The following is a 72,089-nucleotide window of genomic DNA, read 5'->3' as shown; positions in this document are numbered from 1 at the left end:
ATCCATCTATCTAAATATCTATCTATCTAACTAACTATCTCACTATCTATCTATCTATCTGTCTATCTATCTATTTATCTGTCTATCTATCTATTTATCTGTCTATCTATCTATCTTTCTATTTGTCTATCTATCTGTCTATCTATCTATCTATCTATCTAAATATCTATCTATCTAACTATCTATCTAACTAACTATCTCACTATCTATCTATCTGTCTATCTATCTATCTATCTATCTATTTATCTATCTTTCTGTCTATCTGTCTGTCTATCTGTCTATCTATCTATCTATCAATCTATCTATCTATCTGTCTATCTATCTATCTATCTATCTATCTATCTATCTATCTATCTATCTATCTATCTATCTGTCTGTCTATCTATCTATCTATCTATCTGTCTATCTATCTATCTATCTATCTGTCTATCTATCTCTCTCTATATCTATCTATCTATCTATATATCCATCTATCTATCGATCTATCTATCCATCTATATATCCATCTATCTATCCATCTATATATCCATCTATCTATCCATCTATCTATCTATATATCCATCGATCTATCTATCCATCTATCTATCCATCTATCTATCCATCTATCTATCCATCTATCTATCCATCTATCCATCCATCTATCCATCCATCTATCCATCCATCCATCTATCCATCCATCTATCCATCCATCTATCCATCCATTTATCCATCCATCCATCCATGTTTCTATCCATCTATCCATCCATCCATCGATCTATCCATCCATCTATCCATCCATCCATCTATCTATCTATCTTTTTTTTTTCAATATTGATATTTCATTGATATAAAACGTGACTTTACAAAATTTCTTTGGCCATTCGGCCACCACCTTTGATATGAGTGTTATTCATCCAGTGGAGGAGGTATATAAGGTTGAAATTGACAAAACGTCCTCGTATGAATGTCGTCGGCGATGATGAACATAGTAATTTTTTTTCCTCTTGTGGATCTAGAGTCTTCACTTCATCATGTATGTTGGCATGTAGCATTCTATACCGTGATTTACTTTTGCTTTCATCCTCTGTATTCGGAGGCATTTTCAGAAGTATGCCATGTGTTTCCCTCGTATTTCAGTTTGCTTCAGATATGCATTTTCAAATCATGGTGATTAGTGCTCGTCTCTAGGATGAAGCTCCATCGTTTCTGCTGAATAACTGACCTGCACCTGAAAAAAAAAAACACACCATGGCACGCACAAATGCATCTCAAGTAAAAACTTGGATATGGGTTAGGATTTGTATTAGAGCTCCTGGTTCAAGTGAAATAAAAATCATTCAAATCAAATTGAGGTCATGCAAAATATTTTTATATTTTCTTTTCTTTTCACAATACTCTATGAGAACACCTTCAATTATGACACTTATATCCTCGTTAGGAATTGACATGTGACTTGGGGACATACGCAAGGCTAACCAAGAAGTAATAGAAGTTGACTCTCAAAAACAGCACCACAGAAACTGTAGCAGTTTACAGCAGGAATCTGTTCCTCAGTCCATTGACTTGGTATCTAAGGATGTGCATTTGATGAGGGTTAGCATTGACTTTTGGGGGGGGCTTATTTTCAGCTTTGACATGAGCGTAATCGCCATAATCAGTTGCTTTGCGAATTCCACTTTTCTGCATAAACTTCATTTTGAGCTTTGGTTTTTCCTTTTTCTCTTTTTTTTTTCTTTTTTTTTTCCTCGAAGTTTTGAGTTCTCCCATGATTGATATGTTGCCCTTCCGATATTGTGCTTGTTCTTGCTTATTCAAGAGACTTGTTTTCTGGGGCATTCACCATGTTGATTGCGTTTATCGCATTCATGTTGATGGGAATTTTCCATTTCAAAGGTCTTCACTATTTTGTATTAGCCTCTTTCCCCCTTCTAGTCGTGGTTCCCCCGATCATTTTCACTTATCTCAAATAGCAAGCCCCCAGACTAAGACGCACACTCTAGTTGTCCCTGCTACAGAGTCTGTATTACTGGATTGATGATCTTGTATCTATAGCTTCATGATTGACCTTGAATATTCCACTCCTATCCCACTTTCTCATCTTTTAGAGGAATATAAGCTGTCTCATCTTTAGGAGTTCCCATTCTATCATGTATGACAGTTGGAAAATATATTCGTATTTTTCAATGAATCTAAAATAAAGTATATCGTGTCTAATGACCACATAAAAACATGATGAACAGGGTATATTAGTAGTCGATTTCTTGCATTGAAATTTTAACTTGTTTAATAATTTAAAATTTTGGAAGCGAAAACATACCTTTTGGCTTGCGTCCAGCTTCCATATCGTTGGATTGCTTTTAATTTGTGCTCATTGATTTGAAGTACTTGGGATGTGGCATACCTAATTTGTCCATTCGGTATCTGCCTTTTGCTTTAATTGGTAAGTCTTCTACCTTGCAAAACAAATAATTCTCATTTTTGTCAATAGCATAGTTAGCTAATGCATCTGCAACACTATTCCCTTCTCGATAAATATGCTTGATTTCCTCTATTTGATTTATGTGTCTCATGATCTGTTCCCACCATTCTCTTAATTTCCACATAGAGCAGATACGGTTTTGTATTATTTGACAGAGTGCTGTAGAATCTGATTCTACGATTATTCTGTTGATCCCTTCACTTTCACACAGTCTTAATCCATCTAATAGTGCCCAGCCTTCTGCCTCCATATTAGTGCCTTCAGGGTATCCATTGGAGAAGGCAAAAATCATCACATGTTGCGCATTTCTTACTATTCCTCCTCCTGCTGCTTTCCCAGGATTTCCTTTTGATGCGCCATCTACATTAAGTTTATATATTGATCCCTGAGGTGGCCTCCAGGAAATGAGTACAATATTATGTTTGTATTCCAGTGGTCCCAGGTCTATGTTCCAGTTTAGCAGGCTTTGAACATATTTTTTTTTTGTGATCTTTGTGGGTGTACTGATGTGTTCAATATTTTTTATCCACGCTTGTATCTTATGCATGATAGACCAATATCCTTTATCTCCATTTTCCCATTTCCTTAGATTTCTTTTCTTCCATATTTCCCATAGGAGTAGAAGGCAAGAACATTTCCTTAAGATAGAGGCTTTACTCTCTTTGGATGCAGGCCTCAAAATGCTCATTAACCATTCCTTCGGTAACAAATGGAAGGTTTGCGTCACATTCCACTTCTGCATTAGCCACTTCCAAAGGTGTCTCGCCCAATCCCCTTGAAAAAATAGATGGTCTCGATCCTCAATGTGAGGATTTCTTGGGCAACAAGAACATTTCGATACAAGATGGACGCCAATTTTTTGTATTTTTGTGTCCACTGGCAATACATCATTGAAAAATCTCCACATAAAAAACTTGATCTAAGTAGGTATCCTAGTTTTCCATACTATTGTGTTTAGGATGTTTTGGGGTTTTTTTCTGCGAAAATGCTGCCATGCTGACTTTGTAGTGAATTCTCCATGTGTAGTAAGAGTCCAAATTGCTGAATCCGAAATATTTGATAATTTATATTCCTTATTTCTCATTCGTGTGATAATCTGTTCAGGAACCCCGTGATGTCGAAGATACGTTTCCCAATCTTGGGTGAGTAGATCTTTGACTGTTAGTGTTGATGCTTGCCTGCTGCAGCCTGGAATATGTTCAAGTATACCCATTCCGCTCCAGTTTTTAGTCCACATATCTATGTTTCCATGACCCAAATTCCATTTTAAGACATTCTCCATCTCTTGCCATATGACCTTGAGGTTTTGTATTCGTTGGGGCATTGGTCGGTTAGATTGTATGATGTCCCAACTTCCAAATTTTTCTCTAATAAGTCTGGCCCAAAGAGAGGTATTTTTATGAAATAACCATGCCCGTTTCATTCGAAGAATCTTCATTGTGTCCTCTAAGGACCGTATGCCAAGTCCATTCTCTTCGGTTGTAAAACACAGTTTTGGCCAAGCCACCCAATGTCTCTTCTTGGCTCCCTCATTGCTTGACCATAAGAATTGTGCCAGAATTTTGTTTATCCTTTCAGTAAACTTTTGGGGAACATCATAAACAGAGAGTGTATGAATAGGAATGCTGTTTAATACATGCTTTATCAAAGTAAGTCGGCCTCCTGGAGATAGCCATTTTCCTTTCCACCCTTCTAATCTTCGTCTGATATTTGTTAGTATGCCATCAAAATATATACTTTTAACTTGACCAGTAAATATTGGACAACCTAAATAGAAAAAAGGAAAACAACCAGCAGAAAAAGAAGTATGTTCTTTAATTTCATTTTTCCTATGTAAAGATGTTTTATCAGCCACATAGAATGCACTTTTAGTTCTATTAATCCTCTGTCCTGAAGTCCTCTCATATCTGTCTAATAGAAACATCATATTTCTCAATGAATTATTTTTTCCATTGAGGAATATAATGGTGTCATCTGCGAATAAGCAATGCGATATGAGTGGTGCTCCATGTTTTATATAATAATGACCAATCTGATTAGTAGCCATGCTCTTTTTAATATTTCGACTAAGAATTTCTTCTGCAAGTATGAACAAACTAGGTGAGATTGGATCACCTTGACGAAGCCCTCTTGATGCTTGAAAAAAAGGGGTTAAATTCCCATCCACAAGCACTGAGAAATGATTATGCTCTACACAAGATTTAATCATATTCATCCATTCCTCATTGAATCCAAATTTGTACAAAACTGAAAACAGGAAATTCCATTCAAGTCTGTCATATGCTTTTTCCATATCTAGTTTGATAATCACATTTTGCCCCCGTATTTTGTGATGTATTGATTGGGAAATTTCCTGTACGAGTCCAACACACTCATGAATTGATTTAGACTTAACAAATCCAAATTGTTCATCCGAGATGAGCTTTGGAAGTACGGTCCTCAATCTTTGATTTAGAATCTTTGTGATTATTCGATAGGCGACATTACATAACCTAATCGGTCTTAAATCAACAAATGAATTTGGAGTTTGGGTTTTAGGTATCAAGGCTATAAATGTTGCCTTCCATGCCCTTGGCAAAGGTATTCCACAGAAAAAAGAAGTAATTGCAGCAAAAACATCATTTTGAATAATATGCCAACAAAAGGTGAAAAAACGTGGAGTAAAGCCATCTAGACCTGGCGCACTATCTGGATTCATTGAGGCTAATGTCTCAAAAATTTCTGTCATATCAGGTGGTTTACATAACATGATATTGTCCTCATCTGATAATGTACTTGGTATGGCCTCCAATAAACTCTGATCTATTTGTCTAGGTTGTGAAGTGAGAAGATTTTGGTAGAAATTCATAGCTGCATTTTCTACTTGTTTTTTATCATGGTCATAATTTTCTCTTATGTTGGAGTAGTAGTCTCGTTTTTCTCTAGCATTCACAAGCATATGAAAATATTTGGTGTTGTGGTCTCCCTATGCTAACCATCTTTTGTTTGCTTTTTGTTTAAGGAACATTTCATATTGCTCCTCTCGTAGAGACAATTCTCGCCCTAATTCTTTCCATTTATCTTCTTTGTTTTTATCCCAATTGTTTTGGAGTTCAATTTCAAGGCTATCTATTTGGTTCTTTACTTTTTCTTTCTCAGTGTAAATGTTACCAAAGCAGTTTCTATTCCAATATTTTAGAGCTTGTTTAAGTGCTCTAAGTCTGGTACTCAGATTGGCCATAGGCTCTACTTCACTCACCTTGTTCCAATGTTTTTCCACAAACTCATAAAAGTTTCTATGTTTAGTCCACATAGCTTGAAATCTGAAGGGAGGTCTTCTATTCCTATGTTGCAAGTGTTGAAATGTTAATAGCATGGGTGCATGGTCCGAAAGTCTCTTTGGAAGGTATTGTATTTTGTACGGGGGAAGTGAACTAGCATATATATTCATAAGGATGCGGTCAAATCGTTCATAAATTCGATGACATGCTTGTCTCCTGTTACACTATGACATATGATTTCCGGCATGATGAGGTTCAACAAGCTCCAACTGCATGATGGCATAATTGAATTCCTCCATGTCTCTTTGATTCGGAGCATTTCCTCCTTTTTTTTCTGACACATTTCGTATCATATTGAAGTCTCCTCTTATGATCCATGGTAATGTTGTATCACTGAATTTACATATTAAATGCCTCCAAAATGTTGTTCGAATTTGACTATGATAAGATGCATAAATGAAAGTAATCATTACACTGTCCACCCCTTTTTGAGCTTGTATAGTAATACTTTGTGCGCAGTAGTCTATAATCTGAATACATGAATCCTTTTTCCAAAACAACCAGATTTTTCCTTCAGGATGCGTCCAACAATTATGCATTCCTATTCTAGTCGTATAACTATGTATTTTATTTTGGTTAGCTATTGGTTCGATAATACCTATAATTTCTAAGTGATTTTCCTTAATCAATCTCTTTATTCTAACACATGTTTCTGACTTTGCTATACCCCTACAATTCCAAAATAAAGTGTTAATCATTATCCTCCATCCAATATTGCCTATTATTCTCTAAGGGGCTGAATTCTGATTTTCTAACGGATATGCTAGATTCTTCATCTGATAGTGATGTTATTCTCATATTTTCAAATGGCTGTATACGCATATGAGAAAAATTGTCAAGAGATCTATTTCGCTTAAGTAGTTGTTTCCTTCCATCTCTACCGAGGGTTTTACCTTTTTTCAACCTCGTTTGCCTCACAATAGGTTGATATTCTAGATTTCTCTCATGTTCTTTTGTGGCATGTATTACCTCTTGGGATTTACTAGGTAGGTGAAACCTATTTTGAACTTCAGCATATACCTGTTGGATGGGTGTTGTAAGTTTTTGTGGTGGATTTAATGTAGTGGCGGTTTCTGTACTTGTCGTATCATTTTCTCTACTAATCTTTGGCCGCCATTTCATATTGATCTCCTTCTTGGGGGCAAAGCCATAGTTGGAAGGTAATTCTTTCCCTTGTACGTCATTGGTATCTCTAAATGGCTTAGGTTTGTATTGAGAGACCTGATTTTTTGTGTTGAAATTTTTGTGCTCTCTCTTTCTGCAACCAGCCTGGTTATGTCCAATCCTTTGACAATGTGTACAAAACATTGGGTAGTTCTCTAAAACTACCTTTTGCTTGATAATTTCTGTTGAGCCATTTTGGATCAAGATGAATTCCGGAATCGGTTTGGATATATCAATTTCGACACAAGCTCGGGCATAACCTGGCCTATTAAAGTTTTTGACTCCTTCGTCCATAATAATAAATTTTCCCAACGTAGATACTATGGATTGGAAAGGTGCTGGGTTGAAAAATTGTGATCGGAGGCCAGGAAAGCCAACCCATATTGGGACCAATGTGGATTCTTTCTCAGAGGTAAAGTGTGGGGTCCAACGAAAAGTTCTCATAGTAATGTTATCAAGGTGCCACAGATTTTGACTCCAAGCCCTTTGAAAATCTAATTTATTCTTGAACCTTAAAATCACATGTCTTTCATCTAGGGCTGCGATTGAAAATTTATCAACAAAAATATTCAATTTTTCTAATGCCTCAAATAAAATCTTTATATCAGGTCTCCCATAGGTAAATTTTCCAACAATGCTATCCTCAAAGGGCTTTGCCATTGACCTTATTTCCTCATCTGTGAAGCTAATCATTTTAAATCCATTGTGCATGGTATAGTCTCTACTTGGGATGTCATTCCGAAATTGGGGGATAATCAAAGTTTCTTTATCAGAACTAGGACTATGCATCCGCTCTATATTGTCTACTACTGTGTCATTTGTTGAATCGATGTCTTGTACTGCATTGCTATAGTTTTTCCTATTTTCAAGAGATTGTACAGATGATGGTATCATACTTGTTATCTCTGTACTTGCTAGAAGGGACTGAGCTTTGCATTTAAGGCTCCTATGAACATTTTTAATTTTTCCCTTCATCAACCATTGATGGGATAAAGTTTTGAACTTAAAAGGCAAAATTTTTATGCTCTTGGTTCTACCCTTAGAAATCTCCCTAGTTTTTTGTGTTTTAATGCATCTCTTTCCTGTTTTCTGTACACATTTTTTCTTTTTTTGACAACCTCGAGGTGCGGTTATCATAGTAGATATTTTTTGGCAGCTTGCATCCTTTATATGCACCATCGTAGGACCTTTGGCCTTCTGAATTATCACTAGATTTTGCTCTTTGCTTGGCCACTGATCCATATCTTTTCTAGTTTCCTCTAATGTAGGGTCAACTTCCTCAATTTTTTCCTTGGATAGAGTAAACTCCTTTTTTTTATAATGTTGAACAATCTGATCCCTTTTTTCCACTAACTCCTCCTCAACATACAAACCTTTAATACATCTGCTTGCCATGGATAGATTTAGGAAGACTTTTGGTTTTTGGAATTTTACCAGTTTTTGCCATAGGTGAGCGAACCTACATATGTTGGGACACTCTTTTGCAATAATCTCCTTTTCCATTAAAGACCAGATGATTGTACTCCACTCTATCCTATGCTCTCGTTTCTCGTCTAAAAATTTCTGTGCATTTGATATCTCAAAATTGGATTTTGGATCAGCAACACCAAACAAATTGCACCAATTTTGGAGAAGAAGACTAAACATGGTATTTTTTTCTTCCCAATCCCCATATAGCATATCTGCTTGAATCATGCGAGAGTTGTGATATTTTTCCTGTTTCCAATCAATCCCAAGCACACGCGCTAAATCGGGTCTACTCATTGAGATTCTAGCTCCATATATCCAAGTTCTCCTTGCTTGAGGTTCATAATTTGAAAATATTTGGATAATCAATTCTCTGCAAATCGGTTCCTCATAATCAATCTCTGTCAACTTCCATAGCCCAGCTTCTTTTAGTATTTTTTCATATTTCCTCAGGTCAGTCTCACCAAAAAATGGAATGCTTATAATATCAAGTTGATTTTCCATAATAGATGCCCGATTGTTACATATTTGCTCTTGTTCTTGGGACATGTTCCTGCGTCTAATGCATGGAGAAAAACACTTTTGTGTTTTGATTTCATTCATCCTTAAATCCTAAAAGTCAGATTATTCCTTCCTAGTAATTCACTCTCTCCCTTTGGTGTTACATATAGGTATTTAACTAGATAAATTCCTGTATAGATTTTGTATCTGGTTTTGTTTCTATAAAGAGTGCTATGTGTTGTTTGGTCTTGTCTAGTTTAGACTTAAAAAGAACAATTAGCAAACCCAAAAACACTCAAATAAATTCCAATAGAACTTCAAAACAAGACAGATATTCTATGTAATCTTAATCTAACAACCATTTAGATTCGGTGTAAATATGATAATTACTAATTATGTTTTCTTAAAAGAACCTCGATAACTTAATCTTCTTAAGTTTGATCATACCTGGGAGAGTACCTGAAATTGGAGACTAGAACTATGTCTGACTGTTGTCGTCCTTTCCGGATCTCTGTCCTCCTAGCCGAACTCCACCGATTCGTACTTCCCTCTGCTCGATCTTCACCTTTGTCCTCTCCCTCCCTTCCCTGCCTTCAACCTCCCTCCCCTCACAAAACAACTCTTCCTCGCCCTTTCTTATCACAACCCTCCCTTCATCCCGGCCTTTCCTCCCACTCAACCTCTCTTGCCCTTTCTCTTGCCTTCTCCCCCACCCTTACCCCGTGGCCTCCTCTCGCTAGGCCTCTCTTCCTCACCCCTAACCTTCTTCAAACCTGACCCTACCTTACCCTTCCCCTCACCTTCCCTTGCCCTTCCTTTGCCCTTCCCTATCCCAATTTCTTCCTGGACCTTCCTCAAACCTTGCCCTCGCCCTTTCCTCTCCCTTCTTTGCCCTGGACCTCCCTCAGACCTCGATCTCGCCCTCCCTTGCCCTACCCATAGGTTGACATTTCCAGCACCCTCTTCCGACCTCTCCCCAGTCCACTCGACCTCTCTCGCCCTCTTGCCCTTCGTTGACCTCCTCGCTCTCCCTCGCCCTCCCCAGCCCTCCCCGACGTCCTAAACCTCCCCCGCCCTCCCCAGCACCCTCTCCCGTCTCTCCTCAACCCCCACGACCTCCCTCGCCCTCCCCAGCCCTCCCAGACGTCCTAAACCTCCCACGCCCTCCCCAGCACCCTCTCTCGTCTCTTCTCAACCCCCACGACCTCCCTCGCCCTGCCATCTATCTATCTATCTATTTATCTATCCATCCATCTATCTATCTATCTATCTATCTATCTATCTATCTATCTATCTATCTATCTATCTATCTATCTATCAATCAATCTATCTCTCTATCTATCTATCTATCTATATATTTTTTTCCAAAAAGAATTTCATTGATATGTACATGATAGTACATTGTTTTTAAAATGTGCTCTAGGCAAAAAATCAGGGATAGGAGAATTTATGTGTTATGGAAATTTGATTTGTTAACTATGCACTCTATGCATTTTTTACTCCTAATAGTTGCCTTCTCCCTCTCCATTTGTTGTGTGACCCTTTCCTCTGGCGCTGGTTTCATTGCTATGATTTAGTCCGGATGTATGTTTGCTTCCAATCGTTTTGTGCTCTTGTGTTTTCTTTCTCTGTCTGAATAAGTTTTATGTTGCCTTCGCAGCCTTACCCATTTCTACTTCTTTAGCTGCATGTTGAAGAATGTACCGCCGTGGCTCTCGTTCTGTTAATTTTGTTGCATCCACCCTGTCTGTCATTGCTCAAAACCTAGCGCTTTATTGTGATTATGTATGTTTGCCTTGCATATGGGCTGGATTAGCTTTTCCATCCCTCTCTTGATCTTATTGTTTGCTTTGCTTGGGCCCATTGTGATGAGAGATGCTCCTTCCCCACATCATCTTCCATCTTTCTTCCCTACATCATTGTGATGCGAGATGTCTCTTATGTTGGATTTTCTTCTTCATCCACTCCTTAATTTCCAGGAAATAAACATGGTGCATGTTTCTTCCTTTCTCTTGTGTCACCTTCAAGTAGAGGAACATATCGGCAAAAGAAATGGCCACTTGTGAAATGAAAATAAGAAAATTATGCTGATGTAAAGAAAAATAATCACTATGAACTTTTGCATGATCAAAATATATTTATGAATTCGCATGTCATTGAATGATGCAAATTATGGAGTAAGAGTTTAAATGCATTCTGAACAAGAGGGATACATGGATCACCTATGTTCTTTCAGGTAGAGGCCTGTATTTGGTCAGCCAAATGATAGAGCATGCTTTGAGCCAAAGAAAAAACTTATGTTGTACTCCTGTTGCCCCAACATCAGTTCCATATACAACAATCATTGAAGAACATTAGCTTAGATCTTTGATGGAAACTGGGAACTTTTGTGATCATGAGAAGGTTAACCTCGGCATCTAATAGCTGGTTTTGTGGTAACCTGGGCATGAGAAGTTTTTTCCCCTAATTTTTTGGACCTTTCCACCTTGTTGAACAAAGCTTTAAGGCATGTTTTTTCCCCTTTTTTCTTTATATTTGTTTACCTTACTTTTGTGCGTCTCTTCACGAAAATATCTTTGGCCATTACTTCTCTGTTATTTCTCATGCTTGTCCCCTTTGATCGCCATATCTTGTTGAGGTTCTCCCATTTCAACCAGACTTACACCTCCCAGATTTCCATTTCAGATTTTGGTTCCCTCGTTCGTTGACTATTGCTCTGATCACCGCAGTCATTGGTACAAGTTTACACCATGAGTGATCTTTGGTACAGAGCATGCTCTACTTCTTTGATTGATGAGTACCTGCCATTTCCAAATTGAACACATGAGACCCTAGTCTCTCTCTCATTTTCTCCTCTAAAATTTATCGCAGAGTAGCTAAAATGATGATGTAATTTAAAATTTATGTAGACTCAAGAGATGGTATATGTTAGGCTTTAAAAACCATGATGTAAAATTGAATTATGCCATGTTGTATTTATAAATTAAAGTGTGTGAAATATGGAAGTGGCATGCGAATGGATCAAAAATGGGATATTGAGGACAAAGAACTTCTAAAATATTAGGTAAAAGGAGAGATTCCACCTGGCATGACTTGCATTGTTGATGCTTTCTACTTTTTAGTGCTTTGCTGATCTTTAATCTCCTTGATTGACTTTTCTTAATTTACCAGCCATATTGGCACCATATTCTAATTCATTTCGTATTGCCCTGAAGTTGGGTGTTATCTCTTCTTGACTTGCATTTGGCTTCAGTCTCCTCATCGTTTGGGTTGAGCTTCCGATTTACTCAAAACCATCCTGAATTGATCTCGTTTTTCTTTATTCATCTTAACGGTCTTCTTATTGTGATTCTTCCTCTGATATTAGAATAGCCTTACATAGCTTCAAGTGCGGCAGGCCCATTCTGTCAATATTGTAGATGCCTTGACATTGTTGTGGAAAGTCCTGCATTCTTGAGAACAAAAAAAGTATTTTCTGTGCTTATGCCATAGTTAGCCAAAGCATCTGCTAAATCATTTGCTTCTCTGTATACATGGAATATTTTATCTATTCAGCTTTCATATTGAATAAATTTTTCTAAGTATTTTTTAATGTTCCACATATTACATTTTTTTTAACCATTATCTCTAAGGGTTGTGAATCAGTTTCCACTATAATGTCAATTATTCCTGATTTATGACATAGCTTCAATCCATCAATCATAGCACACAACTCTGCCTCCATATTTGTCCCCTCTCTATAGAATTTGGAGACGCCGACAATCATGCATCCCCTTCCATCTCTTATTATTCCTCCTCCCTAGATTTCCTTTAGAAGCACCATCAATGTTTAATTTATACCGACCATCTGAAGGAATTTTCCAAACCACCTTAAGCATTTTATAGCTGTATGAGAGGGCTCCAGGTGTTAATCCCCAATTAAGTAGGGCACAGATGTGAAATGATAGGGTGATTCTAGTCAGTTTGGCGACATTGTCCAGCAGGTTTATGCCTTTCTTCATAGTTTGTATAAACTTCTCTGATCATGAGAAATTCCCTTCCAATTTCCTACTATTTCTCTCCTTCCATATTTCCCATAATAGACAAAGAAAAGAACCTCTACTTAGAATGCATGTTTTGCTTTCTTGATATCTTTTCTTGCAGAAAAATTGTATCCATCCCGAAAAGAATTGGTTGTGCGATGTGGGAGTTCACACTTTTTCAAGAACCATGTCAACCATTGCTGTGCTAATTCACTATGATAGAAAAGATGCAATGATGGCGCACGCCATCAAGGGTTGTCAACGACGTCGTCCAAGCCACCCGCCGTCGTCGTCGAGGACCAGGTGAAAGAAATGCTCAATTATCTTGTTTTGATTTTTGTCGTTTTCTACTTGTGTCTCATGTTTTCTTTCCAGTCGTTTGGTTTATGTTGCATTCACGCTGCATCATGTATGTTCATCTTTGTCATCTTGGGAAGGGGCCCCTAGTCCTTTCCCCTTCCCCTTTTCTTTTCATATCCTCAATCTCCCCTTTGGCTTTGTAATGGGGGCCCATTATATAAGGGCCCCCTTAATGGACCTTTTCCCCTTGTTGAACCAGCTAAGGGGGCCCTTTAACCTCTTCCCCCGTTTTAAGGGAAGAGGGGGGCGCCCTAGCCGCTTAGACCAAAAAGAAATTGAAGGGAAATCGTGTTCTTTGTCTGGTCTTACCCTTCCATTGGGAGAAAGGAAAAAGAGGAAAGGAGAAGGGAACAAGAGAAGGAAGAAAAGGGGGGGGGGGAGGAAGAGGGAAATCAAAGAATCAAGGAATTGGGATGGGAACCCGCTGGGAATTCTGCCCTTGGTTCCGCATTTAGGGCCGTCGGCTTCAGTATCCCCGTTCAACCATACGCCCACGGTGAAACAGCTTCTCGTGTCTCTGACGTGGGACAGATTGTGGCTAATTCAGCCACCCTGGGATTGATCGTCGATCTTTCACTGTAAACCCGCTCAGAGACCTCCCGCAGGACAACTTCACGATATTGATCTGGATCGTCCAACGGATCTTCCACCACAGAACTTAAGCAGATGGTCCTCCTGGACTCCCCCATGTCTACGTGTCACGAAGTTCCTAACTGTGGTGCGTTAATTCTTCATTGAGGAATGATGACCAAATTATTCCACACCCGTGCCAGGCTGGTCGAGGATTCTGCCTAGCGCACTGTGAACGGTCGCTCGCTGACCCCTGGTCAGCATACCCGGTGGTTTGCCGCGCCATCCGATCTGGTTTTGTGCCCCTTTCAAAGGAGCCCACTGCCTGTGACCTGCTTCAGCAATATCTCCCTGCTCGTAAGCCCAGGGAATCATAGTGGAAGTGGATTCCCCTCCCCACATCAGATTGTTGATAGCGAATTGAAGGCGGTTGTCTGCGGACCGTGCCAGGCCCCCTTGCCGACGACTACCAGCATCGAACCTTGTTAGGAAAAGGATTTTGATGATTTAATATAATAGATATTAAATGAAATTAATTAAGTAGTCGAATATAGTAGTAATATATAGAAAATTATATATTAAATAGATAAATATGTGATGGAGTATATTAGGGGTAACAATTTTATAATTAAGGTAGAAACCCAAAAAGACAAGGGAAATTGGGCCCACTAAGGGTTGAAGTCTATAAATAGCCATTTGTATTGTTTTTTCAATGACTTTTTGAGCGCCTACTCTCTCTCTCTTTGAAAAAGCTGTGATCTCTCTACTCAACTGATTAGTTCTTGAAAGTTGTGGCTGGTTGTGAAGAAATTCAAGGCTGGTGAATCTCATCATCTGCATGTTTGGAAATTCTGATTCTTCAAGAAATTCCTGGTTAGATTGTTCCATATTTTATTGATTCAACAAATCATTGATAAATTTTCAGGCGTCTATTTCTTGATTTTTGAAATTGATTTGAAGGTTCTTGAAATTCAATGATTTTCAGAAGTTATAATCTCAAATCAAAATTTAATCATTCTTAATTTGAACAATCGATTTTGATCTTGGATTTTTTGGGAATCTTGATAACAAATGAATTTCGGTTTCTTGATTGTGTCAAATCAAATCTAAAATCTAATTGAAATCTTGATTGATATAGATTAAAGATTAAATCACCTTTACTACCAATCTAATTGATATAAAATTCAATTCGATTTTGAAGTTTGCTATTATTTGAAATCATATAACAAACTTTCTTTGACATCTTGATTTTAGAAATTGATTTGAAGGTTCTTGAAATTCAATGATTTTCAGAAGTTATAATCTCAAATCAAAATTTAATCATTCTTAATTTGAATAATCGATTTTGATCTTGGATTTTTTGGGAATCTTGATAACAAATGAATTTCGGTTTCTTGATTGTGTCAAATCAAATCTAAAATCTAATTGAAATCTTGATTGATATAGATTAAAGATTAAATCACTTTTACTACCAATCTAATTGATATAAAATTCAATTCGATTTTGAAGTTTGCTATTATTTGAAATCATATAACAAACTTTCTTTGACATCTTGATTTTAGAAATTGATTTGAAGGTTCTTGAAATTCAATGATTTTCAGAAGTTATAATCTCAAATCGAAATTTAATCATTCTTAATTTGAACAATCGATTTTGATCTTGGATTTTTTGGGAATCTTGATAACAAATGAATTTCAGTTTATTGATTGTGTCAAATCAAATCTAAAATCTAATTGAAATCTTGATTGATATAGATTAAAGATTAAATCACTTTTACTACCAAACTAATTGATATAAAATTCAATTCGATTTTGAAGTTTGCTATTATTTGAAATCATATAACAAACTTTCTTTGACTTCTTGATTTTTGAATCTATTGACAGCTTTAAATAGATTTGAATTCATTGATTAATTCAAATCAGTTTTGAATTTGATTTCAAAATATTGGAATAATTTCAGGCACCCTAATTCTGATTGGTTTTAAATAAATTTCTTGAAAATCAGTGTTCTTCAGATATAACAAATTCAATTCGAAATTTATCCATCCATCTTTTACATTTGAATTTGAATTTGAATTTTGTATTGTATGAAATCTCAATAACTATCCAAATCGATTTCTTGAATATATTAATTTAGATCTTCAAATACAATTGATATATCTTTATTACAATTGATCAGATTTGATACAAGTGTTTGATTTAAATTGATATCATCTAATTACATTGGATCAGAATTGATACAACTGTTTTATTTGAATTGATATCTCCTAAATCACATTCGATCAGATTACTCTAATTGCTTTATTTGAATTGATGTTTGTTAATCACATTTGATTTGAGTTAAGACAATTGATCTTTTAATTTTGATTGATCTGATTGTCTACTTTGAATATTTCTGATATTAGTAAACATCAAATGATCTCATCCGACTATCTTATCACAATTGAGCATATTTATTACCAGTTGATATTATTTTAGATTTTGACTGCATTTGATTATATCTACTGGTAGTTGACATTGATTGACAGTTGATACACTGTGACTTGAAAGTGGGAAAATAGAATTCAGAAGAAAACTAGGGTTAGGAGAAAAGTTGACATAAGGTCAACAAAGATATTGTCATCATATTACCTTTCAGGGAAGTGCACTAAAGGGAGGAAGATCACATCCACTTGAACGGGAAGGAGGCCAGAGACGTGAGGACTTCGTCAGAACAGAGTGGACTGAGGGGGAGGCTCAGAACACAGCTCGAAGCTGAGAAGGCACTCGATTGAGGTCGAGGGAGACGTCGACACCGAGCAAGTGTTTTAGTGTGTGATTACTTGAGATCAGTGCGAGCGATTGTACGTCGTGAACAGTTTTTCTCACTTTGCATTTGCCAAAGTGATTAGTGGAGTCAGGGCGACTCCTCGGGTGAGGCGCGGCTGCAGTAAGGGCACATTAGTGCCCCGAAGCAGGGTAAAAAATTTACTGTCCTTTGAGTGAAGTATGAGAGAGTTAAACAAGGAATTCATATAAATAAAAAGGAAGTGGAACTAATTCACCCCCTTTAGTTGAACAATTGGTATCAGAGCAGGACTTGCATTATCAGTTGTAACTAGTTGGCAAGCCGATCTATGTCTATGGGAAAGGACTACTATCCTCTCTTCCCACCCACCTTAGATGGAACTAACTATGCCATTTGGAAGGTTAGAATAGAATCCTAAGCTATAGGAAAGAAGCTTGCAGTATGGAGGATGATGAGTAAAGGGTTAGATAAACCCTTTGACAAATTTAGTGATGATGAAATGGAATATAATGCATTGGCCAAAAACCTACTTTTTGGAACCATCAGCTCAAATTTATTTCATCAAGTGTCCAGTTGTGAAACTGCTAAGGAAATATGGGATACTCTTAGAGTTACACATGAAGGTACATCACAAGTTAGGGATACCCAAATGGGTATATTAGTGAATGACTTTGAGATGTTTAGGCAAAAGGATGGACAAAGCCTAAAGGACTTAGTTGGAAGATTCAATGCAATAGTAAATGCATTGAAAGAAATGAACAAACATTATTCAACATTGGAGTTGAATAGAAAGTTGTTGAACTCTCTTAGTAGCTGGTGGAAAGTGAAGATCACAGCAATTGACGAGGCGAAGGATCTGAGTTGTGCACCTACATCAGAGATAGTAAGATCACTCTTGACCTATGAAATGAATGAGTCAAGAAGAAATGGTGAATCATCTTCTATAGGAGGATCAATTGCACTTCGTGCAGATAGTAGCATCTCCAAAGATGACAAGTTTGAGAAGTTATGTAAAAATTTGGAGAAATTTTTTTCATTAAAAGAACCTCATAAAGGTTTCAAGGCTAAAGATGTTTCCTCTGATGAAGAGGAAATAGCATTGATATCAAGACGAATTGCACGTCTAATAAGGAACAACCTATTTGGTACCTTTTTTCTTCTTTGTATTTGTACTTTAGTGTCTTTTGGATTATGTTTTAGTTAAATTTCTTCTTCGTTCTTCTTGGTCTTGGTCTGAACTTATAAATTGCTAGGCTTGAGCAAAATGTACAAGCCCTTACTGAGATTGAGAGGAGAGATTGAAAGATTTACCTAGCTATTCCAAGTGCACATTAAAAAAAACAATGAAAAAACTTTAATTTCTAGGATATTAAATTTCCCTTTTTATTATCTAATAGTGTAGTTATTTATGAATTATCAAACCTCTCTAATTGACCCCTTTGACCCTTCCCTTTGGATCAATAAGCCAATCTAGAGCCCCTTATTTCTTCTATTCCTCTCATCTCTTCTACTCCCCTTTCTAACTTCCTTGTCTAATTAGGTTGATTTGATGTTCATTGAAGATCAAATTAACTCTAATTAGGGTTGAATTACTCAAGCAAACGATCAAATTGGACTCCTTACTAGCTTCCCTTGGACGATACCTTTACTTATCACTATACATCTTAAGTTAAGGTTTTATAAATTTTATTGTATAAGCTGAAATTGACAACGACAAGGGACTAAAATTTAGTAAATTTCACCCCTATTTTTGGCTTATCATTCATCTCATTCATATGTCACTCTCCTGATGCCAGCGTTGGTTCCCCCAGACTAAGACGTATACTCTGACTTTTTTTGTTACAAAATATGTATTATTGCGTTGAGGATCAAAGTTCTATTACTTACTAATTGGCCACCACACCCCAGTAGTCCCCAGTTCTCATCATGTCAATGAATATGCTACATATGGAAGTCAGGAAATATCTCTGACACCTGTATTACTCTGAAAATATTTGATCAACATAAATACTATTACAATTCAGAAATATTATTTAATATCCCAGAGTACCTTGAACGGGTAGAACATAATTTATGGCTAACTATATTGGAGGTTTTAGAATCATTATGTTAAATAGTGTATTTAAAGTTCATGTTCTTTATTTGGAATTTATTTTTTAAAAAATATATTTTTAACCTATAAGAAAAAGATATTATATGCTGTTTGCATTTACCATACCTATCATTTCAATAACATTAAGTCCTATCTCATAGATTTAAACTATAATACATGGCATACCTATTTTGTCCATGTGATAGTTACCTTTGGCTTGGAGTGGCAATCCTTCAATCCTGAAAAACAAAAAGTTCTCATTTTTTCCAATAGCATAGTTAGCTAATTCATCAGCTATAGAATTACCTTCACGATAGATGTGGGTCATGTGCTCTATTTTATTTATATGTAGAGGATTTGGTCCCACCATGGCTTAAGTCTTCATAATAGGCATGTACGACTTTTAATTATGTGACAAATTGCTGCAGAGTCTGATTCCACAATTATCTTTTGAATACCTCTTTGTTCACATAGTTTTAATCCATCTAGTAGTGACCATGCTTCTGCCTCCATATTATTGCTATATGGGTACCCATGAGAGAAAGCAAAAATCATTGAGTGTTGTGCATCGTGTACTATTCCCCCCCCCCCGCTGCTTTACCAGAGTTTCCTTTTGATGCTCCATCCACATTAAGTTTATTCTATAACCTTTGAGGAGGCCTCCAAGTAACAAGTATGATAGTATGTTTGTAATGCAACGGTCTTGATTCATTTTCCAGTTCCTAAAACCATGAATGTATCTATCTTTTGTAATTTTTGTAGGTAAGATAAGAGGTTCAATAATTTTAATACATGCATGTATCTTTTGGGTGATACTCTAATACTGCATAACTCCATATTCCCATTTCCGTAGATTCCTCTTCTCCTATAATTCCCATAATAATAATTGTCTGGAAACTTTTTGAGGGATAGAGGTTTTGCTTTCTTCGGACTTTTTTATGAGTAGGTCCCGCAGCCATTCCTTTGGTTTCAATTGTGTATTCTGTTTTAAATTCCATTTCTTCGTTAGCCAAGTCTAGCTATATCTTACCTAGTCTCCACCAAAAAAGAGATGATCACTATCCTCTATGTGCGGATTGCATAAGCAACATGTACATTTTGACACAATATGAACACCAAGGTTTTGTATATTTCTATCCACAGGCAATATATTATTAAATAATATCCACATGAAAAACTTAACCTTGGTAGGAAGGATGCTTTTCCATATTGTCGTATTGATGGGATATGGCAGTTTACAAAAATATTCCCATTCTGATTTTGCAGTAAATGTCCCATGTGTATTTATAGTCCAAATGGCTGAATCTTGAATGTTAGTGAGTTGATAGTTCTTTGCCCTCACATGTGTGATTACCCCGTCAGGTATGCCATTCTGTCTAAGACAGAGTTCCCAGTCTTGAGAAAATAGATCTTTGACTTGTAGGGTTAAGTTTCTTCTTGTATAGCCTGAACAGTTTTCAAGATGACCCAATCCAATACAATTCGTGGACAAAGCATTGATATTGCCTTGTCCCAGATTCCATTGTAGAACATCCTCCATCCCTTGTCATATGGTCTTGAGGGTCTGTATTTTTTGAGGTAAATGTAAATTGGAGTTCATTGTATCCCAGCTTCCATACTTGGCTCGAATAAGTTTCGCCCATAGAGAAGTATCTTGTGAAAGTACCAAGCTCGTTTCATACGTAGTATCTTCATTGTATCTTCTAGTGGACATATGCCCAGGCCATTCTCCTTTATTGGAAAACATAGTTTGACCAAGCTACCCAATGTCATTTCTTATTTCCCACATCATTGGACCATAAAAAGTGCCAGAATCTTATTGACTACTTCAAGGAACTTTTTGGGAATATCATAGACTGATAAAGTGTGAATAGGAATACTGTATAAGAATGCTTTATCAAGGTAATCCATCCTCCTGGAGATATACATTTATTTTTCCACTCTTCTAACTTTATCCTGATAGTCGTTAGAATACCATCAAAGTATATGGACTTCACTTGACCTGTAAATATTGGACAGCCCAAATAGAGAAATGGAAAACAGCTGGCAGCAAAAGAAATGTTTCTTTTTATTTCATTTTTCCGATGTATAGGTGTGTTTCAAGCCACATAAAAATAACTTATTTTTTAAATAATTCTCTGCCCTGAGGAACTCTCATATCTTCCTAATAGATACATCATTTTATTCAATTATTGTTTTCTCCCACTGAGGAAAATGATTGTATCATTTGAAAATAAACAATGAGATATGAGGGGCGCACCTCTTTTAGTAAAAAAAATTCCGATCTGATTTGTTGCCATACATTTTTAATGTTTCTACTAAGAATTTCTCCTGTGAGGATGAACAAACTTGGTGAGATGGGATCATCTTCTCGGAGTCCTCACGTAGCTTAAAACAAGGAGTAGAGTTCCCATCCACAAGCAATGAGAAACTATTGTGTTCTACACAAGATTTAATCACACCTATCCATGCATCACTAAATCCAAATTTACACAAGACTGAAAATAAGAAATTCCATTCTAGCCTGTCATACGCATTTTCCATATCTAATCACATTTTGTCCTGGAACTTTGTGATTTATAGAATGGGCAAGTTCATGTACTAAGCCAATTCTCTCATGAATCGATTTAGATTTAACAAAGCCAAATTGTTCTTCAGAAATAATTGGTAGAAAAATACTCGTCCTTTGATTCAGAATTTTTTAAATCATTCAATAGGCAACATTGCATAAGCTAATCAGTCTTAACTCAGAAAAGGAATTTGGAATATGTGTTTTGGGTACAAGTGCTATAAAAGTTGCTTTCCATGCGCTTGGCAGCAGATTACCTTTAAAGAAGGAGCTTACTGCTGCAAAAATGTCATTTTGAATAATCGACCAGTAGGAAATGAAACAACGTGGAGTAAAACCATCCGGGCCTGGTGCACTGCCCAGATTCATATATGCTAGTGTATCAAAATTTTTGTTCATTTCAGATGATTCACATAAAATCCCATTTTCTTCTTCTGAAATTTCATTTGTCATAACCCCAGATAAATTTTGATGTATATGTGTAGGTTGTGTACTTAGCAGAGTTTGGTAAAAATTCATAGCTGCAGACTCTATTTTTTTTGTCATTAGAATAATGATATCTTATTTTTGCATAATAATCTCTCTTGGATCTAGCATTGACAATCAAATCAAAGTATTTTGTGTTATGGTCTCCTTCTGTGAGCTATTTCTTATTTGTCTTCTATTTTTGGAGCATTTCATATTGCTGCTCTCTCAATGCCAGCTCATTCGTCAATTGTTTCCATGAGCATTCTTTTTTATCATCCCAGTTATGTTGTATTTCTATTTTATTTCTCTTTGTAAATGTTACCAAGTGATTCTCTATTCCAATGTTTAAGAATTTGTTTTAATGATATAAGCTTCGTGCTTAGATTAACCATATGATCAATGTCACTCGCCATATTCCAATTTTCTTGTATGAGTTCAAGAAAATTTGGATGTTTAATCCACATAACTTGAAAATGGAATGGTGGTCTTCTATTCCTAGTTTGGGCCTGCTTAAATTTTAATAACATGGGCAAATGATCTTAGAGTCGTTTTAAAAGGTATTGGATAGTATATGCCGACAACATACTAGTATGCATATCTTTCATAAATATTACATCAAGATTCTATCGAACCTTTCATAAATACGATGACAGTCTTTCCGTGTATTACACCATGAGTAGTGATTGCCATCATGCTAAGGTTCAAAAGGTTCTACTTGCATGATTGCATGATTGCATGATTGAAATCCTCCATACCTCTTGGAATAGGATCATTTCTGCCTTTTTCCCTCGCACATTCCGAATAATGTTGAAATCACCTCCTACAATCTAGGATATTGGTGCAGAAAATAGAGACATGGATCAACTATGTTCCATTTGATAGAAGCCTGTATTTTTTCAACAATCTGATCGACCATGAACTGAACCAAAAGTAAAACTCATTGTGTACTCCTGCTCCCCCAATTGTAGTTCCAAATATCAAAAGTCATTGAAGAAGGTTAGCTCAGATCTTTGATGGTTCACTGGGAATATTGGTGGCAATGGGAATGATAACCTAGGCTTCGAGGATATATATGTATACTTCCTCTTTTTCTTTTCTCATCTCATGTATTCATACCTCTCCATCTTGTTGATGGTCACTTGGTGTATCATGTTTTTTTCTTCTTATTTTCTTTTATTTTCTTTGTTCCAACTTTGCATCTTACTGTAGCATTCCTCTTGAAACTGGATCATTGGTCATTGCTTTTCCCTTTCGGGAAATTCTTTCCTTCCTTGTGCTCCACACCTAGTTGAGTTTTCCCCATTTCAATCAGCTATCTATCTATCTATCTATCTATCTAAATTTTTTTGAAATAAAATTTTCATTGATGTGAATGTGATAATACATTATTTAAAACACCCAATGGGCAAACACCATTGGTATCAGATTTTTGGCGCTGGTGGTTTTGTGACCTTAAAATTTTTTGATCTCTTTGCAATCATTTTGTGAGACATTGATGATTGCTTTGTCACTGATCCTTTCTCATACTGGTTTTTGTCTTGTATGAGAATCTTTTTCTATCATTGATCTCCATTTTTTAAATGTAGTTGCATGCATCCTTTCTGTCTGTATTCATCATCCTGTGTTTCTTGCCTCTCTGGATAGTTGTATTGCATAGACTGTTGGAGTTTCACCTTCACCCATATCATCCTCTTGTCTTATATTCAGGGAAGGAATGAGGTACCTCCCTTTTGCTTGTTGCCTCTGTTTTCCATGGTGGAATTTGGTCAATACAGAAAACTGAGACAATGTTATGACTCATGTCCTGTCCTTGGGATACTTTGCTGAAAGTTGTTTGATGTTCTCCTTGGGCAGCTTCTCCTCGATCGTGTCAGTTTTGTCTCCTCAAGCTGTAGGTTTGTTCCTATATCAAATCAAAGGACACACCTTATCTGTTCTTACCACCAAGTTATTTGATATCGATCTCTACAAACATGCATTATGCAAGAAATATTGGAAAAAAACATTTTGATTTATATGCCACATGCTACTTTTAATGTATGTATCCTACTATCAAAAGATAAGGAAAGAAAACCCTCTCTGTAGTTACTTGTATATTCACCATTACAAACCTATTTGAGTTTCAAAGTGTGACATGAAAGCAGCCCAACAACCATCAAGGAGCAATAAAAATTCAGAATCAACTTAATAAAACAGTCTTTATTGCAGATATCAATCAAAATATATTTTTGGGCCTGAAAAATATAGAGGGTTAGCGTTGACTTCGAGTGGGGAGAAGAATTCTTTCTCTCTTTCTTCCTTGAATGACAGCTGGAGACTGATTTCAAATGTTGCTTCACGCATACTTTGGGATGGCTTGCATGATATTTTTCCAACTTTCTTTTCCATTTTTTTATTTTTTAAACTTTTATTTGAATGATGCGGTGACCATCAATATATGTGATATTTCATTGCCTTTCTTTTGTGCCTATGTGTTGAAGTGTTCTTATTTTATTTTATTTTTTTCTTTTTCTTCCTTGATGCCTTTCTTCTTTTATTTCCTTCTCCTCATCCCACCTTTCAGTCGTGGTTTCCCTGTTCATTGCCAATGATGATGGTTAGCAGTTCCCCTACTAAGACCTATATAATGGCTGACTCTGCAATAAAGGCTGTGTTACTTTTTGGAATATCCAACCTCTGCTACTCCTTCATGGGCCCTCAGAGTCCACAACAAATTCAACGTCTTGCTCACCTATGTGTAAAATGATCTTTGATAGATAAGAAACAGAAAGATTATACCCCTCACCTTCATATATGAAGTTTTTTTTGTCTAAGTGGATATTGATGAAAATGACATTAAACTTGTCAGGGCTAACATAATCATAGAAGGAAATGAGGCTTGTGAATTATATTCTTGTTTGTTTCATTTGGTAAAGAATGAAATAAAATTTTTTGATATACTTAGTTAAAAAGATAATCCTATGAACCGATAAAAATTAGATAAATAATGATCACACTTTTGCTCTGTGTAATATGGAATACAAATATGTGTTTCGGCAAAGTGATCAAAGAAGTATTTGGACTTATTTGTATATCCCATTTTTTCAGTTGCTTGTTCCAAGTGTGTTTTGCCCACTCTCCAGAAAAAAAGGTGTTACTGATCTTCTGTTTGAGGGTTCTTGGGGCAACACATGCATTTTAAAGCAGTATGAATACTGATTTGTTGAATATTTTTTATTCAATGGTAGCATATTGTTCACCAATTTTCGTATAAAGAAAGTTTGTCCTGGTAGGGATAGGCATTCTCCAAATGGTTGTAGTTATGGTATTGGCTGTCTTTTTTAACGAAAGTGTTTCCTTTCAGATTTTGTAGTAAATTCACCATGAGGGGTTAGTGTCCAAATAGCCATGTCCTGATTTTGTGATAGTTGTAATTTTTTTTCTCTGATCTCTAAAATAAAGTGTTGTGAGATTCCACTGATCTGAGAATACATTCCCAATCTTGATATATCAAATCTTTAACTCGTAGGTCTGGGTTCCGAGAGATATATCCTGGGAGTTTATCTAAGGGTCCCAAATCACTCCAATTTGAGGGCTAGACATTTATCAAAACTTTTCCAACTTTCCACTTTAGGAATTGAACCATATATTGCCATATGTATTTTTCAAAATTTTGACTCTTTGCCCTATCATTCGATTCGAGTTGACTTCATCCCAATCTCCAAATTTTGCTCTAAGTAGTTTGGTCCAAAGTGATGTTGTCTAGTGGAAGTTACACGCTCTTTTCATGCGTTGAATTTTCATAGTTTTTTCAATATGTCTTAAACCAAGGCTATTTTCTTCTTTTGGATAGCAGATATTTGACCATGAGATCCAATGTCTTTTCTTATGTTCCAATGCCATGAGATGATGTAATGAGTCAACCAATTTTTTGTAACATCATAAACATATAAAACATGTATAGGAACAATATTTCGGACATGATTTATCAAAATAATTCTGCCTTCGGGTGAGAGCACTTTAACTTTCCATCAATCAAGTCTCTTTCTAATACTTGTGAGAATGCCATCAAAATAGGTGGATTTTGCTTGAACTGTGAATATATGACCACCCAGATAATTAAATATAAGCTACGTTGGTTAAAAGATGTTATGGTTTTGATTTATATGAATCAACGAGTAGTAGTTTTCCCAAACACATAAAATGCGCTTTTATGCTTATTTATTCTTCTGCCCGGTGCATTTTCATAGTGTTCCAATAGATGCATTGTTTTTGAGTGATTTTTTTACAATTAAGGAATATAATGTATCATTGGAAAATAAACAATGGGATATGAGTGGTGCGCCTTGTTTGGTAAAATATGGACAAATCTGGTTTGTTTCAATATTCTTTTTTAAATTTTGACTCAAGATTTCTTCTGCCATAATAAAGAAACTTGGTGAGATGGGATCACCCTTTTTAAGGCCTCTCAAGGCCTGAAAAAAAAGGTATAGAGTTCCCATCTACGATCACATAAAAATGATTATTCTCTACACAGGCTTTAATCATAGCTATCCATGTGGTAGAAAAACAAAACCTCAATAAAACAGACAAAAGAAATGTACATTCTACTCTATCATATGCTTTCTACATGTCAAGTTTCATCATGATGTTTTTCCAGAAATTGTCTGATTTATTGATTGTGCGAATTCCTAAAAAAGACACATTCTCGTGAATAGATTCAGATTTAATAAAACCAAATGGTTCCTTAGAACTTATTTTTGGAAGTAAATCACCTAAACGTTTATTTAAAATGTTACTGATAATTCTGTATGGTACATTACATAATCTAATCGGCCTGAGTTGTGAAAAGGAGTTTGGCGTATCAGTTTTTGGAATCAGAACTATAAATGTGGCTTTCCATGCTCTCGATAGTGATTTATTGATAAAAAAGATAGAATTTCTGCATAAACATCAGATGCAATAATTTCTCAACACACAATAAAAAATTTGAGTATATCCATCTGGAATGAGGCCACTATCCAGATTCGAAGTTTAGTATCTAAAAGACTTCCTTTATGTTTGGAGGTGTGGAAAACATATTATTTTCTTCTGGTAGTATTTCATTTGGAATCATTCCAAACAGATATTGTTCAATGTGTAGAGGCTCCGAAAGTGAGCAATGTTTTAAAGAAATCTATATCACCATTTCTGATTCTTGTGATCATGCTCAAAATTCTTTACAATTTGTTAGTGATCTCTTCTTTTGCGTGCATTGATAATGGAATGAAGTATTTAGTATTCTGATCACCCTATTTTAGCCATCGTTGATTTGCTTTTTGTTTCAGAAACAAGTTTCTGAAAAAGTAATCAGATTATCTGTTTTTCCATAGATCAATTCTGAATTAATATTCATCATCTATTGCACAAAAAATTATTTTTCAAGCATTCAATCAATTCCTAGAACCCAAGGTCTATTTCAGAACATGCTCATTCATCTCCTGGTCGGGGAAATCGACCTACTCCTTCATATGTAGTTATATCAGTTGTGAGCATGGATATAATCAAATTGAAAGGGCCTAGATTAAAAAACCATGGATGTAGGGAAAATAGACCAACTCAGACATGAATTTGGTTGCTTTTTTATGAAAATTTTGGTTCCATATAAAGGGTCTCATAATTATTCCCCTAAGTTCGACATTTTTTTTCTCCAAACATTTTAACCTTTGTTGTCACATCTAATTATTCAAGCTGCAACATCTACCAGTTTTTTGCCAATTTTCAGATTAAATGCTTTGAAGTGGTAACTTTTCATACTAATTTCATGTAATTTATGTGCTTATTCTCATTTAAATTAACATAAATCCATGGTATAAAGCCGAGACTGATTTATTACATTTTTAGAATTAATTCCATGTTATCCTTGATTTTATGGTACTTTAAGATAATTTTTTAACATAATTACATGAATTAAATAATTTAAAATTCATAAATATTTAACTATATTTTTTTAGATAATTAATGCATTTATTATATTTATAAAGTGATTTTCGGATTTTTATAGATTTCCAGAGTGGTACTGTTATGGAATTTTCTATTTTTAAATTCATAAAGAAAATAATTTTAAAAGTCAAAAAATATAAAATTGAATTTAGTTAAATATTTTTAATGAATTTTTTGCATTTTCAACTCTTAATATTTTCTGCAAGCTGGCAACTTGCCAAAAAACTTGGAGAGAGAAAATTGGTGGAGAGAGAAAACCAGAGGAGAGAGAAATCTGATGTCTCATATTTTTGAAATTGATACGATGACATCTAACAATCCAAAAGAGTCTTGGGTTGAAATTTTGAGGGTAGTTCAACCTTTCACTCTATCTATCAACCATCTTTGATCTATAAAAGGTACCCTTGGATTTTGTTCCTAACTACGTGTAACGAAGTGATTTGCTCAATCAAATTCTTGCTTGGGTCTGTTCTTTGACTCCAATAGTGACCGGTTGAAGGAGGGCATTCAAATAAACACATGTGAAGAAAAAGCACTATTCAAGACACTAGGCATGTATTGACACGGTTATTGTGATACTTCTCTTTTTCTAACTCACGTCTTCATCCTGTTTTCCAATGTTATCATTGTCGATAGCCTAGGTTTCCACTATTACTCTCACCACCTCCAATTACACCACTCGTGAATGTGTATCTACCTCCATTGATGTTGCACCAGCGATGGTAAACTCATCGATGCTCGTCCCCCCTCTTCCACTGGCCAGTGCATATCCGCCATCATCCCCGATCATTTTTTTATTTATGGGTTCTTTTGGTGTGATTTTTAACTATTCTAGTTGGCCTAGAAGTCCAGTCACTCTCTCGAATGATAGATATACATAAGTACACTAAATCATTGATTATGTGTTTTATGCTCTTTTTTGTGACTAGCGTTGATTTCATTGGGATATTTCCTTGTGTTTTTAAGATTTCTAACTCAAAATACTACATTCAATCAGAAAAAATGTAAAAGCCAGAAGGCATAGAAAACAAACAAGCTCAAAGAAAGTAGCTATCTAGGTTAAACATTTAAATTCCAACGTTTAAACCAAAATATCAAATAATTTAATCTTTGATATGTTTGGACATACCCAGGAAAATACATGAAGCTTTTTTTCTTAATGGTTCCTTAGAGAATTTCAAACCTTTTAACTAATTATATCAGTTGTATTTTTGTTATTCCTTCAAGCATGGTCCCTTTGTCAACCCATGTTGATCTGGTACCTCAAAGTAGTTGTTGCTCCACGGTCTTTTGTGCTTGAGCCAGATAATCTAGAGTGTGATTTTGTACTTTTTTCACATCATTGGACTGCTGATGCTTCACAATGATACAAAATCGAGATCTTCCTCAAGTTATCCACCTACTCTTTCTCACAATAGAGATACAGCCAAAATGTAATCTATTAGGGTTGTACTTAGCCATGACTTGTGCAACTATAAATATTTCAAAATAAAGATCACTCTCACCAGACTCTTGATCACTGCTATACCGTTTTGTTTTCCTCCACACACTTGTTTTGACAGTAAGGCTGCCAAGAAATAAAATTTACCACACGGTCAACCATTTTCAAAAAAACTAAAACAAACTTGCATCATTGAAACTATGTTTTTCGATAAGAACTGCAAAAGTCACCAAAGGTCATCTTTCCCATGATGGATTTCCAAGTCACATTCTCTAGTACTGCCTAGTCTTGAACTTGTTGATGTAATGAAGGATATATGGCATGATAACATAGAAATGGAAGTGGGTGAGGGAAAGAAGGGAGATGATGACATACAATCGGGGCACTAGAGGTAGGAAAGGGGCCTTGCCACTTGGCTAGGGATTGTTGGATTCTTTGGGCTTGATTGATTGTCCAGAATCAAAATTTTTCAGCGGAAATAATTGAAACTGGACCGAATTCAAGTATAACACTCAACATGATCCCATTACCTCATGTGGAACTAATTCTAGTCTCATTTTTATCCTTGGAGGAGTTTCTTCAAGCCGTTCATATGCCTAGGCTCTAGACGCATCCACAAGATAATTGCAATAATGGATCTCATCTTGAACTTCTTCAACCCTTCTTAAAGATCTAGGTGATCTTACCTATGTCAAGTCTCACTAGAAGTGCCGAGGACCATGAGAAAGGGATAAAACAAGGGGGTACCAGATTTGGTTGGCATGGACACCTAAATTGGGTTCCCCCTATTTTTATACTTAAGTCCTTTAAATGTCCATAAATATCTACCATTGTCCATAGATCTCGTGTGTGTGACCCCCTAGACTCAAGCATCAATCTAGTTAATAACTTTAACATCATAATTATAGTTGTTGATCAATCTTATTAAGTAACTAAATTGTCATTTAGATTAGTTAATCAATGATTGATTTGACCCAGCAGATAGGTTAAGTTTCCAACCATTGTAGTGTTAAGCTACACTTCATGATCTTGAAGATATACAGTAAATGAACTCTCTTAAGGTATATTTACCATTACCAGTTATTTTAAATGCATAATCTTCATCTGAATGAGATTCTCTAAAAACATAGCGCATGATTAACTATCAAATCCCAATCAATCATTCTAGTTAGTGAAGATACATAATGGAGCTTATTTGGGGTACATCTAATCCTAAATCTCCACTACACTAGTTAGAGACTTAATGCATCTTTTTCCTTAACTCAACCTCCTCTTCTATTGAGTTGCCAATTTTTTCTTGATATATCTGATAAGGCATTCAAAATATGGTGTAAAAGAATTCTGTTACCATGTTTTGGATTCTGGGGTCTTGATCTTGATGAAAACTTAGAATGATTCCCATTTAAATACTGACATCAAAATCAAAATGACAATTATAAAATGATGAATTGAATCAGAAGGGCACGGATTACATTCATGATTTGTAGAATCCTCGAGTGAGACATGTCAAGCTGCTCATGTGGGTATCCTCTATATCCATGAAATACTTGACACATCAAATATTCTCCCTTTCCTTGACAAGCTCCATTCACCCTTTGTCATCATCGTTAGGTCATCCCGTTCGCATTGAGAATGGAGATGAGCTAAAGGGAGAAGGGAGAAGAAGGGGATGAGCCTTGAAAATTTTGGGTGAATTTTATTCAAGGCCTTCTCCTATTTATATTAAGAGGGTGTGTTTCATATAAACCTCCAAACTTTAAGATATCTTGCGACATCCAAAAGACTAATCATGTGTGACCCTCTAGGATCATATATAAATCTAGTCAATGACTTGAATGACACATAAAATTTTTTGGAACTCCAAATTTATTAAATATATCATCAGACAGATTAATTAATGGCATATCAATATAACCCAATCAATAGGTTGAGTATCCAACCTGTGGGTGCTAATCTTTTACATTGTACTTTAAAAGATACAAAGGATTGTGTATTGACTATCTCATGGAACTTGTCTATCTTACGCTACCATGTACACAAATTCCCTCATCTGATTGATGCTCATAGGATTATTTATGCTATGATCAACTGTCAAACCCTAATCTGTCATCCAGGTTAGTACCGATGCATTCATAAATCATTAGAGCACTCTTCTATGATATTTCATTGCTTTGGACAAGGACTTCATCACATCGTCTTCCTTAAGCTGTATGAGGAACAATTCGATTACTGTGACATGATTGCATCTGATTAACATTTTGGTGTCATAAAATTTAGAGATTCATATGCATCAAACCAATAAGCTCTTTCCCTAAAGGACACCCATAATCTGTCCTTAGTGTCTCTACACTAATGGCCGCATGATGAGCCATACTTATCATAAGTAGTATTAGATATTGATATTCATTTGGGATAGTTCGATGTCCATCTCGAGTATCCTTCACATAAATATTTGTACTACATGTTGAATCCTTCAAATATAAATATTTTCTCCACAAATAATATATATTTGAAGATGATAGCTTTAGAACAATTTACATGATACTACCCTGGTGTACATTTTTGGAAAAATATGGAAATATGTAAGCCTTATTGAATTTAATTATACTTAAGCACCAAAATTAATGAATAATCACATAGAATTCCAGTTTATTTCAAAAAATAATATTTACATTAAAAATAAACATATGAAATATTTTGGATCTCTAAGGCATTGAACAATACTTTGATATTACATTATTATAAATACTCAGATGGTAAATATATATAATGATTTTCCTTGAAATAACACTTAGTGTCATTTTACCAAAGAGCATCTTTCTATATATCTTTTGTGATTATCTACTGAAATATATATATGATGAATACAAAAATTTATTTTTCTGAATATGAATTTAGGATGAACCTCAGAGGTGGATCAATGAGGTTTTTTAAAAAAAAACTGTTAACTGTAATCTATGTAACCAAGTTAGCTACATTATTTCTATCTGGGTAATGGGATAGAGGAAATGTTGGACTAAATTATTTTTATACAACTTAGCTAATTCTTAGTGTTATCCGTAGGAAATCCAGCCCATAGTTGTGAAAACCAATATAATGAGTACACACAAAGATTCTCGAGCCAAATCCAAGGTAATACACTGCTCTAAAAAAGGTCACTAATGCTTTATCATCCTTGACCATCTAGTCTTCCACTGAGTAATGACTATAGAACTTCTTTGACTAAGCCCCGAAAGCCTTTGTTGTGTTCACCATCTAGGATCCACTAAAATTTAACTAATCTCATCACTTCACGTTATCAAATAAGACAATGAATTTCAATGTAAATACTCAATTAACTCAGGGTGTAATAATCACTTTTTGGGATCAAATAATTTATGAAATGAAATCAGTAACTGATCCTCAAATATTTATGATAATGTTCCACGTGAAACACAAATGAATATCCAATAAGTAATCTTCAATGATTACTATAAGTAATATATAGGTAATCAAATAATGGAAATGGGAGAGGAATCGAGTATTTTTTGTCGATGAGGAGAGAGAAATAGTGCATTTTGCTTCAAGAGAAGAAAGAAATACAATAATAAAATGGGACAAATAATTGGGTATCAAAGAACCATCGGCGAGTCCATCTTGATGAGAGATATTGAGAGAAAAATGGCATTTTGACTAGTCGTAGGTTGAAACATAATGTCACGGCCTGTGATTTGACCACCACATACCATACGATCAACAATGAGTTTTTGTTTCTATTCTTCAGATTGAGTAAATAACTGTGATTTCTAAAAATTTAGGAAAAAAATCAGTCTAAAGAGAACTGATTTTTGCTGAATTTTTCCAGAAGTAATGTTCTTCAAAATGTGACCTGATTTTTTTCTTTATTTCGTCACAATAAAGATTGACCATCTCTTTAACTAGACAAATGGGTGTCCTAATGATCTGATTATTTGACCAATGATGGAAGGTATATATATCCGCGTCAAATAAATCTAGAGTCCAACTCAATAGTTTGCTCCATTGCCCAGGCAGCCCAAGATGTCGGAACAACATTATCTACTTTAAACATTCATTAAAACACTTGCCTAGGCCGTTTTACTGAAATGCGCTAAGCCTTAATCTTCAATTTCTCATTGGGTTATTCTTTGAACTAGACTAAATGATAATACCTATCACAAAAGAATGGAACTATTACTTAACAGAGATATTTATTATCAGCAAAAGCGGAGAGCTGTTTCCTGAAGAAACCCAGATTATCTGGGATTTCCAGAAAAAAATGTTGAATCAGTTGGTTGTCTTCCATATATTATTTTTATTTTTGTCTATATTTTATAAAACCAGTCTCTTCTCCGCTGCGTGGCCTCCCCACTTATTTGTGCTGATGCAGTCAATTCATCGTTGAGTTGACGCCTCCGGAGACGCCCTCTTTGGAGGAAGAGGTAACGCTTCGCTTTGCGTGCTACGATCTCATCCGTCCGTTTATAATCTAAACGATAATTAATGTTTTCTAAGATTGATGAGCGAGGCTCCGCATTTCGCTTATTGTTCGTCGATCGTCCAAATCAAGAGACAGCCTAGTGATTTACGAAGAGTTTATTGATTCTTTTATATTATTTTTAAACTCATCTGGCATTGGTGTTGTTACTCTATCTCATCCTCAACCATCGGATTCCTAGGGTTCCTGGAGTTGTTTCGTTGAGATCCCGTTTCTCGGCTGGGAGGCGTGGTTTATTTGATCCAAGTAATTTGACAAATCGCCCTGATCTGCGCGGAAGGAACAAGGACACTGCCTTCCTGACAAGCACGTGTAATCGAGTTCAACAGTTTCTTCCATCTTCCCCAAATTAATTTAATGATATCAAGATACGGAGGAACTTGAATCAGATCTAGGATTGACCTTGTTCCGGACGCCAGAATCTTAGCTTATTACTTGGCCATTGTGACGAAGTTTCCCCAATTCTTGAAATTTCAGTAGCTTGTTCCCGCATCCACACGGTCGCCGACCGTCTTCCCCAAAATAATATTAGGTGATTTTTTAACATTGACTTAAGTTTTTTCGCAAAAGACATCTCACGCGTATCGGATGGCTATTCCCCCGCGGATCTGACTTGGATCAGCGCTTAATCGAAGATCCATTGATTTTGGCTACTGTTCCCCAATTGTTGCCCGACTTCCTACGCTTCCTTCGGCTTCTTTTCGTTTGTCATGTGTAATTTTACCTGTTTTGAAAGCTTTGCGAGTTGTGATAACGTTGATCCGTTGTTTGGGCATCATATTTACTTAATGCCCTACATCTGTACCATCCCTTAGATATATATTTGACTGGCGTTTTTTTTCAACTCCGGAGTCCTTCTGATGATCATGTTATCACTTCCTAGGGTATTTTTTTTGCACTGACCGGTATATACCCTTCGAAGGGCATCAGTTGGATCTTTGGATTTATTTTCTCGTTCCTCATTCTTGCTCAAAGTTTGTATCTCAAATCCAGCATTTACAATGCGGAGATCTGTTTCTTTTCCGATTCATTTTTATGAGATTTTGTGTAATGAAGAGAGGTGTTTCTAAGAATCTAATTTTCTATTATTTTGTTTTCATTTGCACTTTAAGACTTTTTTCTATTGTTCCTGTTTCCTTGTGGCAGTGGGGATGGATTACTTAACGACTCGTTTCAAAGAGGAATCTGCTGACATCCCTTCAATTCCTCCAGGCTTCGGTTCACCTATGTCTTTTACCTTAGATAGAATAGAAAATGGCAGTTTAGGACCTTTCCAGGCCCCGACCTCAGCCACTTTGCAATCAAAGATCAACGATCAGAAGACAGTACCTTGTGAGACATTCTCCAAATGCTTGCGACAGAGAACTAGTATCAACTACAGTCAATTTGATGGCAGTTCCGACGAAGATTCAGACGCCGAGCTTCTTTCTCAGGTCAAACATGCTAACCACAATACACTGACAGTCATTCAAGTACTTTATTCCGGCTTTCTATTTGAGTCCCGCTCTGAGTGTCGGAAATTTACTCAATTGAGCGAATAAGTTGCAGCTTACTATGCAGAAAGGACGCTCGAAATGCAGTCTGCCAAAGGGAACTTTTCGCGGATGCCCGGAATGCAGCAGCTGTCAAAAGGTTTATCTATCTTTTAGATGATACTCATTAGTCTTCTTTCTTTGTGTAATCGTTACTCTGTTTTTTCAGCATGCGTCAATAAGTTTGGGAAATCATTTCTATCTTATTGATAATGCTCATAAGTTTATTTTTCACAGGTTACCGCAAAGTGGCAGCCTGAGAAGGCGCGAAAGCCGATCATTGATGAGGCCCCTGTGTTCTACCCTACTGAAGAGGTGCCTCTTGTTACATAATGTTTTGCATTTTGCATGTCTTTCATGCTCGAGGGCCATGCAATCCAATTTTTGATGATATGCAGGAATTCGAAGACACTCTGAAATATATCGCAAGCATTCGACCAAAAGCTGAATCTTATGGAATTTGCCTAGTAGTTCCACCCCCTTCGTGGAAATCGCCTTGTCCTCTGAAGGAGAAAGATGCCTGGGAAAACCACAAGTTCTTCTCTCGTATGCAAAGAATCGACCAGCTACAAAATCGCCAGTCCACAAGGATGAAGAGCAAGAGGAGAAGAGTCATGGGATCGAACGGCCATGCAGAGAGGTTTGGATTTGAAACTGGTCCAGAATTCACACTAAAATCGTTCGAGAGTTTTGCCAATGATTTCAAAGACCAGTACTTCCGCCTTCAAGAAAACGATGGCCATAGCAACTGCAAACCCTCAGTAGATGATGTGGAAGGAGAATATTGGCGGATGGTCGAGAGGCCAACAGAAGAGATTGAGGTAACATCTTGTTCACCCAAATGCTGAACTATTATTAGCTTACCCTTTTATTCATGTTTTTACAGGTGCTTTATGGAGCTGATATCGACACAGGAAGCTTTGGCAGTGGTTTTCCCAAGACGTCAATTTCAAGTAACTCCAGGTCGGATGAAAGATATGCAAAATCTGGATGGAATCTAAATAATTTCCCTCGCCTGGCCGGCTCCGTGCTTGCGTTTGAAGAATCTGACATTTCTGGTGTTGTTGTGCCTTGGTTGTACGTAGGAATGTGCTTCTCATCCTTTTGCTGGGTAAGGTTTATCCATTCCCGCTACCACAGCTAGCTCCCTACTCTTGGCATTCATCAAATTTAATCAATAATGTTTGCTTATCGTAGCACGTTGAAGATCATCATTTTTATTCCTTGAATTATTTACACTGGGGAGAGCCGAAGGTTTGGTACGGCGTCCCTGGCAGCGACGCATGGAAGCTTGAGACGGCCATGAAAAAACATCTTCCAGACTTATTCGAAGAGCAGCCCGATCTCCTTCACAATCTTGTGAGTAATAAATATTTTTTCCTCTTCCAATAATATATCTTGCATGTGATTATTTTTCTAAACACTCCGAATTTTGATAGGTCACGCAATTTTCGCCGTCCACGTTGAGATCAGAGGGTGTTCCGGTTTTTAGGTGTGTGCAGCGCCCGGGACAGTTCGTCCTTACTTTCCCTCGAGCGTATCATGCAGGATTCAACAGCGGGTTTAACTGCGCCGAGGCGGTCAACGTGGCGCCCCTTGATTGGCTGCCTCACGGCCAGTTTGCTGTCGAGCTCTACCGAGACCAGAAACGAAAAATCTCTGTTTCCCACGACAAATTATTGCTGGGAGCTGCAAGAGAAGCGGTCAGAGCTCAGTGGAATATTCTCTTCCTGGGGAAGAAGACAACAGATAACTTGCGATGGAAAGATGCATGTGGAACGAATGGAATCTTGGCCAAAGTTCTTAGGGCCCATGTCGAGGCGGAGCTTTACAAGAGAGAGAAAGTCTGCTCTTCTTCTTCTTCTTCTCAGACGAGAAAGATGGACACAAACTTCGATGCAGATACAGAAAGAGAATGCAGCGTTTGCCATTACGACCTTCACTTATCTGCCGTCGGCTGCTCCTGCTCTTCTGAGAGGTTTGCATGTCTCGATCATGGAAAGGAAATGTGTGCATGCCCCTGGGACAAGAAATTTTTCCTCTTCCGATACCAGATCGGTGAGTTGAATATTCTGTTAGATGCTGTCGGTGGAAAATTGAGCGCAGTTCATAAATGGGCTCGTTCGGATCTTGGGCTGAGTCTCAGCTCCTACATGCACAAGGATAAACCAAAGCAGCACGATTCTATTAACCCCATCCAGAGCAAAGCAGCAGAGCTAGTTGAATCCATCAATAACACAGTTTCAACAGTCGCGCAAGATGCCAAAATGCCCGATTTGATTGTATCTGCTGGTGCACTGTTATCAAAGTCATCTTCCAACGGGTGTTTCGAAGTAAAGAGAGATGACCTCGCCGAGCAACAGAGTTCAGATTATCAGGGAGAACAGAACCATGCAGTCAAACCCTCTGCCGGATTTGCCGTTATACACCTAAGTGATGATGAAGAGGATGAAACATGTAAAGTTTCAGAAAATAAAACGAAGGTGGGTGTGACAGAAAACCATGCAGATGTTATCTTTGCTCGGCCGATGGATCAGAATGATAGAATGGTTACCCCGAGCCATTGTGACAAGGATCGATCTCTAGAGACTCCTGAGACCGATGCTCGTGTCATGGACGATGATTCAGATGTGAATCTGGCTTCCAAGAAAGTTTCTTCCGACTGCCACTCCATTGGTGGGTCTTTTCTTCAACCGTCGCAATCACCTGCGAGTATGAATGCAATCAGCGGCAGAAGTATAGATACTAATAATAATTCTTGCCTCAATGCGAATGTCAAAGGCGACTCGGTAGCACACGTCGGTCAATTTGTGACCCTAGGCGGTGCAGACAGATCGAGTCGACCGGGTCCTCGTATGGCGAGAGTAGTGAGGAGAATTAACAGCGTGGTTCAGCCTTTGGCGCTTGGCGTTGTGCTTCCAGGCCGATTGTGGTCGTGCGAAAAAGCCATATTCCCCAAAGGTTCGTATGCTTCCCCAAATGTATTCTTCTTGGCCGTTAGTTTGTCAGAATTGCTTACATTCCTTTCGTTTGTAGGCTACCGAAGTAGAGTTAGGTACTTGAGCGTGCTGGACCCTTCGCAGATGTGTTATTACGTCTGTGAAATCCTGGACGCCGGGCTACAATCTCCATTATTCATGGTGATTATCTTTTTTATTCGTGTTCATATCTTCTCTCTACGGTGATATTTGTGGTCAACGTTCGACCTGAGAACAACAATCCATCTCTATTTCGTTTTCTCCAGGTCCAAGTGGAGAGCTGTCCGACGGAAGCCTTCATTCATCTATCGGCGTCTAGATGCTGGGATCTGGTGAGGGAGAGGCTTAATAATGAAATAAGAAAACATCATACCGTGGCCAGGGCTGGTATTCCTGCTCTGCAGCCTCCAGGTTCATTGGATGGTCTGGAAATGTTCGGGCTAACATCTCCAGCCACAATCAAGGTAAATCGATCAACGGTCAGTTTCCTAATTTCGGTTGATTCTCTGAATATAATATAATTCTATACATATATATCAACAGGCCATCGAGGCGACTGACGTTGACCGGGTCTGCGTGGAGTATTGGAAGTCAAAGGATCGCGGGGTGGTGGTGGACCCGCAAATTACAGCGGCGGATCCTATTTTCCTACGGGGACAATCAGGATCGGCCGACTCTGCGGCTATTTTCCGCGGCCTACTGCCGAAATTAAACCCAGAAGAGCTGCAGTTTCTGGGTCACGCCCTGGTCAACGACGACCTCGGCCTCTGCTCCAAGGAAGAAGCTCTTAAACTCGTCCGCGACGAGATAGAGGCCCGCCGGAAGCCCTTGTGACCCTCATCGATCGCTTCGGCGCGGAGTACATACACATGTAAAATTACAGCAGCTGAGAAATTCAATTCAGGGTTCTGCGGAAAGAAACCGTGCGATGGTTCCCAACACTCTGCTTCTTTGACGTTTCCTTTTATCTGTTTTAGTAAATAATAAATAACTGGATTTGATCACCAGTAGTCCGCGCAGGAGCAGAAGCCGTCGCGAAAGTGGTGGAAGCGGGCGGAGTCGCGGACGATGATCTCGCGGCCGACGACGAGGGAGATGATCTTGATGGCGGCGTGGCAGTCGGCGCAGGCGCGGAGATTCTTCATGACGCGCAGCGGCGCGGCCGGCGGCGCGTGGAGCAGCGCGAAGGCGATGGCCAGGCGCTCGCTGTGGTACTTGAGCGACTCGGCCCTGGCCGCCTGGTCCACGTTGTGCAGCGCGCAGCTCGTGTCCGGCCTGTACCCGCGCCGCTCCATCTCCTCGCCGAGCTCGTCCAGCTTCCGCCGGACCCGCCGGATCTGCGGGTGCGCGTCGTCGTTGGACATGAAGCGGTGGATCCCGCCGGCGAGCTCGACCCAGCTGAAGGCCGGCTCCTTCCTCACCCCGCGGGCCCTCAGGTACCTTTTCATCTCCCCGAAGCCCTCCCACTGGCCCGCCGCCGCGCAGATGTTGGACATGATCACGAACGGCGCCGCCTCGCGCGGCTCCATGGCGAAGAGCCTCTCCGCGGCCCGCCGGGCCAGGCCCTCGTCGCGGTGGATGCGGCAGGCGTGGAGCAGCGCGGACCACACGACCGGGTCCGGCTCGAACGGGGCCGTCTCCGCTAGCCGCTCCGCCTCCTCCAGCCTGCCCACCCTCCCCAGCAGGTCCACGGCGCAGCCGTAATGCTCCCTCCCCGGCTCGGCTATGGCCCGGAAGATGCCCAGGCCCGCGTCCGCCAGCCCGGCGTGGCTGCACGCGGACAGCGCGCTGAGCAGCGTCACGCCGTCGGGCTCCGCGCCGGCCACGACCATCCTGCCGAGCAGCGCCACGGCGGCGGCGCCGCGGCCGTGGTGCGCGTACGCCGCCATCATCGCGTTCCAGGAGACGACGTTGCGGGCGGGCATCTCCTCGAAGGCTCGCGCCGCGTCTCCCAGGCTGCCGCACTTGGCGTACATGTCCGCCAGGGCGCTGCCGGCGTACACGCTCGCGCCGTGGCCGGACCGGGCCAGCAGCGAGTGGAGCTGCCGGCCCAGCTCGGACAGAGCCAGGCTGGCCGCGGCCCGGAGCGCGCTCGAGAAGGTGGCCCGGTCCGGGCTCTCCCCGCTCCGCCGCATCTCGGAGAAGAACCCCAGCGCCTCTTCCGGCCGTCCGTTCTCGATTCGCCCGGAGATCATCGCCGTCCACGACACGGCGTTTCTGCCCGAGACCATGCCTCCGAAGACCTGCTCCGCGGCGCCCAAGTCCCCGCACTTGGCGTACATGTCCACCAGCGAGTTCCCCACGAGGACGTCCCCGGCGGCGCCGCCCACCAAGGCCTGCCCGTGCAGCCGCCTGCCCAGGGGGAGATTCCTCTCGGCCGCGGCCACGCTGACCACCGAGGGGAAGGTGAAGTCCTTGGGGTCAAAGCCCGTCTTCCTCAGCTCCCGGAACAGGCCCAGCGAGTCTCGGTACCGGCCCATTGCCGCCAGCCCCGAGATGACCACGTTGTAGGAGACGGCGTCCCTGGCCGGCATCTCCAGGAACAGCTCCGCCACGGCGTCGGCGTCGTCCGTCGTCTTGGAGTACAGGTCCAGCAGCGCGTTGCCCACGAAGACGTTCCAGGCGAAGTTGCTCTTGACCACGGCGGCGTGGATCTGCCTGCCCAGGGCCAAGTCCCCCAGCCCGGTGGCCGCCGCCAGAGACCCCGAGAAGGTGAACTGTGAGAGCCTCATTCCCGAGCGGCCCATCTCCTGCAGCAGCCGCAGAGCCCGGGCGTGAAGGCCCACCCTGGCAAAGCCCATCAGCATGGCGTTGAAGGTGACCGAGTCCTTGGCCGCCACCTCGCCGAAGACCCGCTGCCCGTCCTCGACCAGCCCGCGCTTGCAGTAGGCGTCCAGCAGCGCGTTGCACACGATCAGCCTTCCCCCGTGGCCGAGCCGCGCGGCTATGGCGTGCACCTGCGCGGTCGAGCCGTCGCAGGCGCCGAGGACCGCGACCAGGGCCACGTAGTCCGGCTGGGTCCCCGACCTCATCATCTCGGCGAAGACCACGGCGGCCTCCCCGGGGCGGCCCAGCCGGGCGCAGGCCCCCACCATGACCGTCCAGGTGATCTTGTTCCGCACCTTGGTCGCCTCGAACAGCCGTCTCGTCTCCCCGAGATCCCCCCTCCTGGCGTACCCGCAGAGCATGCAGTTCACTGAGAAGAGATTTCTATTCGGCATTTCGTCGAACACCTTACGAGCCGCGGGCAGATCTCCCGCCGTGAGATAACCTTCCAAGGCGCGGTTCGCCCGGCAAGTCCCCGGGTCGAACCCCGTCTTCACCATCTGCGCGTCGGCCCGGGGCCCGGCGGCGCCGCCCGTCTGCAGCCGTCGCCTCGTCCAAAGGCGCGCTCTCATACTACTGCAAAACGGGTTTCGTGCAGATGAAACGAAAGAGTCAACGATATGGCGAGTTTGACTTCTTAAAATGGGCTGGGTACATATTTAAGTGTATGAACCCAGTGGACCGTGGATAAGGCGAGTAATCCTTTTTCCTTGATACGTGGACGAGTCTGCTGATAAGCTATTATCAGGGGCGACGAGGCGCTGGGAGTTAGACGGAGAGTAAGGGGGGGGGGGGGGGGGGGGCGCCCCGCGTGCGAAGTGACGAGGCGAACCGCACGCGCCAGCCGACCGCCTGCCGCTCATGGTATGGCTCCGCCGGCGGTGCCGCCTTTGCGTAGAGCCACGACGCCATCGGTGACGTCCGCGGGTTCGAAGAGAATCGTCTTCCTTCCCGTCGCTTGACTCCACAGTCTTGGACTTTTTTCTGGGTGCGCTTGGTGGCGGTCGGGAATGAGGATTAGTTTATCTAATAATGCGTTCGTTTGTTTCATCCTACGCCCCCACCGGGAGATGGAGACTTGTCCATCCATCCCCCGCAGGGAGAGGCCATTACTCGTTCGACCGGTTAGTTGTCTCTCTCGTCCTGTCTCTCTCTCTCTCTCTCTCTCTCTCTCTCTCTCTCTCTCTCTCTCTCTCTCTCTCTCTCTCTCTCTCTCTCCCTCTCTCTCTCTCTCTCTCTTTATCTATCCTTGCGCTTCTACTTCGTCGTCTACATGCTCTTCACTCTCTCTTTGACAATGGCCCACCTTGTATTGTATTTGGGGAAGAGAGAGGGATTATTCTTGCGCTTCTGCTTCGTCGTCTGCATGCTCCTCACTCCCTCGTCGAAGATGGCCCACCATATATCGTATATTCGTGTTCGGTAGAGAGAGAGACGAGACGAGAACGAGAGAGACAAGAGAAAGGGGGAGAGCCAAGAGAAGAGAAGACACGAGAAAAGGGAGAGAGAGAAAAGAAAGATGGAGAGAGCGTGGGGAGAGAGCAGAGAGATGGAGAGCGGGGGGAGAGAGAGAGCAGAGAGATGGAGAGAGAAGGGGGAGAGAGAGAAGAGAGATGGAGAGAGAAGAGGGAGAGAGAGAGAAGAGAGATGGAGAGAAGGGGGAGAGAGAGAAGAGAGATGGAGGGAGAGGGGGAGAGAGAAAAGAGAGATGGAGAGAGGGGGAGAGTGAGAGAAGAGAGATGGAGAGAGGGGGAGAGTGAGAGAAGAGAGATGGAGAGAGGGGGAGAGTGAGAGAAGAGAGAGGGAGAGAGGGGGAGAGTGAGAGAAGAGAGATGGAGAGAGGGGAAGACTGAGAGAAGAAAGATGGAGAGATGGGGAGAGTGAGAGAAAAGAAAGATGGAGAGAGATAGAAGAAAGATGGAGAGAGAGAGGGAGAGAGAGAAAAGAAAGATGAAGAGAGAGAGAAGAAAGATGGAGAGAGAGGGAGAGAGAGAAAAGAAAGATGAAGAGAGAGAGAAGAAAGATGGAGAGAGAGGGAGAGAGAGAAAAGAAAGATGAAGAGAGAGAGAAGACAAATGGAGAGAGAGGGAGAGAGAAAAAAGAAAGATGGACAGAGAGAGAAGAAAGATGGAGAGAGAGAAAAGAAAGATGGACAGAGAGAGAGATAGAGAGAGAGAGAGAAAAGAAAGATGGAGAGAGAGAGAGAGGGAGAGAGAGAAAAGAAAGTTGAAGATAGAGAGAAGAAAGATGGAGAGAGCGGGAGAGAGAGAGAGAGAAAAGAATGATGGAGAGAGAGAGTGAGGGAGAGACGGAGGGAGAGACTGAGAGAGGGAGGAAGAGAAAAGAAAGATAGAGAGAGAGAGAGAGGGAGAGGAAAGAAGGGATGGAGAGAGACACAAAAGAGAGATGGAGAGATAGAAGGAGAGACACACACAAAAGAGAAAAGAGAGAGATATAGAGAGAGACCATCCGCATATGTTGGGCCCATCTGGGCTGCCTTCGGATAAAATAGGGGACAGTTGGAGACCTCTGAAATCGCAATCAAAGAGAAATTCTTATACTACTACGGCGAAAGCGAGAGAGGACCAGAGGAACTAGGATCTTTCCAAAGGGAATAGCCATATCGGTTATATTCAAGCTGCCGGTAGATTCCGAGAGCACCATAACTATCTTTTCACTCGCCGACTCCAAAGAGAATCTTGAAAAGTACTTTGAATAATCACCACACGATTCACTTCGTGACGCCTGGTCGCCGTGAAAAACCGACGTGACGGGGGGGATTGGCAAGTGGCAAGACGAGGACATGGCGGAGATGGGTGACGACGACCCACGAGTTCCGACTACGACGCACATTAAATCACAGAGAATAGATAGATAGATAGAGAGAGAGAGAGAGAGAGAGAGAGAGAGAGAGAGATGAAGAAAAACCAGTCGCGGCGATCACGGGCGGTTTCACTAAAGCAAATTGATTGGCGCTCAACTGCCCCCCGTCTCATATCTGTGCGGATAAAGTGATAAAGGGTATCGCCCTCTTCTAAGAAAGGAATATGCCAAGCGACAGCTGTCCCATGGAAGATGCCTGAGCCACCGGTCGCGGATATTCTAGAGAGAGAAACAAAAGCAGTTCCCCGGGAACGATTCCTCCGGCAGATCTTTCTGCGGAGAAGAGAGTGTCGGACAGTTGATGCTAATGCACAAAAAAAAACTCATCTTTTATCAAGACAACGAGCTCTTTACATTCTTTGGTAGTTCCCCGTCAACCAGTGAAAAAAAGAAAACGAGGTAACAGACTGCAACGAGCAACTATCCGCTCTAATCTCCGCCGCTTCCACTCTTCATAGATCGAGGGCAAGGAGAGAGAGGGTCCCTGCCCATTGCCTACTCCCGACTACATCTACAGAATCTAAGTAAAAGGCACCGACTGCTTCCCTATTCACAGCGAGGCTCAGCCAACGACGGGTTTCATGCGCCGGTCATCCACGGGTGCCCTGAAAGACGAAAGAAATCATGGGTTAATTGAGGAAAAAAATAAAAGACGGGTTCTTGAAGTGAAGGAAGAAGAAGAAGAAAGAGACGACGTACTGAGAACTTGCTCAGCGGAGAGCCGCCGAGACACGTCCTTGCAGAGCATCCTCCTCAAAAGATCCTTTGCCTCCGCTGAAACGCCGAGGAAGACTCGCGTAGGGAATCTCAGATTCGCTCGCATGACGGCCTCGAAGATCTCCACCGCCGATTCCCCTCTGAACGGCGGGATTCCGGCGAGGAGCACGTACAGAATCACGCCGGCGCTCCAAACGTCCACCTTCTCTCCGTAGTCTCTCCCCGAGAGCACCTCGGGGGCGACGTAATACGGCGTCCCGACGACGCCCCGCAACGGCCTCCCGTCCCCGAACCAGGCGGCGGACCCGAAGTCCGCCAGCTTCAGCCGTCCCCAGTCGTCGAACAGCACGTTATCCGGCTTCACGTCGCGGTGGCAGACTCCACGGCGGTGGCAGTGCGCGATGGCCTCCATCAACGGCCTCAGAACGGCCCGCGCCTCCTCTTCCAGGAACGGACCCCCCCGGGCCGCGATCCGCTCGAACAGATCGGCCCCAGCGCAGAAATCCAACACAAGACTCAGCGATTCGTCATCCTCGTACACGCCATGGATGCCGACGACGTTCGGATGCCCGGCCACCGCCTGATGCAGCTTCGATTCCGTCTCCAGGCACTCCCTCTCGAGCGCGTCCCCGTCGAGAAGCGCCTTCTGCAGCGTCTTCACCGCGACGGTCTCCCCCGTTGCCTTGCACGACGAACGGAACACCGTCCCGTACCTCCCTCTCCCGATCTCTCCGCCGATCTGGTACTCCCTCTTCAGCCCCTCGCTCATCTCCTTCTCTCTTCTCCCTTCTCGAATTTTCCTCGAGAATTTCCTGCCCCCTCTCGGCGTTTTATAGACGGCTCCCCACGGTGCCGAATATTCCGTCCCGTTCCCGAACGGAAATACCGGATCTTCTCTCAACCGTCCGATTGAACAGGTTCCTCCAGATTCTCGGCGCTTTCTCTGATAAGTCGGCAGCCCCGCTTATTCATAACACCCCCGGAAAACAATGAAATTACGAAAGCTGCCCCTCTCGATCCGCAAACGCCGGAAAAAGACGGGCCTATCATTCGGCCCCACGTGTCAGCGGACGCCGAACTGGGCCCATTTATCTGGATTATTTGCATGTGGGCCGGAACTGGACATTAATCAAAGTGGGCCCTTCCATGTGGTGGGCGGCGGCAGCACCTCTGCCTTGTGGACGAAGAGTTCGTGATAAGCCGTTGGCCTGATGCTCCTGTCAAGCCGGCCAAGAGATCTCCGCCGTTGCCCGACATTCGGACGGCCAAGATCATCTCCAAGCGTGTCTCGCCAGCTTTGTTTTGTCAGCTTATCTCCCCGGGATTTCATGTCCTTCTGCGTAGATCGTACGCAGAGGACGGCCGGTTGTCATTTTTCGCCATAAATATCGCTGCAATAAGTGATCATTACTTCTCTTCCATCTACTTCTTTTTGTCGTACAACCCCGTTGGAACATGAACATGGTAAAACTCAACTCAACATTAGAAGTTTGGAACATGAACATGAACATGAACCGGTCGTTACCTACGGCAGTTGTCGCAAATACCATACCAAGATGATAGATATCTCATGTCTGGGACGATGACCCACGAGTTAAAATATTCATTCTTCACCGTGAGCCATAACATGAACCACGTGGAGGTTGCCTGTTCACGTCATTGATGTCAATGACGTTATGAGTTTTGACGAATTGCCTATCGCGTGTTAATAGTTATATCCACATAAATAAAAGGTTGACTTTGGATGCATTCTGTCTATGGTTGATGAATGATTTTTTTTCAAAGCAAACCACGCTGCCGGATGGGTACCGTTCGTGGTCGCGGATCCCTGGGTTATTTATTAATCATAGAAAATGTTTGGGTACATGAACTTGCAAGTTAAGCATATCGTCCAGACAATTGCCCCAAAAATACACGTGGCCCCCGGCACTGCCATGCTAAGCCACGACATGACTAGGGTAGGGGTAATCATGTCGAATAAATAATATATAAATATCATGCAGGAGTCATTTTTTATGAAGTCCATACACTATGATGAAGCCCCCCCGGTACTGGAGGTAGGTTCGCCATTTTTTACCTAACTTCTGTAAATACAAAACCGAACTAAAACTGTTTGGTTCAGGATGCACAGGTTCATCAGAAGTTCATTACTGGTTTTGGTACCAGGAGGAAACCAAACCCAAAACTGGACCAAAACTTGCAGATGGGAAAAAAAGTAATGTTTGCAAGAACAAAGATCTGATCCCGGACAACTATTGCTAATCTACTTCATGCTGTTTGAAAATGCTTAATAAATAAAGATTAAATTTATACCAACACTTATACTTAAGTTATAGGTAAAGATCTAAATATTTGTGCAAATATACATTTAAATAATAGTATAAATAGAAATATAAATATTAATACAATACAAATATAAATGTGAGTGCAAATTTAAACGTATATAAAATTTAAATGTAAGTACAAAGTTTAATGTAATTACAGATAGATATTTAAATACACAAATAAATATAAAATATATGCATAAATACGCTTTTGTCTTAGATTTTGAAATGAATTTACTGGTTCAAGTTGATTTTAACTCTTTTATTTAATATTTTGTCCTAATCTAACTTTTTTGTCTTTGAATTTTAATTTTTTGGATAGTTGTGACTGAACTTATAGGTTTTCGTGAACCAAAACCGATGCCGGACAGAACCAAGATCCTGCCAAAATTTAGGTATAGATTTTTACCCAAACCAGTTAGCAAGATTGAAACCATCATTCCATACCTGAGCCTCATCAGTTGATAGATACTGACATAGTTGACTTGTTCCTAGCAATTCTCTGTTGCAGCTGCCACTTCAGTTGGATTGCTTGACAACACTTCAGCGGCCATGCATCTAGATTTTCAATTTCGATTACATCCTCATACTCTTTGAGGAAGGTCTTGAAAAGGTCGGAGGCTGTTAGATTTTTTTGAAGTAAATTTCTCGGGCATCAGCTGTTTGATTCCCTTGTTAAGGCAGGTGTTGCATTGGACACATTATTTAGTCATCAATAATATGTGATATTATGATATTTTATATGTTGTCCAGTCCACACAAAATAACTGTTAGCAAATTTCCTTAGTCATATACTACTGAATATTCACATTGAATACATGCTAAACCCTTCAAATATCACTATTGAGACAATGGTATATGAATAAAAGTAAATTAATTGTTCATTTTATATAACAGAATTTCATGAATATTTTTGGGTTTTGTGTTTATATCATTAGCCCCTGTAGATATCATTCATGCAATTCTCAATCATTGTTCAGTCTCTCTGAAGATATTTCTTCTTCCCTCTTAGGATGAAATAATGGAGCTATGCAGTATTCTAGACATGAATCACTCTTTGCAAAAATCAGTTGAGAACAAAATATGAGCATGAGATAAAATATGGGGGAGAAGAAACTTAAATGGTAGAACCCCTCTGAACCTGGTTTCTGTCACCTACTTTGGGGGCATAGTATTGATTCATCTATATCCCAGATCCAATTCCTCCTATCAGTTTAGGATCCCCTCATAAATAGGGGACTTTGGTTCCATCTTGGGCCTTCCCCATGGACTTGGGCTGATATTATCCTTGCCATTTACATTCATATTTCATTATTTAATTTATCTAAGTCATGCATAAAATTAAAATCAATGTTAGAATATAATACTAATACTAGTCTCATAAATCAATAAATTCAGAAAATTGGGAATTCAAGAAATAACTCAAAATTTTCATATTATAACCATAAATGATGACTAATATTTGTGTGTAATAAATGATAAAGGGAAATATTAAAAAAAAGTAATGCATTATTATTAGTATTCATTTTATGTTATCAATTAAGGTATGACCTGGGAGGGTGAGGATGAATTAGGCTCTCTAAAACTTTGACTAACTTTAGTCTAAGTGTTGAAAGTTTTGATAGTGTTTCTATTTATGGAATAAGATGGTAATAATTTATAATAAGTTATTTTTATTCATTTTAACCTAGTCCTTGATGAATAATATGTGAATGTTTGTCCAAAATGACTTGTATGGTTTATTTAAGTTCATTGAGAATAGTATTTATTGATAATTTTTCTCATGTGATGTTTATAATAAAGTACCTGAATACATGAAATGACTTCTTGGATTATGATGAGATCATAATAAAGTGATCTCTAGTATTCAAGTGAGTAATCTAAATATTCTTATTTGGTGGATACTCATGACAAACATTCTGTAATCTAGATAGAATAAGACTACTTGATTCTACTTATACAATAAAAATGGCTGATTATATGCCCATTAGTGTTAAGACACTAAGGACATACATGTTAGGTTCTATGTCCTCAATCTAGATGAAAGAAAATGGATTCTTGCACCGAAAACTTGGAAAGGAATCAAAACAACATAAAAAAAACCATGGATAAAATCACCTAGGCATAGATCAGATCCCTGATTTATTAAATCCTCGAGTGAGGCATGTTGAGCGGCTCAATTGTGCAATATCTAGAGATATCCAAACAATCATGTCATATTTAATATCTTCCTTTATATTGACGTTATGATGTATCGATTGCATCATGAATAGAAAGGAGCCAAGGGGTGAAAGGAGAAGAAAGAACTTGCCACGAATAATTCGAGTTTGGGTGAACTTCCACACTTTCACTAAATCTTCTCATACCCACATGAAAATTTACATGTAACCCTTTAGGCTCATGTATAATTCTATTTAACGACTCATGTGACCCAATAATCTTTATTGACCTTCCAATTTATTTAACAATATCATCATATATATTGGTTAATGATAGGTCCATTTTACCGAATCGATAAGTCGAGTCTCCAGCCCTTGGGGGCCCAAGGTAGACCTCATAATGTAGAACAAACAAATGAGTATGAATCACTCACTCATGGAACGTGTTTGTCATTAGTTATCGTGTACATATAGTCCTTCATCCACTTGATACTCCTAGGATTACTTAGGGTATGGTGAATTTTCAGTCATTTGAGTTAGTGCTCATGTGTTGTCGTTGGAAATCATCATAGAAATCTTCTTCGATATTCCATAACTTTGGCCAAGAACTTCATTACATCGTCATTCTTGAGCCACCTCCTCATAATTTGAGGGTGGAGTATCCCATCTTGACCGCTCAACCATCTTCGTAGACTTCTTACTACTCTCAAACTAGGATTGTTTAGAGGTCCATGATTAACTACCCATAGGCCATAGACAAAATGCAAATGTTTGTTCGCAATATGTCTTTGGTGTCTCAAGTCTAAAGACCAGTCACACAACTGTGATATGAATAAATTTATCATCATGAATCTCTCAATGGTACAATACCAAACTATCAATCAAGTTTATTCATATCATAATATGTCTTTGGTGTCTCAAGTCTAAGGACCAGTCACACAACTGTGATATGAGTGCATCAAAAGAGTCTTAGTTTGGGTGCATCAAAACGTTCTCGAAGAATGATTGAGTGGCCAAGATGGTATCGTCCTCCCTCGGTATAAGAGGATACATCTTAAGGAAGACAATGTGATGAAGTCCTTGGGCAAGATAGTGAAAATCAGAGAAGAATTCTCCAATGATTTCCGAACGCATTAGAACTAAACGGATGACTGATTAGGGTTTGATAGTTGACCATACCCTAAGTTGTCCCTGAATCATATAGTGGATGAAGTCTATACATACATGGTAATCGATGAAAAACATATTCCATGAGTGAGTTGATACATACTCCTTTATATCTTCTACATCATGAGGTGTAGCTTGGCACCCCAGGGGTTGAATACTCAACATATCAATAGGGTTAAATTGATATGACATTAATTAATCAATACGATGATATAGTTAATTAATTTGTAAAGTCAATAAAGGTTATTGGGCCTCCCAAGTCATTAACTAGACTAATACATGGGCGTAGAGAGTCATTGGCAAATTGTCATTTGGACGTCGGAATATATACGTACGTTTTGGGGGGTTTTATGAAACAACCCACTCACTATAAATAGGGGAAGACTTTGAATGAAATTCACCTAGGACAGAATTGTTCTGGGGCCTTCCCTTTCTTCTCCCTTCTCCCCACACCTTCACTCCACTCGATGTCATCCGGATGCCATAATGACAATGGCGAAGGTTGAATGGAACTCGTCAGGATGAAGGAGGAGAATTGACGTGCCACAGACTGTATGGATACATCTAGAGGCTACACACATGAGTATCTTGGCTCGTCTTGCTTGAGGATCCAAGAAATCACAGATGCAATCCGTGCGCATGTGAGTCGTTTCAATGTTTTAATGATGTCGTTACAATTTCGTTAAGGTCTTCCACTACATGAAATCCTAATGCTCATCTAGATCAAGGTGTCAAAATCCAACATTTAGAACACATGATTACAGACTATTGATTTATGTATTATGATCTCATCATAGTTTACTAAGTCAAATCATGTATTCATGGATTTCATTATAAGCATCACACATGCATTGAATCAGATATGGCATGTGGGATTGGCATGTTGATCACATATATTTCTGCAAAGATGGTGGAAATTCTTTATAGAAAGAGTTGATTAAAGTGATTCATATGAATCCCTTAATGATATCATACATAAACGTTAAGAAGACTAATTCACGTCGTGATTGTATATGTGGTTCGTTGATCTGATACACCAATGACATCTTATGTGTGGGTGACTGTGTTTAAAGAGGAGATTCAAACATGTCTTAGTTTATATGTGGTTCTTTGATCTGATACACCAATGACATCTTATGCGTGGGTGACCGTGTTTTAAGAGGAGATTAAAACATGTCTTAGTTTATATGTGGTTTGTTGATCTGATACACCAATGACATCTTATGTGTGGGTGACTGTGTTTTAAGAGGAGATTCAAACATGTCTTAGTTCGAACATAGTAATAAATACACAAAGGCGATTGAGTGGTCAAAACTGCATCATCCAACCTCATTATAAGAGGAGATTGAATTGGGAAATAAATTGTATCGAATGTGTTCCCAAGGTAGCAGGGATATTGGAGAAGGTATTATCCAATTATCCCCATTATGCATCAGTTCTAACTGAATGACATCTTAGGTTTTAATGACTAACCATACGCTATGTCAATTAGGAGTCTTGTGTGGATGAAGGGTTGTACATAAACGGTAACTGATGATGGACAAGGTTCCACGTAATAGTTCAAACACTAATCTATAACTTCTCGAGCACAAGGCGTAGCTTTGCATTCCACACGCTTAAAACTTTAACTATTGTATGGGTTAAATCAATCATTGATTCACATCTATATGTTGATACAATGAAGTAATAAGATTATACAATAAATATTATTGGGGTTTTAAAGTTATTAACTATATTGATATATGGGCCTAAAGAGTCACACAAATCATATTAAAGGATGTTGGAAGATGTCCTTTTTTGTTAGGATTTTTGTGAAAAATTCCAAATAAGTACAAATGAGGAGGGCACCCATTTTAGTGCCGATGCCACAAAGATCTGGGTGACCCCCCCTCCCTCTTCTTTATCTCATTTTCTACTCATTCCACAAGTACATCTTGATGGAGAGGATATCAATAAGGTTTTCAAGAAGACTTGGAGAAAAATGAGAGGAGATTCAACAATCCTCTAATCTCATGGATACTTTCCCATCGAAACTACCCCATGGAGCAAGTCAAGGGTAGAAAAAATATCCCTCAAGGTACAAAAGGCTTAGTTTTTTTCTAAAGATAAATTATGAATTTATATTTAGCTTACATTGCATGGAAAATGATTCTCCAAGCTCCAACCAATAGCCCCATAACCCAGTAATCCTCCATATGATTCTAGGGTTATACAAAGTATAGCTTTGAAACACCTAGCTAATGAGCGTATGAGGCGCATTGATTTAAACACCAGATAATACATCGGTTTACAGGGATATTACGAAAATTAAAAAAACTCAACGAAGCATCCAGATTCTGAAACTTATTGATCGTTTAATTATTTATCTGTTGAAATTAATTATCAAATCAATTGGTGGAATTTTAATATGGATTAAATCATCTACATATTTTTGGAATTTTAATCTGGAACGAAACTCCTTCCACAAATGCATCCTAGAAGCACATAAGAAAACAAAGGGAGGAAATTGGTGAATAGCTTTATTGGGATATTAATATTTTTATATTTTATATTTTTTATCTCCTCTTCGTTGATCTCTTTTTGGATCTCATCTTTTCCTTGCTTCTTTCTTCTGTTATCTTTTCTCAATAATTTCCCGTTAAATATGTTTTCTTTATTTTTCTTATGGATATTATATCAATTATCTCCTCAAACATCTTAACTTTTGTGTTTCTGATATCCTATTTCTGTGACACAAAATCTTCTTTATTCTTTATACTCTGATATATTGCCTATTTGTTTTATTTTACAAAATCTGTTCTCAACTTTGTCTGTCAAAACATCATATAATTCTGTTCTCAATTTGTGTGATCAGCTTGAATTTCATACGGAGTGTAGTGCGAGTTTGGGTTCGAACGACACATTGCATAACTCCTAGAGAAACTGAACCACACATTACATAGAGACATGTGTGGCGTGAATGTGCTGATGTTTGGAATTTTTCATAGAGCTAATATAAAAAAATAAATAAATGAAGGATGTTAAGGACATAGAGATGTTGATTTAAGTTTCTAGAGATAGCCTAAGAGGGGGGGGAGTGAATTAGGCTCTACCCTTATCTTATTCTCTTTTTCTTTATCTTTGTTTAGGATCTTCTTCACCCTCTAGTTCTGTGTGTTATGCAGATGTTCCAGGGACTACTTAGGCTTTAGAGGACGTGAGGGATAACACACGATATTTTCATACAGGTTAGGGCTATTCCCTTACTCCTGTCCCGGGATATCCTGCCGGAATTTTATAATCAATCCCTAACCAAGTTTTTAACCCCCCCAGCTAAAACAGCTTGGTAATAGGGATACACGGATATCACCAAACTAAGAGTTGAAATGGAGAGTAGTCACGGGCCCCTTAGCCTTCACAAAGTCACTCGTTCCTCCAACTTCTTCTAGGCCACGGCATAGAGAGATTTGTAATTTGTTGATGGTTCAGCACCTCAAGACGTCTCTTTCTATAGATCTGACTAACACACAGTCTAACCTGCAAAACGGGTGAGCAGAGTTTGTTGATTTGTTGATCAGAGAAATCAAATTCAAACCTGTAAGACTTTGATCAAAGTCTTCACACTCCACCCTCCAGTGCTTTGAAATTTGTTGAATGTATTCTACCTGCACTGAAAGTTTTTCTCGACTACACAATTAGAACTGAATATTGTTAATGTTTAAATATCCGCCATGTTATCTAAATGACTTTCAGTTGGAGCACACTTGTATCAATTTAACAGGTTGATTTAGAAATGCTATCAATCCTCAGTTTAATATCGACACTGGTTCAATAATTAATGAAAAACGAAAACTGATTACCTGAATGACAGAAGCGTGATGTTCAGAGCCGAGTTTGATTATATTGATGTAACTTTCTACATGAATTTTAAACTCAAAGTAACACAATTAAACTATGTTGAGAGCTGTATTATGAATTCAGATGATCAATGTATTCAGGATGTTCAGAGAGTGTATCGTCAATTTAGTCTTAATACAACTGGTTGGTTCAAGATTATATAGTCAATCTAAATGTTCAGAGACTGGACGATCAACTCAGAATGATTTCAATTAAAATAACAGTACAATTTCAGTAACGCACACTCAGTTAAGAACTACACGTTCAGTTCAGAACAGTTTTCGACAATTTTGATTTAACTTAAGAAATGATTAGATCAATAATGATTTTCTGTGATTTTGATATTCAGAAATTCACGATCAGTCCAGAACAGTCTTGAAAAATTCAATTTTAATGAGAAATTGAGTAGATCAGAAATGCACAGTCCATTCAGAACGTTTTGACGTTTTCGCTTTATAATGAGAAAGACGAGGAGATGAGAAATGTTCGATTAGTTCAGAATATTCTGGATTTATAATAAGTAAAATGATGAGATGAAAAAACAAAGGTCGATCAGTTCAGAATATTTTTGGTTTATAACAAGTAAAACGATGAGAAGAAAAAAACAAAGGTCGATCAGTTCAGAATATCAGTGTAGATTAGAGTGCACCCGTTTCTGTCCAAAGTCAGAGGAATGCACACCCACAAACACCAGATCCTTCACTTCGTAGACTTGAGCCTTCGCTTCGAGATTCACTGTTCCAAACCAGACGATTTCGTTGCGTTTCTTGTGCACTTGCTTGTTGTCTTTCAAGAAGGGTTGTCGAGCCCCCTTTTTTGTTTCTTTTATTTCAGGTCGATTCTCTGGTGCCAAAAATGTCCCTGCATTTTCTACATAACGGCTATTTTTGTTCGAGGGTAATAAGGAGAAGAAATTCCATAATACTAACATTAGATATTAGATATTAGAAATTCCAAAATACTAATATTAAATAAGTTGAAATTCATCAAAATATGACCCCTAGAGTTGACGATCAAATGTGATGGCGAAGCATCAATCTCAAGAGATGGTCAGATGAGATGCGCTGATAATGAATGCAACATGATCTGAGCTTTTGGCATTTAAATCCAATAATTAAGCAGTGAGATGTTCATGGTATCTCATTGCTCATTCTTTTTTTTTAAAAGAGCAAGATTAATTGTAGATCATTTTTATTGCTCATTCTTCTCATTGATATATTCGTAATGTGTAAATATTTATTTGAATTTATTAATTTAATGATGATTGTGGTTGTGGCTCAAGTATCATATATTTTTATTTTTATCTTATTTTTTATAATTTATTTTCATTTCTTCAATTCTGTTCTCTTCCTCTTCTTCTTTGCTTGTAAAAAAATATTATTCTTTTCCTTTTTCTTCTTCTTCTTATCTACCTAAATTCATCTATAACATGATTTTTTATTTAGCTCATTTCTTCTTCTATTTACCTCCTTTTATCTGAATATCGTCAAATGCCTGCCACATCTTGGAGAGAATCTTAGCATGCATCTTAGTGAACATCCTTGTCAGAATCATTAGGAGGAATACCAAAGAGTTCAAGCTAAGCTGATTGGAGAGTTGGATGAAAGTTGGAGACAACATAGCATTTGTGAAAGAGACTTTTGTGATGAGGTGACATCACATGTGTCTCTTATTGTTGGTTTGTCACTTTAGTGAATATGTTATCTTTTCTTCTCCAATAAATATGTGGGTTTTGTTTACTCTCGCCATTTATAGTTTTCTCTCCTCTCCATCTTCTCTCACATTTTTTATTTTATCTTCTTAAATTCTGATAATTACAAATACCAAGACATTTTAATATTAAATTCATACAATTTATATTTATTTTCATTTAAATGATCATAAACACATGTGTTTAAAGCTTTGGTTGATTTAGTGTATTTTTTAGAATAACTGTCTGATTTTTGTAGATTTTATGGTATTTTAACAGAATATTCTAACAGTAATGTCCAAAATACAATATTATACAAGCCAGAAAATATATTTTCATATTTATATAGATAGTATAAGGGTTTTATTATATTTTCATAAGAATATTTTGGCTTTTCATTTTTATGGTAGATTAAGGAATTTAATGGCGTTAAAATCATAAACAAAATAATTTTATAACTTTATATATATACTTGTTTCTGTAATTATTTAAAAATTTAAATTTTTTAAAAGTAAATTTTTTTTATTTAATCTGGCCCGCCAGGTGTTACAATCCAGTTTCTTTTGGATTGCAGCCAATGATTGGCACAAGTTAATCATTTAATGTGGTGAATGGTTGCACTTAGCCAATCTTCAGTGCATCCAACGATTCTGGTGCATTCTTATATGCTATATTTTGTGCAAGTAATGACAAATACAAATTAATTATAATTTAAATACCTTAGCCTGCATTTTGGGAGTGCTGGGTCAAAATGGATGGTGAGGAACTTAGAAATTTTGATTTTAAATATCTATAACTTTTCTAATAATTGTTTAATAAATTTACTATAAATTCGGTTTATAGATTTACTAAAAATATTTTGAATTAGTTTTTTCTATGTTTCTTTCATTTAACTTGACCTAATTCTTAAAATGAATATAAACATCATGAAAATAGAAATTAAAGATAAATTCGCTTATTCAATACCTGATCCTTGTGGATTCAACCCTTACTCGCTCTATGCGTAAGAAAAAATATAAATATTGCCGAATAAATGAGAAGCCTGTAATGAAATATTTAACACTAATTTATGGTTCATCAATTGGCGCCATTGCTAGGGAACATTTTCCATTGAGTTAGGGAATATTTTACTATTGTTCATTTTCATTTATTTTTTATTTTAAGAGATTCTTCAAATGAGGAATTCAGCAGGATATCTACATTATCATTTGATATTTTTATTAAAATTACATGAATTCCTATTTTAATCAAAGAAGTTATATATTGTGATCTTTGAGCATGTAGAAATCATGATCATAATCTTTCTAATCAATAGCCATTAGGGCACAGTCATTCTAATTGTGAACCTTTCAACATAAAATCTTATTTTAATATGTTTTTTGAAAACCAATGACTATTATTCTCATAATTTGTCTCTACGTTATCATTCAAATCAAAACATAATTTCTTGTCTTGACTATTCGCCGGATTTTTTTGGAGTAAGAATGGAAACTTTAAAGTATCATTGTAGTTTTAAAATGCAGTCAGTTGACATTTTGAGTAGAAATAATTTTAAAGTAATGATTTTAATATGAAAGAAGTGTATTTTTTTGAAATTACAGATTTAGTGAAGGATGTTTATCATTTACTATCTAGTTTATTTCATAAATGTACTATCGGAGAGATTCTATTTTCAAAGGAAAATTACCTAGGGAAGTTTTAGATATGTTTTCATAATTAAATAGAATAAAAAAGGATGAATAAGAAAACATCATAAAATTTTCATTTTTTCTTTACTTATGATCATGAAGATGGAGAGTGCCAAGGGGCTGAAGACATCAATGTGATGCATTTTGATTACCGATGAAATAAAAGAGAGAATCAAGGATTTAAGCTTCAACCATGGGCCCCAACTTCCATTTCAGCAGCAATCAGAATTCTCAAATATTGAATATCAATCTAACTCTGTACCTCAATTTCAATATACTCATGTGACTAAAAAAGCTTTAATGAATAAATGATTCACATCATGACAGACAGTTGTGGAGCAGCAATCAAGGATGATGATGGAGCAGAATTAAAAAAATGTTGAATAGGATAGAACATCTAGATAAGAGAAAACAGAATCAGAAGCAGCCTAACATGATCAAACAAGATGTAAGGGAGTTGATATAAACTCTCAAAAAGATCACTTTCCAACTCAAACTTTAGTTAATCATAGAAACTTATTTCATGTTGAGTCATTCAGCATGCCATCAAATAAGAATAAAATTGAGGAATGCTTTTGTGTCGTGCATAGAGTAACACTTTGAAAAGAATTATCTGGGTTTCATAATAAAATTCCTAAGAATGAGGTTTAAGGAGACAAGAATGACCATGATGCAGTTTTGGTAGAAGAACCCACTGAAGAAGATCCAATACCACACCATCTTAAAATTAATTTTTGATTTACCAAGCTTTTCATTCTGAATTCACAAATAATAATTATTTTGAATATGAAATTATATCAGATATCCATTTGTTATTTATAGAAGAAGATGACATTATTTTAGACTTGGATTTCTTTATTTATGAATTAAGGAAGTAGTGGACGAAAAGAAGCACATATATATTTAGTTAATTTTCATGAAATTGTTCCTTATTTGACTATGTATAAGTAGACATGGTCGTTCTGTTCTGTTCGTTTAAAACGAACAAAAAATTCGCACAAATGAACCGCACAGGGGTCTGCTCGCTGTGCTTTTCTTTTTATGTGCGAAAATTCGAACAGATGTCGAACAATTCGCACAAACGAACAAATTTGCACAAAACGAAAAAATTCAAAGAACCAAACAAAATTTGCACAACTGAAAAAATTCGCTCAAACAAACAAATTCGCACAAATGAACAAATTCGCACAAAACGAACAAATTTGCACAACAGAACAAAATTCGCACAAACGAACAAATTTGGCACGAAAAGAACATAATTGTTTGGAAATTGTATAAAATTCACTAAATTGGAAAAAATTATTATGCATCTACCAAAGTATATCATACTAAGAATATTCTAATTTATTATGACGTTATACTAATTCACAACTCACAAGTCACAAAACACCATATTTAGTATAATTCTATCAGTACAAATCTAACAGTCATTGAATCTAGTGATAATGGCATTTATATTTTAATGGTACCTGATATGTGAGGGGTTTATGTCATTGTTGTCACTTAGATTTAAGAAAAAAGTTTGGATTATTTTGATGAATTCATTTGGCAATTTAATCAGAAGACGGGATTATACTGAATTCATTTTGGTAATTCATTTCATTTCATTGGGTGACATAACTGAATTCTTTCGGTTTTAAAGCAAAGGAATTAATTAATTTAATAGATTTTTGAGAATTAATTTCATTAAAATGACTTACATGAAACTGAGTGTACTTCCATATTTTTCTAGAATTTTGTTCGAGGGGGGAACAATTAGATTTCAATAATAATATATTTAGGTATTTTTTCAATAATAATATAACTTTTTTAGTTTTCATACATAAAAAATAAGGTATGATGGGTGTATCTAAACCGTAATGAATTCAAGATGCCATTTTTGAAATCAAATGTTAGGGTTCCTAGTTTTGTGTGAGAGAGAGAGAGAACAAGAGAGAAGGAGAGGAAGAGAGTGAGTGAAAGAGAGAAGAAGAGGGAGAGGGTGAGGGTGAGTGAGAAGGAGGAAGACAGAGGGAATGAGAGCGACGGTGAGAGTGTGGGACAGAGAATTGGAGAAGGAAAGGGATAGGGAGATAGAGAGACGAAGAGAAAGGGGGATTAAAGACAGAGAGAGGGAGAGTTTGATAGATAGAGAGTGAGGGAGAATAAGAGAGAGAGAGAGAGAGAGAAAATTAAAGAATTAGAAGGAGAGAGAATCGGAGATAGAAAAAAAGAAGATCAGAGAATGATAGAAAGGGAGAAAGAGATAATTAGGGAGAGATAAAGATGGAATTAGGGACCGTGAGAAAACTAGAGACAGAGTTAGGGAATGAGAGAAAAGTACAGAGGAGAAAGCGAGGAAAAGAGAGAATCAGATAATTAGAGAGCAACAATTTTTGTTCAGAGGCCACAATCTCTCCTCATAGCGGGAAATTTAATTTTTGAAGAAAAATTAAACACTGTGTGGAGAACATTTCCTTGAGTATATATGTATTTTAATCCACCAACTGCAAAACGTGGGGTACGACATAATATTTTTGAAGAGTAGGACACATTTTTGAAGGAAAATAACTCACTTCAAAATTGAAGTCCCTCTTCTCACCCGGAACTTCAAAATTCCAGTCAGATTTCTGGCTGGGTATTTCTAGCTGCAGAACCAGCCTTCTGCCTCCTGCCCGAGTATGCTCTTTTGGCGATGGTTGAATCCTGAGTAGCGCCCTCAGCTTGATGACCAGCACTCCTGCTCTGCACAGGTAAAGAAAATCTTATAATTAGAGACAAAATTAGAGAGACGAAGAGAAAGAGGGAATTGAAGACAGAGCAAGGGAGAATTTGATAGATAGAGAGTAAGGGATAGTAAGGGAGAGAGAGAGAGGTTGACTAATAAATCCAGAAAATGTAACATACTATCGGATAAACATATCGTGAGGTTAAATGATCAATCTGAGCAATTAGTTGCAGCACGAGAATAACATAAGTGGAAGAACACTTATGTTATTATCCCATCCTCAATATGCTTTCAAGCAAAAAGATTCCCTCTATGAGAATCTAATTGCGTAGAGAATTTAAATAGCTTCATCAGCATCTTCAAAAAGAATTATTCACCCCGTTGTCACATTACTGAGACATATTTATCATTACTACATAATGCTATTGTGCTGGAGAAATTATGAGATGAACCTGATACAAGAGCAACTTATTTGGTCAATCGAATGCCATCACCTATCTTAAATAATAAAAAAATAAAAAAACAGCTATGGAAAATCACTTATCCGACTTTTTGTCCATGCAAAAAAATTGGATCTCTATTTAAACCTTATAAAATTTCAGAATAAGTTAACTTTTAAATAGACAATTGAAGAAATAGAGAGACAGAGAGCGCGAATTAGAGATAGAGGAAGAGAAAATCAGAGATTTAGAGAGATAGAGAATTTGAGAGAGAGAGTAAATCGGAGAATTAGAGAGCCAGCAAGAAAAATAGAAGAAAAGAGGTTTTGAGATAGTGAATTAGTGAGAGGAAGAGATAATTAGACCTAGAGCAAGAGAAAATCAGAGAATTAGGGAGAGACCTTAAAAGAGATTCAGAGTTAGAAAAAGAGAAATTCAGAGAATGAGAGGAAGAGATGGAAGGAGAAAATTAGAGAGCAACAAACAGAGAAGCAGATAATTAGCAAGGGAGGCAAAGAGAAAAATAGGGAGAGAATCAGATATAGAGATGGGAAATTTAGACGATGAGGGAGAGAAAAGAGATAAACAGGGAATTAGAGAGAGACATACAGAATTACAGAGAGCGAAAGAGAGAATAAGAGCGTTATTGAGAAAAAATCAGAGAGAAAGTAAGAGAGAATCAGATAGTTAGAAGGGAACAAGATAGCATCAGAGAATTAGAAAGAAAGAAAGAAAGAAAGAAAGAAAGAAGGGAGAATCAAAGAAATGTACCAAATCCCGACTCCTATTTCCGCCTCCACTTTGACCCTCGTCCGAATCCGGCGCTAGAGATGCGAGTTCAGAGTAGAGCTGCCAAATCGGCCGGGAGAAAGTCTGATGATTTCAAGCACGGTGATTCTCCCCGTGATGGTGTCTACGGGCCATCGTCGAGAGTCGAGAGAGATGGAGAGAAGAGATGAGATTGAAGAGAAGAGACGGGATTCCGAGAATGAGGGACGGAGGGAGGGAGACTGGGACAGTGGGACTCTGAAAAAGAGAATGAGAATAAAATATTTTTTTAAGAACCCTTAAAAAAATTCGCACAATTTGCACAATGCAAACCGCACAACCGTCTGTGTGAAGATCTGTTCGTTTTCAAGATTGTTCTGTTCAGAAATCCAAACAATTCACGCAATTCGCTCCAAGTTGCACCAACGGGACAGAACAATCATGGCTATGTATAAGAATGTCTATTTGTATGAAAAACTTATTTTGAGGAATAATATAATAGCATATCAAGCCTTTTGAACAAATGGAAATGATGGTTGTGTGGAGGACTTTTTACTGACAAATGGTTTGAAACAATTGCAATTGAATAAATTTTGATTAAAATTCTTTTTACTGATTGGAATGATCATTTATTTGATTCATTAATGCATGAGAAGTTTATTATTTCTAGATTGAGCGTATATTCTAAGTTTAATCTGAATATATCACTCTGTAACCTAACCATTTACAAAAAAAACACATGGATGGTTAGTGATGAATATAACCAGCATACTCAAAGAAAAATAAAAGTTAAATATCTTATCATTGCATTACTGACGTTTAAAAAATGACCTTTGAGGTTGATTTTCTGTCTTAAAGTAAAAAAAAAAATTATATAATGTCTCTTTCTCCAAGTCTGGATTTATGTATTTCAAAATCATGGAGCAGGATAGTCTTGAAACCAAATTAAAAAAATAAATTTATTCATATGGCAATTGATCATCCATGTTTTATCCTTTGTTTTTAGGATTTCTTTTTGAACTTTATTTAAGGTCTCCAAAATTTTCTTATTCTTTTGTGTTTTTCCCTTGCTTTTCTTGGTGTTGTTTTGGTTTCTATTTTTTTAAAATCAACTTCTTAATAAGAGCAAATCACCAGTAAGCTAATGCAAAAATCAAAAGAGGGGCATGATGCATATAAATGAAGGAATAACCCTTCTTTTTGCAATTTATAAACTCTTAATTTACCCATTTCTAATGCATCAAGCTCATTGGTTGGAATAGTATGGGGGAATTATTATATTTACTTTCACATTTTTTTTCAAACTTCATGTATCTATTAAATTTGGGGGGAAATTGTTTTCATGAACCTGTGTAATTTTATAATTCTACCTTAGTAAGTGTATTTACCTTTGAACACATTAGTATGCGTAGAGAAGTTAGGCTCTGGGAGAATATTATCTGGTAGGGTGATGGAACAGATACGAAAATCCAAGGTTTGCAGTACTATAGTCCGAGATGGATCGATCAGTGACTTGTGTGAACCCCCACTTCACCCCCTTTAATAAGCCGACCCTACTTATGTGTCTTGGTCATTCACTAGATGAATCTTATTTTGGGATGAGGGTATGCATTTTGAATCCTAAAGAAAAAATGAAAGATTCTTCATGCCACCTAAAGGTATCCTTGAAACCTATATATCATCTTCACCCATTTTCCCCACCTTACCTCACACCTTCTCACCCACTTGTTGCATATTCTTATAGGAACTCCGAATTTCCTTTGTTTATTTCCCCTTTGATATCCATATTTCTTCATTTTCTTCCTTATTATCCCCTTTTTTAATTTTCATTTACATCTTCCCAATCTATTTCTTTCTTTATCAGTAGCATGGAATGCGATGTATTCCAATATTCCAATTTAAGCAACAACTCCTCCTTTTCTAAACTTCCATTTTTGTGTTGTTCAATCCTTTACAAAAAAAGAAAAAAAATATAGCAAAAATAAAAAAACCAAAGAATAAAATAAAACAAGAAAACTAGAATAAAATTTACACCATAAAATGGAAAAAAATGAACTACAAAATCCAAAAAGGGAAAAAATCAAAAACAAAAAGTAATGAAATTAATATCAAAAACCAAAAAATAAAAAAGAAAAAAAACAAAACAAAACATAAAAAACGAAAAATAAATATAATATTTAAATAATAAATAAATAAATAACCTACAAAAAGAGTAAACATCATAAAAACCAAAAGAATAACTAAATATTAAAAACTTTTATTAAAAAAAGAAGTAAAATATATTTAAAAATGTAAAGAGAGAGTCTTATTAAAAACAAAATATCAAAAAATAAAAAATAAAATTTAAAATTGCAAAACATCAAACAAAATTAAAAATAAAAATTGAAAAATAAAAAAAGAGAATGCAAAATGCAAAAAAGAGAAATAAAAAAGAAACTATTAAAATATTAAACAAAGAAACAACGTAAAAATAAGACAAAATAAAAATTTCAAAATAGGAAAATAAATTACAAGCAATAAAAAATAAATAAAAATAAAATAAAAAATAAAATAAATTAAATTAATATTAATTTCTTTATTTTTAATTTTAATAACTGACATTAAAAAGGAAATGAAAGATAAATAAATAAATGACATTAAAAATAAAAATATATTTAAATAACTGATATAAATTAATTTTTTATTCATTATTTATTTTTATAATGAATAAGTATGAAGGAAATATTAAAAATAAAATTAACAGGTGTGAAATAATAAATAAATAAAGATTATGAAAAATTATCAAAGAAAATATTGATATAAAAATAAAAGGATTAAAAAAGGGAATAAAAAAAATATAAAAACTAAAAAATAAAAATATAAGCAAAATCTTAAATATATATAAAGTTATAAGTAAAAGCTGAGAAATAAGAAATAAAATTTAAAATCAAAATAAATAATAAATTGAATAAAAATTAAAATACTAAATAATAGCGGAAATTAAAAGGGGATGAACTATAAATAACTAACTAACATTAAGCATACTTATATTTTTTAATAAATAATGTAAATAAGTTAAAGTTTTTATTCATTATTCATTTTTTGTAATGAATAATTATGAATGAAAGATAAAAAGATAATTTTAAAAATCAAATTAATAGTTTAAATATATATGTAAAGAATTAAAAAAGAAATAAAATATTATGCAAAACATATCAATAAAAATAAAGGAATTAAAATATATATATAAAAAATGAAAATAGAAATATAAGATAAATATTAAAAAATGTATATAAAGTCACAAGTAATAGCTGAGAAGTAAGAAATAAAATAAAAAATAAAAATAAATAATAAGTTAAATAAAATGAAATAATAAAAATTAAAATTATAACGAAATAGACAATAAAGACATTGAAAATTCAAAATAAAAAGTATAACTAAAAAATATAAATAAAAATTAAGTACAAAGGAGAAATGAAAAATACATTGAGAAATAGAAAACATAAATAAAAATAAAATACAGATAATGATAAATTAAGGTAGAAAGAAATAGAATATAAAGGTAAAAAATTAAAATAATAAATATAAAAAGTGATATAGAAGAAAAACAAACTATTATAAATGAAAATAAGATAATAAAAATAAACAAAATATTTTAAAATTGTAATTAAATTTAAAAATAAATAGTTATAAAATAATAAAATAAATAAATAAATAAGTTTTTTGATAAAATGGATTAGGTAATCTGATTGACATGATGAAGTATCTGATTGATAGTCATCCCTTATTTATAGATTGAATCCTTAAAGAAACACATAACAGATTAAACAGAAATAAATGAGAGACACAATGTAGTTGTGATAATGCACACATAATTATATTGAAAGTAACTTGATGTCAAATGTCGTCAGGGATGTCTTCTGGTCAGGTATCGAGGCGATGCTCTGATACTAAAATGGTGTCGGACATCGTCGATGACGTCATCTGCTAGGTAATTCCCTAACAGATGTAACTACGTGATATGATGAATCCCGGGCGGACGTACGTGCAGGCCCGACTCGTGGGGACTCGTCGAGCTCTGGGATTGGCGACCGGTGATAGTGATAGTGACCTTCTGACCCTCGTCGGATTGACAACGACGACTACGGCATCAAACGGAATAATTCCGTTGGCGCTCACACGTAACGGACGGGCTCGACCCGTACCAAAGAATTCACTCGTGACATAGTTTCCTCGATATATCTCTCACCTACAGTAACCCGAGCGTGGTGGAATGCATCCAAAAATATACTAAAAGACGTAATATGATTAGTGAGCAAGGGGAAAGACGTACCTCATTGGCGGTGTCGCTCATCGTCCTTGTCTTCGTCCGCGTGAGCCGGTACACGCAGGAGTGGTGGAGAGGTGCCAGAGACGGGCTTAGCGCAGCTTGACAGATGGCGGAGGTGCATGCTGGAGCGAGATTCTGGAGGACGGGGGCGGGGTAGAAGGAGGAGCGGCAAGAAAAATCTGGGTGCCGTATGGGCATGCACCGCGTTGGATGGTGACACGACGCTAGGTACGCGCACGGCGGTAGCAGCAATGAAAGGCACTGTGTGGTGGCTCATATTGCCGGCGAAAAGTGAAACACAACTTGATGCACGCCAGCAGATCTTGGGCATCGTGTATATTGCCAACAACAGTGAGATCGATTGGCACAATAGACGGCACTACGGGTCGAATCATGATCGTTCGACAGTGCAGATGGCAAGTCGCTAGCACGATGTCCAGGCAATAACAACACAGGCAGTTGGTGTGTGCAGGTGTTGGCGTGTAGATAAGGACCTCAGCTCGGGAGCAGGCTCAAGCCAATCAGATGGGTCGTACCCCGAATGGTGTATCCGAAAGGACCAGGTGGCCAGTGCACTGCCTGAGCAGTGTTCGAATACACTGACGCGGGCAGACCGTACCACTGACGTGCAAGCACTTGGTGGAGGGTGTGGCCCGTGGCGTGGCCAAAGCGGTTGGACGCTCTGGGCCGTTACAGGGGACGCGCGCGTCACGGTGTCGTGGCCGCAGATCCTTAGTGGGGCTGGTCTACAGGCGTGACCGAGCGTGTGACACGTGCGCGAGTCTTGTCACGAGCACACGTATCTAACGGCCCGTGTCGTCGTGATTCGTCGGTCGCCCGCGGCAGAAGCAAATGATGTGCAGGTGAATTGACTCAGCACGCGATGGTTCACAGGTCGTAGTTGGTACGGCGGTGCCACACAATGGCGCAGGAATCTATTGGGCAGACACGAACGTGCTCGCGATGTAGTGTAACGCAACGGCGGTGCAAGGGCGCGGTCGTCGCTGCTTCGTTGCTGAGTAATCACAACGCCATCAGGGAAAAGATGATGTAAGTCATCCAACAAACAACCTTCTTTTCCTCCATCCTCCTTACCCTCTTCTCGGCTTCTTCTCCTTTCCTCCTCTTCTTCTTCCTCTTCCCGTTCCTTCTCCTTCCTTCTTTTCTTCTTGGTGAGACCTGGACAATAGTAACTGCCAAAACACAAATTCCAGATCTGGATGTGTGCGGTGCCCATCATGGCCTTATATAGGGCCATGATGGGCCCTTAACAAAGAGTCCAACAAGGGGCCCAACAAGAGGACCCCTTTTACAACAACAAAATAAACTATGGAAATCAAACGATGCAATGATACGGACAAATACAAACACAATGATACAGACGAACACGACGTGATGAATACAAAAACACGAGCACAGTAAATTGACGAATAAAATGAGCATGAACCGATGAGAAATTGCAAATCCGTCGATGGTGCGATCGTGCTTTTATTTCACCGGGGGTGTTAAACCCGGATTTTCTCGCCATCACCTTGGCATGCTGGTTGTGCGGGGCGCGAGCCGGTGGATCTTCGATGGCGATGATGACAACTCCAATGACGTCTCCGATGGAGTAAGCTGGCGCGCTCCACCATAACTCAAAGACATCAATATCATCCATTCGTCTTTTCTGGCTTTTTGGGTTAAATATGTTGCAATATAGCCAAATCTTGATAATTAAGTCAAATGTAATTTATCTTAGAAGTAACTTATATCTCATCTAATTGATATTTTGGATATCAATTATGTTTTGGAACTAGTGCATTCCAGGAGAGAACCAACATCATCCAACTACAACCTCAGTAAATTTAGACAAAGAAAAATATGATATAGAGTACAAGGTCTTTCTGGCTTTTTTTTCTGTTCAAGCGATGATGCAATAGCAATAGCCTATCCCGACGTGAAGAAACATAATTTGGACAAATATGTAAAACAAAAACCATATATCCTAAATTAGATGATAGTGCATGTACAATTTTATGCCATATCTTGGGGCGTTGATCTCATGTCAGAAGAAGCTGATGCGACATTCATTTTGACCTATTTTTGGTCACTCTCATCACAAAAAGACTTTCAAAGTAGACTTGTGGGAGGTCTATCAATGGATCGGCCCATGGTGCAAGAGATGCTCCCTATGAGAGGGTCGCTATGTATACGCACATGTACAGGCCTATAGCTGAAACTGTAACATTGTGATCTTCCAATCTTCTTTATCTATCATGCTATCGCTCATTTTATCTCTAGAATATGGGACGATTGACACATCTACAAGACATTTGATGCCTAGAGTCTCCATCTTAGCTTCCTATCTATCCCACCCAAGGTTAAAAGAGCTCTATAATCTATTAAAACTTTCTTGTTACAGGGCAAGGTTGATAGGATCTAAATAACCTTTTAGATAAAAGATAGCCACCAGAAACAGGTTACTAAAAAAATTGTAAATTTGAGGAAAAATATTCATGGGGCCCAGAATCCAATTTTCCATGGTACTTCAGAAGAAACTTCTCATAAAAATGTGTCTAAACAAATAGCATAAAAAATATTTCCATTTATTCTCCATTCTTCCCTCCATCGCCTTTCCTCATATTTTTTATTCCTCTTCATAATAAACATCACCATCTCTTCCTCTTCCTAGGCATCACATAACTGAAAAGTGCCTAGCTTACTCTGAAAGTAGAATACAGAGGAAATATTGGAATATTATAGAATCCAGACGAAATACAAAACATTCTTCATTGAAATCCATATTAGCTCTCACGTTTCAATCAAGAAAGTCTCCTCAACATGCCTCCACAAATTAATATGAATGCAGAATGAAGAAGGAAGATTGGAAGATTCAAGAAGAGAAGAATGCAGAGGAAGAATGAAGAAATCAAAATGGTATTATTCGGGACAGGGTGAAGAGATTATGAGAATGTGACTTGATTTTTTAGTTTTTTTTCAAACATTTGATCTGATCTAATCTGAAACATATGGTCAAGTTGAATCAAATTATTATTCAATCCAAACCTGACGCAAAGATTTAGTGCGAATAAAAGTTACCTGGGTCTGATCAAGTTTTGGAATCAATCTTTCAAATGATTGATCATATTGAACATTCGAATGATCAGTTTGAATCCCCAATCTCTATAAGGGACTTGCAATGATTAAGTTGGGGGGTATTTGATAATCATAAGTATCATGCTATTTTAGGAATGATTTCATTTTGTTTATGTTCTTAATTTACTTGAAATTATCATAAATGCATGTCATTAATGCTTAAAATGAGTTATTGCATTTTTAGAATACATTTTCTATTTTTCTAATTTTATGGTATTTTTACATAGTTTTATGACATTAATTTCATGGATAAAATAATTTTAGGACATTAATTTCATGGATAAAATAGTTTTAAAAACCATAAAAGGCTTTTTTAGATTTATTTAAATATTTTCAAGGTGATTATTATTTCAAAATGATATTAAGATTTTTTGTATTTTGTAGTGTTTTTATGGAATTGTTTGATATTACCTTATTAACAAAAATAATTTGATAAGTCATATAATATAATAATGGATTTATCTAAATATTTTAAATATTTTTGACATTTTGTGCTCCTAGAAATGTGTGCCATGCTGCAACCACCACACAAATAGGAGGAGAGAGAAAATTGGAAAGCTTAGATTGTTCCAATTTGAAACAATGATATTTAATGATTCATAAGGACTTTCAAGCTGAAAATTTGAGGCTAGTTCCATATTTTCCTTCTCCATCCATTCACTGTCCTGGATTTATAAATAGAACCCCCCATCCTTGTAGAAAAGGCACTCTTGGATTTGGTTTGGAATTATGACTAGCAAAGTAATTTGCTCGTTCAAAATCTCATTTGGATATGTTCTTTATGTCCAGGAGTGAAGGATTTAAGGAGTGATTTTCATATCAAAACACATGAAGATAAAGTAATGATGGAGGCAAACTACATTGTTAACTTTACCGTCGTTGTAAATTAATTTTCCTGAATCAAATATAACTTTTAATTATATAAACTCACTAAAAATATGGGTATAATGGGAATGAGGTTGTCTCCATAGGGACTGGCCTTAGATGTGAACTTAATACTTAAGTTAGGATATTGGATAATTTAGGATGATAATAAAGGTAATTAAAGAGGTTAGTTATCAGTTGGGCAAGATAAGTAATGATAATAATGACAATAATAATAAAGATAGTGAAAGGTGAAGAGAATCAAGGAAAAAGAGGTAGATAGTGAAGTGGATATATTTGGTATATGTCATATTAAGTAATAACAAATAGCTACAGCGATAAGAAGTGAAATGAAGAGGTGGGATAGTTGTATATTGGGACTTTAGTTATATCATTTATTAGTATTGATAGTTTTATAGATATTTCATGTAGTAACTAAGATGATGAATTTTTTTTGGAGTATTATAATGAAGGATATATTACGATAGGTAGTGGAAGAGGTATATAAGATTAATAAGATAGAGAGAGTAATAAGAAAATAGGAAGGGATTTATTTAATTGATAGTAATTTATGTATAAGAAGATTCATAGATATAGTAATGATGGGTTTTTGTCATATGTAGATTTACGAGATATAAAATTTTATTTATAATAATAGCTTAATACAGACAGATAAGATAATATTAATATATATATATATATATATATATATATATTTTAAGTAGTTTAATTAACTAGAAAGATAGATAGAGAGATTGAGATGATAAATAGAGATTTAGAAGATTAATTGACAAGAATGTAAGTATGCATTTTTATTATTTATGTTTATGGTTATCTTAGAATAATAGAAATATGATTTATTTAGATATATAGTATATATTTTTAAATATAAAATCAGGATAAATAGGTTGAAATCGTTGGTGCAAAGAAGTTATTTGTGAAAATGCCTCAATCAGGCCTAAATACTAAAATAGGGTGAAATTTAACTCTGCAGGCTTTTCTAGTTTAATTCACAAATCTGAGTATGATAAACTCCAGGGAGCTATCACCATCCTTAGATGGAAATAAAAACCTCAATACCGGTTTCCCAATGTCGTTGAGGGCCTTTGAAGCCACTTTAAGCCCTTGGAGGGCCTTCATTGGTCGTAGCTGAATCATTATTGCCATAGGGATCCTCAAGAGGCCATAGGATCACCCCATGACCAGAAACTGCTCACAAATAATTCACCACGTAGCAGAATTATTTGTGCGACCGAAAAAGGTGACACCAAGGGGTTGAGATGAACAAATCTATATCTAGCCATCTGGTCTCCTCATAAGGAGCCCAACGGCTGCAACTAAGAAATAATTGTGGAACCCTTTTAGTTATGGTGCACCCACAAGCCACGTCAGCCACCCATCATCAGGGCCGCCACCCTTTTTCTCCTTTATGATTAGTCTATTGATAGACACCATCATCCCCGTCACTCGTCATGCCCAATCAGAGGCTTACAAAATAATAAATAGAATATATTTAGTAAATATATCTCAGACCATCTAATCTTCCATATGAGGATTAGATACTTTGGATTAAAATTTCCCTTATGATTTGGCCTGTTACAACCCAGGCTTCAAGCTAGGTTGGCTCAAAGCTCAGTAATTTCCTTCTTATTTTTTATATGATCGCGGCCCGTTGGGCTGTTATCCTGTTCCTCTTTTATCGGCCCGGTCCAGTGCGAAGCTCAAAGAGACTAATGTTTGCAATTCCATATTGGAAAATTAGAAAAACAGTTGCTATATAAATGCTATTCAAAATTCTTATTCAATCAAAATACCTTATCCCCCTCATGTGTGCACCAACTGAACTCTTGACTCGGGTCTATAGGTGGTGGGCCAACTTTGTGGCCGTACTCTATTGTGGGCCTTGGTGTGTGTGAATTGTGATGGTCACACATATGATTCATAATGAAGTCACACATACATTTGACTTGAAGTCAAATGTATGTGTGACTTCATTTTGAATCATATGATGTTTTTCAATGCCTATTGTAACTATTATGAAATGTTATGCATATGTGGACGATGACCACCAACAATACATCAAATAACAATGAAATGATGAGTATTCTTGAAGATGAATTAAAGACAGTGAAACCTCAATTTAATGCAAGAAAACACATGATCTGTATCACATACATCATCAATCTTTTTGTCCAAGATGGGTTGAGTAGTCTGTGTGACAGAAGCACCATTAGAGCATGTTATACTTGATTAAAACTATATATTTTTGGTAAATAACAGTGAAAAACATAATACAGTTGATGATGGTGTTTCATCTTCCTTGTAGGATATCGTACTTTGACTCAGGG

The 72,089-nt window shown here is 37.8% G+C and overlaps 3 protein-coding genes across 10 annotated transcripts; 1 reads left to right on the top strand and 2 right to left on the bottom strand.

Moving 5' to 3' along the window:
• Positions 1–33,545: 33,545 nt before the first annotated feature.
• Positions 33,546–39,342, top strand: PKDM7D (Transcription factor jumonji (jmj) family protein / zinc finger (C5HC2 type) family protein). 8 transcript variants are annotated; one of them, XM_078571748.1, is made up of 12 exons: positions 33,575–33,619; positions 33,857–34,207; positions 34,822–35,108; positions 35,224–35,307; positions 35,445–35,522; positions 35,606–36,028; positions 36,094–36,318; positions 36,405–36,566; positions 36,647–38,168; positions 38,244–38,347; positions 38,452–38,649; positions 38,729–39,189. In XM_078571748.1, exons 3-12 carry the CDS (start codon positions 34,827–34,829, stop codon positions 39,017–39,019), a joined length of 3,369 nt encoding a protein of 1,122 aa, XP_078427874.1. In that variant the 5' UTR covers positions 33,575–33,619; positions 33,857–34,207; positions 34,822–34,826; the 3' UTR covers positions 39,020–39,189. The 8 variants fall into 8 exon arrangements, with proteins under 8 accessions (XP_078427875.1, XP_078427874.1, XP_078427878.1 ...); XM_078571752.1 differs by having other exon boundaries at positions 33,607–33,619; positions 33,857–33,987; XM_078571747.1 differs by lacking the exons at positions 33,575–33,619; positions 33,857–34,207 and adding exons at positions 34,303–34,389; positions 39,206–39,342 and having other exon boundaries at positions 38,729–39,056.
• Positions 39,058–41,608, bottom strand: LOC144700274 (putative pentatricopeptide repeat-containing protein At2g01510). The gene has a single exon (XM_078571754.1). The coding sequence runs from the start codon at positions 41,581–41,583 to the stop codon at positions 39,187–39,189; it is 2,397 nt and encodes a 798-aa protein (XP_078427880.1). The 5' UTR covers positions 41,584–41,608; the 3' UTR covers positions 39,058–39,186.
• Positions 41,609–44,199: 2,591 nt separating this feature from the next.
• LOC144700275 (phosphoenolpyruvate carboxylase kinase 1-like) lies at positions 44,200–45,428 on the bottom strand. Its single transcript, XM_078571755.1, has 2 exons — positions 44,594–45,428; positions 44,200–44,499 (listed from the first exon to the last, which is right to left on the bottom strand). The coding sequence occupies exons 1-2, from the start codon at positions 45,378–45,380 to the stop codon at positions 44,474–44,476; spliced, it is 813 nt and encodes a 270-aa protein (XP_078427881.1). The 5' UTR covers positions 45,381–45,428; the 3' UTR covers positions 44,200–44,473.
• Between the last annotated feature and the right edge of the window lie 26,661 nt (positions 45,429–72,089).

Source organism: Wolffia australiana, chromosome 2 (genome assembly GCF_029677425.1).
Source record: "Wolffia australiana isolate 7733 chromosome 2, ASM2967742v1".
Taxonomy (NCBI): domain Eukaryota; kingdom Viridiplantae; phylum Streptophyta; class Magnoliopsida; order Alismatales; family Araceae; genus Wolffia; species Wolffia australiana.
Note: the sequence above shows the minus strand (reverse complement) of the source record. Positions and strands in the feature narration are given on the sequence as shown.

What these genes read in the sequence shown, in the direction of transcription:
- PKDM7D (XM_078571747.1), top strand. An exon ending in AATGCAGCAGCTGTCAAAAG is followed by an intron (nt 35,308 to 35,444) that starts GTTTATCTATCT and finishes TATTTTTCACAG; the next exon opens with GTTACCGCAAAGTGGCAGCC. An exon ending in AAAAGCCATATTCCCCAAAG is followed by an intron (nt 38,169 to 38,243) that starts GTTCGTATGCTT and finishes TTTCGTTTGTAG; the next exon opens with GCTACCGAAGTAGAGTTAGG.
- LOC144700275 (XM_078571755.1), bottom strand. Translation starts at nt 45,380, where the DNA reads ATGAGCGAGGGGCTGAAGAGGGAGTACCAGATCGGCGGAGAGATCGGG. An exon ending in CTCCGCTGAGCAAGTTCTCA is followed by an intron (nt 44,500 to 44,593) that starts GTACGTCGTCTC and finishes TTCGTCTTTCAG; the next exon opens with GGCACCCGTGGATGACCGGC.
- LOC144700274 (XM_078571754.1), bottom strand. Translation starts at nt 41,583, where the DNA reads ATGAGAGCGCGCCTTTGGACGAGGCGACGGCTGCAGACGGGCGGCGCC.